A 72,089-nucleotide genomic window follows, 5' to 3' on the forward strand; every position below is an offset into this window, starting at 1 on the left:
TCCTGGACAGATAACTTCTGTCGATCTTATTTCCTCATCTGTAAAATAGGGATAATTCTAGTGCCTACCTCCCAGGACTGTTATGAGGATCAAATGACATATTTGTAAAGTGCTTAGCTTAGTGTCTGGCTCATAGTAGACTCTTATAAATGCTTGTTTCCTTCCTTCCTATCTTCAAACGGTTCTTAAGGTCCTTTAAAATTCTGGTGATCTTCTAAACACTGGAAAGCTTATCAATGCTTTCACTAAAAAATGATACACTGAAGTGAATTTAATACTCCTTTACTCCTCTCCAAGCTGCAGGGCTCACTCATCTCTACAGGATTTTCTCTGCTATACCATAGAAACTTTTCACCCTGGAAGCTCTACCCCTGGACTATTTCTCACAGAGCTAGTCCATTCTTTCTTTCTCAATAAAATGGTTTCTGGTTTTTATCTTCAGAATTTTGTTATTCAGGACAGTTAGGTAGCTCAGGAACCGAGAGCTAGATCTTGTATACAAAGTACACTCCACTCTTGTGGCCTCTCCTTCTGACTGGGTGGTGATTCTTTCCATTTAAGAAGGCCCAGACCAAAGATGCCTTCATGCTTCTCTAGCCTGCACTTTTCATCTTCATAGGACTCCTTTCTTTTCTTCCTTTTTAAAAATATCACTATCACTGCTCCTCCTGTATTCTTTGCAATCTCTCTCTCTCTCTCTCTCTCTCTCTCTCTCTCTCTCTCTCTCTCTCTCTCTCTCTCTCTCTCTCTCTCTTTCTCTGCCTCTCCCCATCTCCCTCTGTCTCTCTCTGTCTCTTCATCTCTGTCTCTCTCTCCATTTCTGTCTGTCTGTCTGTCTCTTTCTCTGTCTCTCTGTCTCTCTCTGTCTGTCTGTCTCTCTCCATCCCCCCTCAAATGTCTGGACAATCATCCTCCATTATAGCTCCCAACATAGCTTTTAAAAACACAAGGTAGTTGTTGAGATCCCTGTTTATCCAAATCAGTCTCTTTAGCTAACCCAATCTTTCTTCCTCAATAAAATGGTTTCTGTTTTTTATCTTCAGAATTTTGTTATTCAGGACAGTTAGGTGGCTCAGGGAATTGAGAGCCAGGTCTAGAGATAGGTCTTGGGTTCATATCTAGCCTCAGACACTTACTAGCTGTGTGACCCTGGGCAAGTCGCTTAACTCCCATTGCCTAGCCCTTACCACCCTTCTGCTTTGGAACCATTATACAGTATTGATTCTAAGATAGAAAGTAAGAGGTTTTTTTTAAATCATCCTTAAGATCTTTCCATCCCTCCTGAGTCAACTTCTATTACAAAATCTTAGTCCATAAGAACCTAACAAACCTTTTCTATGAACCTATGAAATCTTTGAAAATCATAAATTTACAGTGAATGTTCAACTATGTCCAGTATTTCTCCCCTTCTCTATCAAAAAATCTGAGAGCAGTTATTTCCCTACAAATTCCCTTAGTTTCTACTTTAGCAACGGTTTCTTCCTCGTTAGCCAGAAGCAAGTCCACAAAAATTCTCCCCTTCACTTTCTCCACCTTTTCAAAGAATGAAATCATTTTTAAAATCCAAGAATTTATTAGCTGCTTTCATTTGGCAGAGAGTGAGCTCTAGCAAATGTCGACATAATTAGTGTCCCCCATCACTATTATATCATGCCTCTGTGCTCAACATGTGGTATGTTTCCTGAACTCCTCATCTATTTCCTCCTTCTTTCCAGATGGTCCATAGTATACTCCCCAAACAATATTACTCTTGTTTCTCCCACCATCAATCTTCAACTGCTCAATCTATACCATGCTTCCCCACTCATTTCCTATATTTCCTCACGTAAGTATACAATCTAAAAATATAGTGTTATTTGGCAAACTTTTAAAAATTTCTTTCTTTGGAATAGGGAATGTCCTTCTAGAACCATATTCCAATCACAGGGACCATTCTACTTGGAACAAGTAATTCTTGTGAGGCAGAATCCTTGAATTTGGGTCTCTAGTTTATCCTGCTTATACTTTGAATATAGTCTTCTGAGATGATGGGTGTTATACTCAACTCTTTCTTGAATTTCCATCATTTTGTGTATATTTTGGACAAATATGTTGTCTTCCTTGATAGAATGTAAGTTCCTTGAGGGTGGGAACTTATTTCATTTTTTTTCTTTTTATCATCAGTGCCTAGGAAATAAGTAGGAATTTAATTAATACTTGTCCATTGAATGTTCAATGGACAAGTATTAATTTAAATAAATTAAATTCCTACTTATTTCCTAGGCACTGATGATATACATATAGATAGATAGAGATATAGATATAGATATAGATATATGGGATAACTAGGTGACTCAATGGATAGAGTACCAGGCCTGGAATTAGGAGGTCCTGGGTTCAAATATGGCCTCAGACACTTCCTAGCTGTGGGACCTTGGGCAAGTCACTTTGCCCCAACTGCCTAGCCCTACCACTCTTCTGCCTTGGAATTGATATTTAGTATCAATTTATAGGAAAGCAGGTAAGGGTTTTAAAAACTTAATATGTACAAAGAAAGTTATTAACCCAGTCACTATGAAATCCCACTGGGCTCCTTCTATTTCTACAGCCTGGTGCCTTTGGCTGTTCCCATGTCAGGGCAAAGCAATGTAGGAGTTGGGATGGCAGAATCGACTTAGTTGTATTATTACAAATGGGACTTGAAACTATAAGATGTGTTAGAGGTCAATTAGCCATATACCCTTCATTTTATATTTAAGGAAATTATGAGCCAAAATGGAGAATCGACTTACCCAAGGTTACACAGGTAGGCAAAGTCATGATTTGAACTCTATTTACAGGGAGCAAGATGGTGCAGTGGATGGAGCTCTTTTCCTGGAGACAGAAGGACCTGAGTTCAAACCTAGCTTCAGATGTTTACTAGCTCTGTGACCCTGGGAAAGTCACTTAATTTCTGTCTGCCTCAATTTCCTCATCTATAAAATTGAGACAATAGTAGCACTTAACTCTCAAGTGTAGATGAAGATCAAATGAGACATGATTTTCATAGAATTGGTTTACAAATCATGAAGAGTGATATAATTGCTACCTATAATTATTATTCCTCTGGATCCAAATCCAGTTCTCTTCCCACAATACCATTCAATTCAGAAGGTCTTTATGATGATTTACTATGTGCCCAATTATTTTCCAAGATATAGGAGAAGCCACAATCTCTTTGCTAAACATCATCCCTCCCTTCTCTGAGCTCGGTTTCCTTCTCTATAAAATGAAGGGCTGGTGGGGGTACTCTAAATACCCTCCCAGGTTCCTGCTAGCTCTTAATCTATGACTTTTTTAGAGTGGAAGAATGCTTTGTCAGCTCCAAACACTAGAATTTTGTTCACTCTAGCAAGAATCCTTGTTGAGACTTGAAAACAGAATGAGATACTGGAGTGGTGGAGTCCTCAACACAAACAGAAAAGTTAGGAGACAACACTTCACCAGGATGAAATACCCAGAGCTATCATTCACTAGATAATCAGTTGCCCTATTTCAGATGAGTCTGAAGGCTTTTCTCCGCTGTTCCTATTCCTAGCCTGGACCTGCACTAAGGAACTCTTCAGGAAAGCAATTCCAGAAATTCTAAAGCCAGCTAAAGTTCACAAATGGCAGAGAAGAAAGAATGAAAGATGGTGGGTGGTAAAGAAAGGAAACCTTTATTGGGCATACTTAGAGGAGATATTGTTGGCAAAGACTAAACCAGGGTTAGTCCAACCACTCAGATTTGAAGTTTAAAAGTGCAGAAGATACTTATGGACCATGAAATCCAATTAAAAACCACTTTAATAATTAGGAGTTAAAAGAGCTAGTGGGGGAGAGAGACTAGACCAGTGTTTTCATTGGTATGGGTAACTCTCAAGTAATAATAGTAATAGTTATTATTATTATAGCTAGCCTTTATAGTATCTACTCTTTAGACTATCTTCTCAAAGATCATCTCCTCTGAGAGAGTTCTGGCTTCCTTTTATGGTGACTTCTTGTCTCCTCCCCTCTTCACAGGGACCAATCACAGTTTCCAAATTGTCTAGCATTGCCCATGTGGCAGTGTCTGTGGGATTGACTTCTCACCTTCTGAAGGTCAATTTCTCATCAAAAAGGTTCACAGTTTCCTGGTTGAACAATTCCTGTGAACTCTTGTGTGAACTTCTTAAAAGAATTTGAAAATTTCTGACTGTTTGAGTATTTTAAAAGGATGGAGAGCTCTACAAGTATCTTGTTGGCTTCTCACCTAGCAATAAGTGGGATGTTCAATCTTTTATTGATTCAATTTAAAATGTAGACAAAGGAGAGTTAATCCTGTCTTCAGTCTCTAGTGAGGTACTTAAATTAGTGTTAACTCAGGATAGACAATAGAGGAAAGAATTCTCTTTTACACTACCATGTGCCATGCAAATATTATCTTATTTGATACCTGAGGAGATGTCATTTAATCTCTCTTTCCCACTCTCTCTCTCTCTCTCCCTCCCTCCTTTCCTCCAGCTCTCTTTCTCTCTCTTTCTCTTTGTCTCTGTCTCTGGCTAGTTCTATAATCTGATCTCTTTGCTCTTTCTCTATCTCTAATCTCTGTTCCTGCTTTTGTCCTTCTTTCTCTGCTTCTCTCTCTTTCTCATTGTCTCTGTCCCTGTCTTTGTCTCTCTTTGTTCCTCTCTCTGTTTTCTTTCTGTCTCTCTTTGTCTCCCTAACTTTCTGTCTCTCAACTCTTATCTGTTCCTATCTCTCTTTCCCTCTTTCTCATAGTGATGTGTTATCTCTCTGGGCAATGAAAGCTGTCTGAGAAACAAGCTTTATAATCGACAAGGTGACTGAGAAAGAAGGAAGGTAAGCCAGAGAAGAAAATGATAGGATGAAAGTTAGTACAACTATCCCCTGAGCTATGTATAAGCATGTACTATTGACAAATAGCTCCGGTATTGATAACCAGCATGAAGAAATATTTGACCCGAGTTCAAGCTTTTGGAAGTTCTACTCCAGGATGCTATTTAACCTCAGCATATTAGTTCATACACAGTAGATACACCAAAGGAACCCACCAAAAGGAATAAGTTTGCTTTTTATCATCAGTGTAGCCAGGCTGGACATCCATATCCTAGTCACTAAAAAAGAGAAGCAGTCCTTAATATAAGAGGAATTTTTGTCTTACACACAAGTATCAAGAATCAGTGAAGGGTGAAAGGATACTGGGGATTGCAGCTGCCTCGGGTAATAACTCTTACAGCCCATTTCTCCTGAATTTCATAGCTCTACAGATAGAAGACTTTCTTTAACAGGCCTTAGCAGCCAAGAAAATAGAAGACAGAATAGAGAGTATCAGCAAGGTGGGGAAAAAAGATGTGTTGATCAGAGCAGTCATTCAGTTTCATCTTGTTTCCTCTTGTCTCCAGACCCTTGTATGTGGTCTACTTCTGCCTGCTAAATAATGTAAACCTTCTCCCCAAAATAGGGACAGAGAGATCAGTCAGCAGAGAAAGTAGAGGGATGCATTCGGAAAAGTAGAAAGGTGAAATGAGGTTTGTATATCTCATTAGATTGTTAGGTTGCATTTTCTGCTTTGTCTGCTTATGTTTATTAAATAAATTAAACCTTATCCTCCAAGTAGGGACAGAAAGCCTGAAGGCACAGGATCATAGAATTAGATCTGTTACTAGAAGAAACCTTCCAGTGTTCATCTAAGTTTATCCTTGCTCCCCTCATTTTACAGATGGTAAAAATGGATTTTGAAAAGGTCAAGGAAGTTGCCCAATCACAAATGGTAGGTACCAGAGCCAGGATTTAGACTGGGGTTATAGAATTAGAGGTGGGAAGGATTTTTGACATAATCTAATTTAATGTTTTTATATAAAATCCAAAGGCTGTTAATTTAATCCTCTAGACCAGTGATAGGCAAACTACGGTCCAAGGGCCAGATGCAGCCCCCTGAAATGTTCTATCCCGCCAGGGAATATTATTCCTAATCTGATGAATGCAATGAGTAGGATACAATACAATGAAATTTGGAAAGAGTTGCCTTAGAAACAGACTGACAGATGAGCATTTTCTTTCCTTTGGTCCCCTTTTTAAAAAGTTTGCCCATCACTGCTCTAAATAAATGGGATAGGAGTCATTTCAGTTCATCACATGGCTTGAAAAAACTTTTCACACACAATTCAAAGCCTTTGATTGGAACTGATTGACTGAAATGTGTTTCCACCTAATTTAAGGCAACATAGCTAAAAAGGGTTGGAGTGCATGTAACTCAACTCTAATAAGCATGGTAAAAAAAGAAATTCTAATGGAAGGAAGCATATTCAATTTATTGGTGACACTGAGATTTTTGTTGGGTTGGAAGTCATCACCGAAATATGCTTCTGAAAAGTTGGTTAGTTGTCCTTCATTTTCAAAGAGGACTAAAATTAGGTCTGAAGACATATTTTGACTCATGCATAAATTGGATTTGTGAGATAGAATTGCACAGCGTCATCAGCCTCATGAATGCAGTGGCATGACAAAAAGAAGTTAAGATGACAGGTCATAACCCAGGATGCAGTGGCTTCTTACATGTCTAACCAAGCGCTAAGCACTCCACAGTGCCTGCTTCAACTGCCTTCATGGCTGTTGGAACAAATTGTTCTCATCCACCCCATTGGGAGGAGGAAGGCTAGGTGCCATAGTGCATAGAGCACACAGCCTGGAGTTAGGAAGACTAATCTTAGTGTGTTTAAATTTGAACTCAGACACTTACCCTGGCAAGGTCACTTAATCCTGTTTGCCTCAGTTTCCTCATCTATAAAATTAGCTGGAGAAGAAAATGGCATACTACCCAGTTTCTTTGTTAAGAAAACCCTAGATGGGGTCATGAAGAATCTGAAATGACAACAACAATATAATGCTTCAGATTTTGTAATGTGGTTTGCAAAAAATTATCTGGGTTCAAATCTGTCCTCAGGCACTCTGGGTAAGCTATTTAACCTCTCTCTATCTGCCACAGTTTCCTCAACTGCAAAATGAGGATCTTAAGTATCTACTTCCCAGAGCTATTGTGAGGATCAATGAAATAATATTTGTAAAGCACTTATAACAGAGTTCCTAGAATATTTTTATTGTTTCAGCTGTGTCTGACTCTTTGTGACTCCATTCATTTGGAGTTTTCTTGGCAAAGATATTGGAGGAGTTTGCCATTTCCTTCTTCAGCTCATTTTACAGATGAGGAAACTGAGGCAAACAGGATTTAGTGACTTGCCCAGGTTCACAAAGCTAGTAGTCTGAGGTCGAACTTGATCTCAGGTCTTCTTGACTCCAGGCCTGAAGCTCTATCCCCTGCACCTTCTAGCCTAACACATAGCAAGTGCTAAATAAGTAAGTGTTCATTCCTTCCACTTTCTAAACACCTTCTCTTTGCCCTTCATTTTAAGGGCAAAGCTGCTGTTACAGGAATGGCAGAAGTTGTATCTCACTAGTAAGGTTTTTGATTCATTACCAGAACATTCCACAAAAAGTATGTAAAGCAATTAATGTTACCCAAGTCCTACTGGCCAATAGCTTTGAATGAAAGCACTCCATGATGTTTTCAGTATAGATCAAGAAAAAATTCTAGATCTGGTATGCAACAGATTCTTGTTCAATTGTTCATTTGAATCTGACTCTTTATGACTCCATGGAGCTTTCTTGGCAAGAACACTAGAGTGGTTTGCCATTTCCCTCTCCAATAGATGTTTTTGTCAGGCAATCAGAATCAAGTGACTTATCCAAGGAAATGTCTGAGGCCAGATTTGAACTCAGGTCTTCCTAATCCCAGGCTTAGTGCTCTTAAGCACTGAGCCACAGCTTCCTCTGACAGATTCTACTAGCTGTCAATCATAGGGAATATTAACAAGAAGTTCAATGCATATCCCAAATGTTTTCAAAGGAAAGTCCTACAAATTTATTTAACTAGAGGATATAAGGAGTTACCTTTAGAGTTGTCATTCATATATTTCTTGTTTTGGAAAGAAAATCAGAGAAACCCAAGCAATGTTCTGGTTGTGACTGACTAGTCTATCCATCATGCCATGCTGCTTCTTTATGGGAAGGGTTGAGACCAAAGGCATAAGTAGTGGAGTTAGCTTTATTGTTATTCAGTCATTCTGACTGACTCTTCATGACTCTGTGGACACAGCACACCAATACTGTCCATGGAATTTTCTTGGCAAGGATATTTGGAGTGGTTTGCTATTTTCTTCTCTAGTGGATTAAGGCAAACAGAAGTTAAATGACTTGCCCAGGATCACACAACTAGTGTCTGAGGCTGGATTTGAACTCAGGTCTTCTTGTCTCCAGACCCAATGCTCTATCCACTGAGTCATCTATCTTTAGCAAGGAGAGGAGTTAACTTTAGTGAGGAGAAAATCTATTCCTTCCTTAGAGGCTGGAACAAAGGAGAAAAGAATGGATAAAGTTGAGAAGGGACCAGAACAGTTAGAATAGGGACAATAAGAAAGCTTATAATAGATGCCTTTAATTTTCATAGTAAAGTAAAAGGTGAGCTTGGACAAGACACTTGTCCTCTGTCTGCTGGTTTCTTCATTTGTTAAAATGGGGGTAGTAATAGCATCTACCTCCAAGAGTTGTTGTGAAAATAAAATGAGATAATATTTGTAAAGAGTTTTGCAAAACCTTAAAGTACTAACTAGTCATCATCATCAACTATTAAGATACAATGGGCTGAGAGTAGCACTTGGGTTTGACAAGAGATCAAAATGTCTGGAACAGCTACTAAAGGGTGGTAATCAGAAAACAATAGAAGAAATGCTGAATAGCATTGAGAACCTAATTGAGATGAGATAGGATGAATTTTTAGTAGACTCAGTCAGCTCAATTGCTTGGCTTCCTTTAGCAAATGAGGATAAGATTAAGGAATGAAGCTGGTGGGAATGAACTAGGATTGGAAAAGTGTCAAGAGTGAACAACAAAAGGAACAAGGGATTCAAGGTTATAGGATAATTTATGTTTGATCTGGCTAACTACAGGGTCTATGCTGTGAATCCAAAAAGGCAGATAATAGACTAGAAGAAATGGGAAGGATGGAAAGACTAGACTTCATGAAGGATGAAGAATAGGATTTAGGAATAATGGAGCAGAGAGAAAGAAATACAGACATTAAGTTCTGGGAGAGGAACATCAGATTTCAAGATTATTGAAGCAGAACAGTTTTGGGGTGATGGCAAGGTTTAATGAATGACTATGGTTGAGGTTGAGTAGACACGGTTCATAGGAACTAAGGAGATTGAACAGCAATGAGACCACGAATTTTCAAAGAAACATCATCAATATAATGACTGAAATCTTCAAGCACAGGAACATAAATTGGAATAAAGAGGAACACTGATTTCAAATATTGAAACCCTTGAGAAAAATTAGAAGCATAACTTTGAGCAGGACTAGTAGATGAGTAGATGACAACAACAAAGATTCTATTATTCAAATAAGTGTCTACTGTGTGCCAGTCACTGTGCTGGGGTCTAGAATATTTGACAATGAGATTAAATTTACCTTGCCCATTCTCAAATCTAATCACCAAAAGTGTAAACTCCACTTAACTCTCAAGTTGGGAAGTCTGTGACCCACATGTTCTACAGTGAGTGAAAAATCAAAATGTATTGACTGCCTCCTGGGCAATCCTAAGAAAAGCATCTGTTGTGATTGGACATGTAAATTAAGAGGAAGGCACAGGAAGTGACGCAAAAGAAGCTCCTTTAAAAGAGAGCTCAGTGAGTTCAGCTTGGAGCTTCTGGTACGTGACTGGGACTTGGAGGAGCTCTGGAGCTGGTGAGACTGTTCTTAAATCTTTCCTTTGGAATTCCATATGGTGATTGTAAAGACTGAATCTTCCTGAACTTCTCTTAAGGAACTTCCCTTTCATAGAGACTCTGTGTTTGAAGCTTTTGCTTCATATGCCTCTGGGGCCTTCAGGCCTCGTCCCTTGGCTCAAGGCCTGGCTTTTTCCAATTGAGGACTAGTTAGATCTGCTTGGGTTAAACCAGGGACCTGAGCAAATTATTTTTGTCAGGTTAATTATCTTACCTTATCCTCTCTTTAAATTTCTTACTTTCTTTCTCTCTTCTCATTTGTAAATAAATTTCCATAAAAGTTATTTTGACTTGAGGTTATTCTTTAATTGGGAATTGATAATTATTCAATTCCCTGGTAACCAAACCTTTTAATATTCACCCAATCAAAACCCCCTTTTACCTCTTACAAAAAACAAAGAATAAATGAAATGGTCCCTGCCCTCAATTAGTTCACATTCCACTAAGAGGAATCAGAAATGGTCATATATATTGAGGGAATGAAAGAGAGAATAATGAATAATTGAAGTAGACTGAAGAAAATGATAGTGGGGAAAAAGGAGTATTGATGATGCCTTCTCTGATCCAGTGTGCATTTAGAGGAAGAAAAGAGGATCCAAGAGAAGAAACAACCATTACTGGAAAGGGTAGGCAAGGATGAATCATTACCTGGAAAAAGCCCATTTCCTGTGAGCAAAAGATAAAGAGAATCTAAGAGGAAGAGGTCTAAGCTGAAGAGAAGTTTGTTAGTATTACTCAAGACCCAGGAAGCACCTTTTCAGACCCAGCTTCAAGCAGATTCAGAGGGAGATGGATCTTTAAAAGAGGAGAGCAGGGCTTTTCTCTTACTCCTTGGCTCATTGTGCCTGGACTTGAAGATCCTAGGAAAAAAATCTATTTTTAAAAAATAGAAGTTTAGGAATGGTTCATATCTATGGTCTCCCCCAAAAAAGGATTAACAAAGTCCTTCTTTAAAAAGTCACTCACTGTTCAAAATAGTTATGATAAGAGGAAAGTTATTTACTCCCTCTACCCACAAAAGAATTGCTTAAAATATAAACGACTCATAAATATGAATTAATACATACTTAAAACACAAACTATCACCCAATCCCTTTTACTCTGTTCTCCAGGGAGGCAGGAAAGACTCCCAGGAGACTCATAGGACTGTTGAACAGATTTCACTTCCTTCTTGATCTGCACTGTCTGAGCAAAAATTAAGTTAGATCCTTGGGCCAGCCAGGGCATATCTTGGACTTTCTCCATTCTTCTAGTTGCAAACAAAGGATCAGGTCAATGGTCATCATCTCCTCTAAAATTTTGTATAGTTTCAAGAATCATCTCTGACTGGACAACCATCACTCATCTCTGGAATTCTTCCATCTCTGGCCTTCCAAAATCATTAAGTAGTTTCGGGTCTGGAAAAATCCATTTCTCAGGTTTGCTACTCACTGACCTGTGCTAGGTGCTATAGTAGATAGAATGCTGGGCTTAGAGTCAGGAAGACTAATTTTCCCGAGTTCAAATCTGGTCTCAGACACTTACCTGGACAAGTCACTTAAATTTGCTTTCAAATGAGTTGGAGAAGGAAATGGCACACCACTTCAATGTCTTTGCCAAGAATCCTCTCAATAGAGTCTCTAAGAATCAGACATGACCAAAAAAATGACTGAACAAAAAATGGACCTGTGTTCAGAGAAAGAAACACAAAGCAGAAGAAGCAGTCAGGGACTTGACTCATCTTATGCTCATCCAGGCAAACACATGCTTTCACTGGTATTGGCAGATAGCCATCATATCTGTCCCAGGAGTGGGAGAGAAACTTCTCTCCCTCCCTTGCTAAAAGTCACAGAAAGAACTGGCATCGTTCTTCAGGAACATATTAAAGAAGAAGCTGTTTTTTCCCCTCTATCTCTTTTTTTAAAAAAGCCTTACCTTCCATCTTAGAATCAATATTATATATTGGTTCCAAGGCAGAAGAGTAGTAAGAGCTAGGCAATGAGGGTTAAGTGACTTGCTCAGGGTCACACAACTAGGAAGTGTCTGAGGCCAGAGTTGAACCCAGGACCTCCCTTGGCCTGGCTGTCTATTCACAGAGCCACCTAGCTGCCCCCTCTCCTCTATCTCTTAATAGTGAAATAAGTGAGTTATTTCACCTTTATAGATGATAAAGTGATAAAGTGCTGTTCTCTGTCTGTGTCAGGCTGATAGGGCTCAGACCTGATTTTGGGATACAATGCAATCTGACTACTTTATAAACAAAAAGGGTTTATTTGAAAGGTTTCACATAGGTAAAGGAAGGAGGGTCAAAGGGGGAAGTGTCTTAAATCTAAATTTCTCATTTCTCCTCCCTCTAATCCTCACACATCTTTCTTCTGGTCTTGATGCTATCTGACACCTCCAGTCTCTGTCTGTTCCCAAAATTCCCTATCTAGCTTTCCTGACTATTGACCCTCCAAAATATTCTTAGTAAGAAGTTTATAGTTCAGGTAGCTTTGATAGGGTGAAAGTAGTTGTCAAAGTCACCCTCCAGGCCTCAGCCCAAAAGGCTGCAGGTATCCTTGATGACAGACAGATATTCTAGACTCGAGTTGACTTCTTCTCAGAAACTTAGATATAAATAAGAAATTGGAACTCAGGAATACAGGTAGCAGGAACCAATGAAACTGGTGGATAAATCTATGTTTGAAGGCTGGATAGCTAGAAAGAGGAACCTCAGGTACAAGGTCCAATGGCTTCCAACAGAAAGTTATTCTCCCTGACAGGAAGTGAACTCTCCAAGCTCCTGAGAGACAGGAACCAAAGAGCCCCCTCCAATACTCAGTTCCTCTTTTTATATATTCCTCACATTCCTTGGAACTCTGACCTTATGTTCCACCCATGAGCCAACCTGGATTGCAAAAGCAAGGCTCTGCTTTTTGCGAAACTTCTCCCTTCTTTCCTATATTTTAATAATAGTGGCCAAAGAGATTCTCCTAAGGTCCAAGTCTGATTGTGTCTCTCTCCTACTCAGTAAACTTCAATAGTATACACTCCAGCAAAAAATGATACCCTGTAGCTGTTGGGATTGAATAGAAACTCCTCAGCCTGACAGTTAAATCTCTTCACATTCTTCGTCTTTGATTCACAACAGTATGCCATAGCACTTGTCTTTCTAAAGGCTCTTCAATAATTGGTATTTTCCTTTTTTGTTATCTTCATCAGTCTGGAAAGTGTGAGGTAGAATCTGAGTTGTTTTAATTTGCATTTCCCTAATTATTAACGATTTGGATTTTTTTCTTTTACTTTTTTATTCTGAATTTAACAACTACCAAAAGAGAGATGGAGGAAAAGTGAAAGAGAACATTTCTATGTACAAATTATAAGAGAAGATTATCTGTTACATACAGCTTGCTTTTTAAAATACACAATAAATTCAAAATATTACTTTCAAAGTTTTCTTGATTATTTGTGGTTTTATTTAATCTTCTTCCTGTTCTATTCTGTGCATTTAAAAATGCTTCAGTTGCTTTTTTTCTTTCTTTTCCTTCTTTTTTTTTTGAGGGAAGGGACCCTACCACTGGCTCCCCTGTCCTTTCCAAATCCCCCCCAAATAAAAGACAAAGAAAAGCACAACTTTATAGCAAACAAACATAGTCAACCAAAACAAATCCACACATTTTCCATGCCTAAATATGTATATTCATTCTCCATCTTGAGTCCATCAACTCTGTCAAGAGGCAATTAGCACATTTCACCAAAAGTCTCTGGAGTGATGGTTAGTCACTGTATTGATGCAAAATCTTAAATCTTTCAAAGTTTGTCTTTATAATGTTGTTGTTGCTATAAAAATTATTCTCTTGGTTCTTCTTACTTCACTCTGTATTAGTTCATAGTAGTCTTCCTAGGAGTTTCTAAAACTACTCCCTTATTATTTTCTTATAGTACACTACTATTCTATTATATTAATGTCATACTTTGTTCAGCCATTCTCCAATTAATAGGCACCCCTTAGTTCTTTGTTACAATAGAAATAATTATTATAAATATTTTTTATTTACATAGGAGTCTTTTTCCTCTTTCTTTGACTTTTTCAGGTAAAAGGCTAAAAGTGATATAGTTGAGCCAAAGAATACATACAGTTTGGTAAATTTGGGGAGACAGTTCCAAATTGCTTTTCAGAATGGTTAGATCAATTTACATCCCCACCAACAGTGTGCCAGGGTACTTAACTTTCTGAAGACCCTCCAACAACTGACATTTCCTTTTCTGTCATCTGATAAGTGTGAAGTAAAGCCTGAGTTGTTTTAATTTTTGTTTCTCTAATTATTAATGATTTACAGCATTTTAATAGCTATTAAGAGTTTTTATTTTTTCCTTTGAAAACTTCTAGATTAATTTTATTTATTGAGGAATAACTCATTCTTACACGTATATATGTGAATTAGTTCCTCATCTCTCTTAGATACCAGACTTTTATCACAGAAACTTATTGAAAAGGATTTCCCTCAGGTAACAGTGTCCATTCTTATTTTAACTGCATTGATTTCATTTGTGTAAAACCTTTTCAATTTTATGTATTCAAAATTTTCCATTTTCTCTTCTATAATCCTCTTTATCCCTTCTTTGATCATGAATCATAATCTAACCATAGCTTCAAAAGGCATTTTATTCCTTGCTCCTCTAATTTGCTTAATTTTCTAGTTTCTTTACATATCAATCCTCCCTTCTGTGATAATTAGATTGTCTACCCTGCCCATCTTTAGATTTAATCACCAAAGGTGAAAACATCTCCACTTAACTCACAAGTTGGGAGGTCTGTGACCCATGTGTCCTAGAGTAAGTAACAAATCAGAATTTACTGACTGCCTCCTGGACAGTCCTAAGAAAAGCGTCTGTTGTGATTGGATATGTAAACTAAGAGGAAGAAACAGGAAGTGATGTAAAGAAGCCCCTTTAAAAGAGAGTTTAATGAGCTCAGTGTCTCTCTTCTTTTTCGTGGCTTCAACTTGGAGGAGCTCTAGAGCTGGGCCCCTGAGACACTGGTGAGACTGTTCTTAAATCTTTCCCTTGGAATTTCACATGGTGAGTGTAAAGACCGAATCTTTCTGAACTTCTCAGAGCTTCCTTTTCAATAGAGCCTCTGTGACTGAAGCTTTTGCTCCATTTGCCTCTGGGGCCCTCTGGGCCTCCAACCCTCTAACTTTCCAGCCTTGGGCTCAAAGCTGAACCTCCCTCGGCTGAGGGTTAATTAGATCTGCCTGGGTTAAACTAGGGGATCAGAGCAATTTACCTAGTGTGTTAGATTACTTATCTTATCTTATCCTCTTTCTCATTTCCTAGTTTCCTCTTCCTCTCCACATTTGTAAATAAACTTCCATAAAAGTCATTTTGACTTGACATTATTCCTTAATTGGGGATTGATAATTATTTAATTCTCTGGTGACCAAACCTTTTAATATTCACCCACTCAAAACCCCTTTTTACCCCTTACACCTCTTACTGTTTGATCCAGCCATATTGGACTAGTTCTTATTCCACATGAATGGCAGTATATACCTCCCTTCCCTTTTTCCCCTTTGCAAAATGTAGTCCCCTCTCTCTTCTGCCCTTTGGAATCCTGAGAAATGGATGTTTCCAGACCAGAAGCTATCTCATGATTTTGAGAGGTCAGGAATTCCAGAGATGGGGAATGGAAGCTTAGCCAGAGGTGATTCTTGAAGCTACACAGCTTTTTAAAGGAGGTGGTGACCACTTACCTGAATTTTTTTGCAGCTGGAATGACTCAGAAAACCAAAAATGTGCTCTGGCTGGCCAGAATCTCTGACTTAGATTAGCTGCTCAGATAGCACAGATTGAAAGAAAAAGGGAAATCTGTTCAGTTGTCTCACAAGTCTCCTGGGAATCTTTCCTGTCTCCCTGGAGAACAGAGTAAAAAGGATGGGTTACAGTTTATGTTTTAAGAATGTGCTTAAGTATGTTTTTATTAAGTCTCAGCTCAAATGCCACCTTCAATAAGAAACCTTTGCTGTTCCTTCCTTCAAGGTGCTAATGTACTCCCTCTCAAAATCAACTTGCATTTATTTCTATTACAATATGTATATATTTACATATGTTTGTGTGTCCTCTCATCCATTAGAACCCTAGCTCCTTGAGGGCAGTGCCTATTTCACTTATGTCTGTATTTTCAGTGCCTGGCACAGTTCCAGGTCAAACTCCTCTATATGTACAAGTGACCAATTCTATCCTGTCTCCTCCAAAAGATTGTCCCTGCCCTTATTTATCTCTTCTCCCTCACCTATTTTCAATCTTTCCCTACCTATTATCTTCTTCTCTACTGTCTCCAATTATGCTCATGTCTCCCTCATTATCAAAAAATATTCCCTTGATTCCCATCATCATCCCATATATTTCCTGCTTTTTGTGGCTAAACTCCTTGAAAAGACTATCTATAACTAGTCACTCCACTTCCTATCTTCCCACTTTCTTCTTAAGTTTCTATAGCCTAACTTACAATCTCATCATTCCATCAAAACTACTTTTTCTAGAGTTAACAAATGACCTCTTAATTGCCAGATCTAATGGCCTTTTTCAGTCTTCATCCTTGACTTCTCTGCAACCTTTGACGCTTTAAGCATCTTCTTCTCCTTGATATTGTCTACTAGTTCTTAGTATTTCTAAGACATGAATCTATTCTGGTTCCCCTTTCATCTATTTACTCCTTCCCAGTCTCCTTTGTTGGATCTTTCTCCAGGTCATATTGACCAAAGATGATTGTCCCCCAGTCACACTTCTTTTTTCCCCTCTATACTTTTTCATTTGGTGATTTCATGGATTAAAATATCATCTATATGCTGATGATTATCAAATCTATTTATCCAGCCCTAACTTGTGTTCTAACCTTCAGACTTGTATTTCCAACTGCCTACTATAAGAATTTAAATTTAGGTTTTATGCTAAATATGAGGATTCTAAAGTAATATTGTGGTTACTGATTTAAAAATATTACAGCTTAAGTCAAAATGACTTTTAGCAGCTTTATTTACAAAGGTAGAAAGAGTGAAAGTGGAAAAATATAGGAAAAGAGACAGAAAGTACTGCCTTGGTACCAATACTCTGAATTTAATCCTAATGTCTCCAGACTGCAAATGTGAATCTGAAAGCAAATCTCACCAAAATCCAAAGTCCTAATTAGGAAGCTGCAATCCAAAGAGCCAGGAGAAGCTGAAGAATCACCCCAGAACCTTCAGTGCACAGAAGGCTAAGAAGGCCAAGAATCTCACCAGCACTCACACTGAAAGGAGTGTCCCACCAAAGCGCCAACTAGCAGAGAGAGTCTCCTCACTGAAGAACCAAGGAAGGAATCACTCCACTCACCCCCACAAGCAGACACAGGATCCAGGAAAAGAGTGTCCTCCTCTAGTCTGGCTCACCAATGCAGAGTCCAAGACTGAATTCTCAAGCTGGCCTTTTTAAAGCAGTTTTCTCAAAGTCACTTCTTGTTACCCCCCTACTTTATGGGAACCAATGACAGTCTTTCAATTTGCCTAGCACTTCCCCAAGGGGAACATTGGCCTCTGGAGTTGTCACCCACTCCAGCAAGTGATTTTTGAACTCTCATACTTAGTGACTGGTAAAGTACTAAGTAGGGGTACCTAAGTTTTTGATTGATTAACTTTAAAGTTGCTGATTGATAGACAAAGAGAGTTTGATTCACTCTTCACACTACTGGTCATCTTGACTTGGAAGAACCATAGATATTTTAAACTCAACATAAATATAACTGAATTCATTTTACTCAGCAAGCCCTCCTCTCTTCCTACTTTCCCTATTAGTAAGGTATCACCACCTTCTAAGTCACCCAAGTTGTCATCCTTGACTCTTTATTCTCTCTCACCTATATGGATATGAACCATAAAAGGAATCACTCTTCTTCCTTCAAAGCAACTAATTTCACTTTTGGATAACTCTAATTCAGAGATTTTCAAACGGGGGGCCAATGAACATTTTTTGTTAAATTTTGATAGCTCTGTTTCAAGATATTTGACATCCTTTTGTGTAATTGTCACAAAATTCTGTTTTTATAAATGTTAAAAAACTTGCTACCTCCAAGAAACCAGGAAGTGAACTATTTGAAGAAGGCACCATGAAGATGCCTAAAGAAACCTCCACAGCATCAGAAGACCCAGAATGAACCATGGAGTATAATTGATTGAAGTGTGGAGGATTGTAACACATTTATTTTGTATGTATAATCTTAATGCCAAAGGGGAGTACCCCCTAATTGGCTTTTTGTCAGTGTACCTAGGAATCAGTAGTTTTGTTCTCTTTCCCTTTTATTCCCAATTATTGTACTTTAAAGTTGGTTATGTTTACATGAGCCATTGGGGAGACTAATCTCCCAAAGGATCCCAGGGGAGATTGCATAATAAGAATCTGTTACCCTAAAAACTACAATTCCCAGCAAAACTATTATTCCCAGCACCCTACTTACTTCTATCATTACTGCTGACATAGACAGGATATAAATTGGGTGTAGCCCCGCCTCTCACTCTCTTTCCTTCCTATCTTTGCAGCTTTGGTGGAGCGGGAATCTTTTTGAACAGGTAGAAAAACTTAATCATGTGATTCTATTTTTTCAGATAACAAACTTTATAAACATAATATTTGAAGTATTGCACATTAATTTAAATCCTATACTTTGTATTAGTAGGTATTTTATCCATTTAAACTATTATTATGAGAATGGATATATAGGCTTTGTCAGACTGCCAAAGCTGAGGAGTAGGGTTCATGACACATAAAAAAAGTTAAGAACCTCTGCTTTAACGTCTGTTAAGACGTTTCTCCTTTTTTAGGCTGAAATTTGCCTCTGCATCCTCCCCCTAGTTTCTAGTTCTGCACTCTAAGGTCAAGTAGAACAAGTGTATTCTCTCTTCTGCTTGAAAGTCCTTTAAAAACTCTGAGAGAGCTGTCATGTCATGAAGTCTATTCTTCAATAGACCAAACATCCTAGGCTCCTTCAACATCCAGATATGACATACTCTCCAGGCCCCTCCCAACTTTTCCCCTTGTCTATGGATGTTCTCTAACTTAAAATAACTCTCCTGAATGTGGTGTCCAAATCTGAAGATGACACTTAAGATGTGATCTGATTAAGGCAAAATATGATGGCTATCAACTTCTTTGTTCTGAGCACTGGAGCCCTCTTCTTACAAACTGGAATTGCATGAGATTTTTTTTGGCTGTCACATCACATTGTTGGCCCATATTAATCCAATGATTAATTAACTCAATGAACAAACCTTTGTTGATATTTTACTACGTGCAGGTGCTGGGCTAGGCAATTGATCTTGGAATTGTAGGCTTTAAATTAATGCTTAATACATCAAGTATTATTTTTTAAGGTTTATTATCTGACAAAATAGAACCATGTGACTAAGTTTTTTCTACATGATCAAAACACCCGCTCCAGCAAAGCTACGACAGGAAGGGAAAAGGCAGAGAGATAGACCTTCACCCAATTTATATACTGTCTACGTCAGCACATAGTGACAGGAAGTGAGTGGGGCTCTGGGAATCCTAGTTTTGCTAGGAATCATAGTTTTACTGGGGATCGTAGTTTTTCTGGGGATTGTAGTTTTTAGGGTAATAGATTCCAATTACACAGAATCAACTAAACCCCAAGATCTTTTTGAGACACATTATTATCTAGCCCAAGTCACATGGTGAGGGAAACCATTGCTTTTCAAGAAGCTACATCAGTCTTTTTTCTCTTTCCATCAGAGTCCTTGGTAAAGTCCTTGGTTGGTGTGAAGATGGATGGCAATGATGGCGATGGAGATTGTGTTGTGAAAAAGGCCTCTCTCCTCCCCAGAAGCCCAAATCTACTTCATGCCCTGTTTCTCTCTTACTGCAACCTAGGAAGGTCCAACCACAGGCTGCAGCCAGAGAGCTGTTTGGGGAGGAAAATCAAGGTGGAGATAGCTTGGGCAAGTGTCCTATTAAAAATGAGTATTTGAATATATCTGCAGGGCATGAGGAATATGACTTTGATCTGTAAGAAATCATTGTCTTGCCAAAGGAGAGAAGTGAAATCCAGAGGTAATATTTTTCTGCCAGTTATAGTTCTATTAGAGGCCACAGAAGACTGATAGCCATGTAGAAGCAGTAAAAAGTAGACTAATTTGTCCACAGCTTTCATGGACTAGGAACTTAGACCACTGGCCAGTGTAACTGAAAGCTGTTCCATCAAAACAGATGAGCCCAGTGGCTCAGAGGATTGAGAACCAGGTCTAGAGATGGGAGGTCCTAGGTTCAAATTTGGCCTCAGACACTTCCCAGCTGTGTGACCCTGGGCAAGTCACTTAACCGCCATTGCCTAGCCATTACCACTCTTCTGCCTTGGAACCAATATCCAATATTGATTCTAAGACAGAAGGTAAAGGTTTAAAAAAAAAAAAAGATGATGAATCGAGCAAGTGACAACAAATCAGAGAAGTACCAAACTATCTGGTCATGGACTTGCATAACATATACTTCCCCAGGCATAATTATTGAGGTAATTATCCACATAACACATAGGTTCCTAATGACCCAAGTAGTATGACACATTCTTTTTTTTTTTTTTTAATCCTTATCTTCTGTCTTAGAATCAATACTGTATATTGGTTCCAAGGCAGAAGAGCAGTGAGGGCTAGGCAATGGGGGTCAAGTGACTTGCCCAGGGTCACACAGCTGGGAAGTATCTGAGACCAGATTTGAGCCCAGGACCTCCCATCTCTAGACCTGGCTCTCAATCCACTGATTGAGCCACCCAGCTGCCCCTGGTATGGCACGTTCTAAAAAAATGGCAACTGAATGATGAAGAACATGTATACATATATGAATTCACATATAGCTAGGTTGCTGGATTTGGTATCAGGAAGACTTGAGTTCAAATCCTGCCTCAGACACTAACTAATTATTTGAAGCTGGGCAAGTCATTTAATCTATCCGCTTCAGTTTTCTTGTCTATAAAATGGGCATAGTAATAATAGTATCTAACTCCCCCCCTGTTAAAAGGACTAAATGAGGTAATATTTGCAAATCTTAAAATGCCATTTAAATGTCCATTTTTATTATTACATGAATATGGTATACTATATTTTATATCTTGTATACAAATTCTTTTTTATTTATAGTACCTAAAATAATTTCAAGGTCCTGCAAATGTTTTGATTTGAGGTGAATTAGAATTGTTGACCCTTCCACTCCCATTTTCTCATTTGAATAACTGTAGGTAATCTTGTTACTTACCCTCTATCCCTCTCTTTCTCCTCACCTGGAATATAACCCATCAGAGATCATGCCCCCTTCTCTGGAGGAACTTAATTTGCTCAGCTTTGGAACTGAGACATGTCTTCTTCAGCTAGCCACTCTGCCATCCTATCATCTGTCCCAACTCTGTGTCCATACCAAGCATTGCACTGCCGTGTCCAAATCCCTCACCCATCCACTCATCATTCTCTACCGCTTATTCTGGGAACAGTAATCAAATCAATATTTTTATTTCTGGAAAGGGCAAGTGCCCTACATTAAATCCATTCATCATCATTTTGACTCCCCAAACCAAAACTCCTTTCTCTGAAATCCATAGGTAATGTCTCCACTCCATCTCCCACTGGAATTTGAGCTCCATCAAAATAGAAACTGTTATGTTTTTTATTTTGTATTTCTATGTACTAACTCACTGTTTAGAACATTGTAAACACATAAATTTTTCCCCCAATCATTTGGAATATTGTCTCATTTTTAGTCATAATTTCCTCTTTTCTAGCAGAAACAAGGCAAAGTGAAGATGTGATTTTTCTGTCTTTATAGACTAAATCAAAAAAGTTTCCTTGTATTCCTAAGGGAATATGCGATGAAACATTTGGAAAACTTTGTTTTTTCCTTTATCTTATAAAACTTAAAGGTAAAAAGAAAATGTTTTTGTCATGCCATTTTGCTTGCCTGGTGTTGTGGGACTGCAGATCAAGTGATAAGTTGTCTAATATTTTCAGAACTTATGTTTTTGTTCTATAAATAAGGGTCTACTAATGTAACTTGCAGGGCCTACAAATTTTTTAACTGAGAGGGAGCCAGAAATGTCAAGAATGTTGGAATATTTGTCCTTCTCCCTCCTTTTCCATTTGAGTAACTAGAGAATATAAAACCATACCAAAAGCCATGCATAGTAATGAATGAAGTTGATTTCTTTTATTGTCATAGCTATAGGAACCACCAGAGACTGCCTCATTACTATTCATGGAAAGACTCTTTGTCTCCTCTTACCTGGGGATAATAACAATATTTGCCATTGTGTTTCCAGTTTGGGGTGCTTTTTTCCTCTCAACAATATCCTGATTGTTTTTGGTTCCTATGAGTTCTGGTAAGGACAACATATTGATGTCAAAGAACACAAAATGATGAATGATAAATATAGTGCTCCCATTGACAAAAAAGAATCAATATTGATCCTGTTATAATAGTATAGATCAGTGATTCCCATACTTTTTTGGCCTACCATCCCCTTTCCAGAAAAAATATTACTTAGCCCCCTGGAAATTAATTTTTTTAAATTTTAATAGCAATTAATAGGAAAGATAAATGCACCTGTGGCCATCACCACACCCCTGGATCACTGCAGCACCCACCAGGGGGTGGTAGCGCCCACTTTGAGAATCACTGGTATAGATTATGGGCCAATGGGTATGTTAATGCAATTATACCTATTTTTACAGATGAAGAGATTAAGGCTTAAAAAATGAAGTGACTTGCTCTAGCTTACATAACCATTAAGCATCAGAACCAGAACACTGAACTCAGGTCTCCTGACAGGGTTATTTATTTCCCCTATGTCCCCCCAACAGTATGGTGTAGTAGAAAGAAAATAAAAAGGGATTTGGCAGTAGGGGAGGGAAAAGGAGGAAGGAAGAAATCATTGTGGTTTTAGTATTAAGCAGAGTGAAGTGAGAAAAAGATTTCCAAATTGGGTAAAACTATAGCTACCTGGAAGTGATTTCACTTCATCTAGCCCTGCATGACGATTTATCCAGAAATAGTCTTAGCACATTCTAGTGGCCTGAGATTCACAAAATTGTAGAATGTGGAAGAGACTAGAAGTTTCTTTAGAAACCATCACTCTTGATAGGAGGTCCTAGGTTCAAATCTGGCCTCAAAGACTTCCTAGCTATGTGATCTTGGGCAAATCACTAAAGCCCCGTTGCCTAGCCCTTAGCACTCTTCTACTATGGAACTAATACACAGGAAAGGAAGGAAGGAAGGAAGGAAGGAAGGAAGGAAGGAAGGAAGGAAGGAAGGAAGGAAGGAAGGAAGGAAGGAAGGAAGGAAATCATTATCCTCATTTTACAGATGGGAAAACTGAATCCCAATTGAGCAACCTACCCTAGGTCACAGCCACAGAGACAGAGTTTCCAGGAGCTGTGTAAAGCTGTAATTTTTACTCTTTTAAGAAAGGAAGGGAGGAGGAAGAGTAAGCCTTTCCTTCTAATCATCAGTTCTAATACCCCAAAGTTAGCAACCTTGGGATTTCTGAGCTGATTCTCCATTGGCATTATCAGGATTAATTTTATATGTTTTGGGGACATGTCTGAAGAATTTTCTTTGGCCCCTAGATCCTAAAGAAGTTTTCCTACAAAAAGGTTTTCTCACAAAGGGGTAAAGAAAATGGGGACACTTCATTTTTTCCAAAGCTTGTGGTTATGGCTGACTCATCCCCTGACTTTTCTGAAGTCATGAGGTTTTGCTCCTTAATTTGGATCTAACACCAGCCCCTACACTGAGGTCAGCTTCCAACCTACAGACTATCTATCCTTTCCCAGCAAGTAGTGAGGGTTAACATTCTTGTTAGCATTTTAAGTGTATACTGATAGTCTCCAAAAAAATAGTTCATCAAGGCCTAGCCCCCTTTAAAAAAATCCTGTCCATAATACCTTAGGGGATTCCATCAGGAACTCAAACATTGCAGAAGTTACTTGGGCAGAAATTATACTTAAACCTCTTGGTTAATCTCTAGATCAGATAAGTCTGGTTTTACTTTTCCAGATCCACTTCTTGAAGCAGCTTCTAGCTCTAGCCCTCTCTCCTAATACAGAGGAACAATGACATAAAATCACCACTTATATGGCACTTTATCATCTCACATTAGGGACCACTGGTCCTGCTTCCAGGCCAGCCCTTGCAGCAATCATCTGGGGAGGTCTCCTGTGAAAAATGGGGTGGCTATCCCTACCAGCTCCTAACCAACTGCCACTCATGGGGCAAATCAGGGCACCCTGAGGGCTGATGGGAGACAGTATGTGCCAGGCAGGTCAAATCACCACCATCTTGTGCACCACCTCCTTTCTAACCTTGATGGAACCAAACCAGTATCTTGAACCCAAGAACCTTTGGAATAATGATGCTTCCAGCCCAGTGCCCTGAGCTATCATCCCTGGAAGATGTAGAAATGCAGCCTGGCAACTGCTCCTGCAGGTGCTTCAATCACAGCTACTGAAGACCCTGGGGAGTGGGGGGTGGGGAATAAAAACTCTTGGCACCTCAGTATTTGGCACAGTCAAATGATTCTACATCAGAAAACAAAATCATTTTATCCATGGAAATGACATTATAGAAAAGACATCACCATCTGCTTTGCTTATGCACACTAAGGAACATGGGACTTTTCCATCTGATTTACAGCTGAAACCTTCCATGTGTGTTGTCTCTCCCATTAGAATGTGAGCTCCTTGAGAGCAAGGACTGTCTTATTTTTCTATTTGTGTCCCTAGGGATTAACAAATTAAGCAGATGCTTCGTTTATTCTTTCATTCAAGGCTTAGCTCAAATCTTAACTCCTCTATGAAGCCATCCCTGACAAGCCCCAAATGAATGAATTCTCTGTCTCCAAACTCCTATAGCACTTATTGGCTATACCCATTTGGCACTTAGAATTGACACCGCCTGGTATTTTAGGTACTTTCACATGGAATTAAAATGTGTCTATGTCTTGATCTCCCAGACAGAAGTTTCCCTCTTGAGAGATGATGCTTTAGTCATCCTTGCCCACAGACATGGTCTGATCACAGAGAGACTTCTGTACTTTTTTCTTTTTTTAAAGCCTTACCTTCTGCCTTAGAATCAATACTATGTATTGGTTCCAAGGCAGTAGAGCAGTGAGGGGTAGGCAATGGGGGTCAAGTGACTTACCCAGGGTCACACAGCTGGGAAGTGTCTGAGGCCAAATTTGAACCTAGGACATCCCGTCTCTAGGCCTGGCTCTCAATCCACTGAGCCACCAAGTTGCCCCCAACTTTTTCACTTATTAAGTCAGAAACAGAGAATTGTTGTTCATGTTGATGGTGGTCATCCTTCTCTTTCTGTCACTTCACCATGTAAACCTCTTTCTATTTTTATCACTCCTTCAACATATTTATTACAATTTATTAAGTGGCTATTATGTATATTGTATCCTATAGATAGACACTATGGCAATAATACTGATTTTAGAGCCAAGGATAGACGGGTTCATAACCCTCCATAGACTCTACCTATGGGGCCCTAAGTTACATGATCCCTCCTCTGGGTCCTCATTCCCTCATTTATAAAATTAGGGAGTTGACCTCAATGGTGTCTAAAGTCCATCCCAGCTCTAAGTGTATGATCCTATGATACCAAGATGCACAGGCCTTGCTCTCAAGGATTGTATGATCTAATATGGTTGAGGAGTGTTACATATGTGTAAAGGAAGTTCTAAATATTCTAGGTCCTAGGAATGAGAAATTTGGAGGGATTTTCTCATCTACCTTTTTACACGATTCCTTTTCCTCCTCTGCCCTGTCTATGCCAAAAGCCCATGGGGAGCTGAGGCATCACAAAATAGCAGAAAGAGAATTAGATATGGAGTCAAGATGGTCTAAGCCTCTGTTATGATCTTGGGCAAGTCACTTAAACTCCTGGACCTCAGTTTCCTCATCTGTAAAAAGGTAAGGAGGGATTGGCAAGATGAAATGAAGCACAATAGGAGGAATTTGAAGACAGAAGACCAGGGTTCAAATTTTGCCTCTTCCTTCCGTTTTTTTGCTTACTATCAACCTAACTTCTTTGGTTTCAGTTTCCTCATCTGCCATAAGAGGTAAAACTAGATGACCTCCAGAATCCCTTCCAACTTGAAACATCTGACCCTGTAATTAGGTGAATCTCTAAATCCTATTAATCCTATGATTTTTCCCTTCTGAGGCCTAAAAGGGTTACCTGAGTTTGACTGTACATTATGCCTGGCACTTTTTATCATCAAGGCAGAAGATTTCTCTTATTTGAAGTAAGAAGACAGGTTTCCACAGAAATCGCTGGGGAGGGGGAAATCAGAGAATGAGCTCAGAAAGTTTTGGAGACAATTTATAGGGGAGGCAGAGATAGAGACAAGAGTGAAAGAGAGTAAGTATGAGGTGTGGAAGGTAGAGGTCAATTGGGAAGCTAACGCTGAAAACTGTCCTATTTTGAAATGTCAAAAGTGGCTGTCTCCAGTTTTGCAAAAGAATCTACATGCGTCACCCTACTATTGAAATGCAAGAAAATTGCACTTGCTCCGCCTCCTTTCTCTGGGTTCTCAGCTCCGCCCCCTGGGTGAGGGGTGAAGAAAGGCTTAGAGGGGATGTTTATTGGAGATAAACATGTAAAAACTACTCCTCCTGCAAAATCTCCAGGGTAGATTGCCTTTGGGGTTTTAAAGGCAAGATAAAGGAAATTAAGGGTGTCTGATTTGAAAAACTCTGAGCCCAGGTAGAGGAGAGACAGCCAGATAGAGCCCCAAGATTGCAACCCCGAACCCCAACAGCCGAATTTTCCCCAGTTATCACGAGCTTCAGGTCCTCTTGGCCCCGCCCCCTCCGGCCCCCCAGCAGGTCCTGCGAACCGATTGGTTTATCCTCCCTGAAGTGGGAGTAGCGGGCGAGGGTGGAGCGCAGATTGACCACGGGGGAAGGATCTGATTGGCTAGGAAGCGAGGACGAAACCCGGGTGGGTGGAATGTTGGGGAATCTGAACGTTCCATCCCGGGACTGTCCGACCCAGAGCTGGGGCTGTTCCTGACGTCGCACTTCCCTCTCTCTGGCCTGTCCTGGCCGGACCCAACCCGGGGCCAACACTGGTCAGTTGCAATCCAGCCGAGATTCTGCAGGGATAAGGTAAAAAGCTCCCATCTCTCATCTGGGCTCAGGCCACTTACAATGCTCCCCTAGGGAATTACCCCACGTCAGCCTTCTTGGCCCCCTTCCTGTGCCACGGATGCACTGCCACCCTATATTTGGAGCTGCTGAACTCAGGTGTAGTTCTGTATCTCTGCTGGGGAAACACCCCTGGTGTGCCCCCTGGCCCTTGTGTCCTGACTCCCCAGACCCATGTCCCTGCTCCCTGCCCTTCCCTGTCCTCTTGACCTCACTTTTGTCCCTTGCTCCCCACCTTGTGCCCCACCCCCCAAACACACACACACAAACTTCTCTCTAGCTTCTCCCCAATTGAGCTATACTGGCTTTTAAAATCTGCCCCTTTTAAATCTGCCCCAACCCCTCACTTCTCCATTTCTGCTTCCTACCATCTCATCCTTCCATTTCATCCTTCCATTTTTATGAGGTTGTTGTCATCTTTGACTCTATCTCTTGCCAAGTCTATTGATTCTGCTCCAATAATAGTTCTCCCATTAGCTCTTCCTCACTAATGTCACTGCAGCCATCCTCATTCAGATTCTCATCTCTTCTCAACCCTTATAATAGCCTCCCTGTCTTGTCTATCTCCTCTCTAATTCATCCCTCACACACTGTCAGATTAAGCCTCTTACTACGTTGTCACAATCATGTCACTTGCCTTCCCAGGAAACTTCAGTGGCTCCCCATTGTCCATGGAATATAAATATAAATGCCTGACTTTCAAGGCCTCCAACAAGCAGACTCCAAACTACCTGCCCAGCTTTGTCTTATACTAGTACCTTTTCACGAATTCCAGGTTCCAGCCAACTTAGGTACCTCTATGTTCCTCTTCTTTTTCTGATTCATGTCAAGGGCCTTTGCTGATACCGTCCTAAATAGTAATTCCTGGAACAGATTTTTCTGATCTCTGTCAGAAGATCTCCCTTATCTTCAAATCTCTCTGCAGATACAACTTTCTCTATGAAGGCTTCAGTGAGATGAAAATTCTTTCCCTCACCATAAATTTTTCATCACATTTTCCCTAAACTTCTCCTTTACTATTATCTCCCTTCTTTTATCAGAATTATTTGGGTTCTTGCCTTCTCCTACACACATACATTAGATTGCAAACTCCATGAGAGCAAATTGGGTTGTAATAATTGTACTCCAGTGTCTGTGGTACAATGTATAGTGTCTAAAGACAGTGTACTATATTTGAAATAAGAGGACTTGGGCCTGTACCTTATTAACCATGTGAAACATACCTTTATCCTTTTAGGTGCTTCAGTTTATTCACCTGTAAAATAAAGGAGAGATCTACGAGTTCCCTTCCAAATCTAATTCCTCTAACTTTAAGTACTCAATAGGTACTTTGTAAATGCTTGACTTCACTTGGTCAGGCCTGGATCCCAGGGAACTATCTCTTCTGGCTAGAGGTTAGCCTCAAAGAGAGAATGAGAACTGGGAAAAGCTAGTAGAGTGGAGTCCCCAGTCTTGCAATCTTAGACAAGAGTGTGGGGCCAGGTCACATGAGGACAAGGCCACCTTCCCAGTTTGGATGCAGGCAGAGAAGAGGAATCAGGTTTTGTTCAGTAGGAATGCCGTTTTGGTCAATGTGGGATGTAGAGGTGACTCAAATCCCATGCTTTCTGGTCTTACGGTGATTAAATGCAAATTCTTTCCAGACTTCAAAACCGTTGGAATCTAGGACTAAAGGGTCTTTTTTAAAATTCTCTTCACCTTCAGGATAGTATCTAAAAAGTAATTCCCACTCAGGTAGGGTAGTAGTGAGTGTAAGGTTACAGCACAGTCATTTGTAGCATCTTGCCTTGGTCCCTAAGATCTCAAAACACTTTGTAATCTTTCCTTCCCTTATGAGTCAGTGATGCTGTAACCTGTCTGATGAATCAGATAACTTTCTGATAGCATAATAAGGCTCCTGTCTACCCTGCTATGCTCAGCCTTCCTCTACTCACCTGCCAAAAACCAAACCTGTAAGTTTTAGAGCCTAAGTCGAATTACCTTGTCATGTAGCAATTAGTAGGACAGACTCACTTTGCAGGTGATAACCTCTTCAAAGGTAGGCATCATTTCATCATTGTCCTCATATTTTTAGTTCTTTAGTACAGAACCTGGCACATAGTAGATGCCTAATAAATGCCTAGTGACTGATGGATGACAATGCTCAATGGTGGAGCATGGACAGTATAACAGAAGTTAGGGTTTTTTCCAAGATAAATCAAACTCAGGGCCCTGATAGGGTAAATCCCCACCTGTTAGCATTGAGCATAAGGTCACTAGAGACATGATAGTTGTCTTCAAATATTTGAAGGGCTGTCATTTGAAGACAACTAAGCAATAGATGGAAGTTACAAAGGTCAGACTGAGGCTCGATGGAAGGAAAAACCTCCCCACAATTTGAATCATCCAGAAATACAGTAAACAGCCTCAAAAAGTAATGGGTTACCCCTCCCTAGAGGTCATTAAGCCAAAGCTTGATTACCACTTGTCCTTTTTCTTGGAGAAGAGCTTCTTGTTTAGATATAGGTTAGATCAGATGATTCCTGAGGCCCCTTACACCTCTGAAGTTCTAGTATCTTGTGGTCCTGTGTTATGGCAGGCTGACCACTGCCATGTGGAGAATGGACAAGAGTTCTTAATAGAGGAAGTCCTAACCCTGTTCTCTGGTCTCCTGGGAGGGATGGAGGGAAAAGATGAAATTATCTCAGTGTGGGACAGTGGCAAGCCCCTGAGGTTGGATATCAGAAGACTTGAGTTTTAGTTTCTGCCCACTTCACTATAATTCCCTCTGTCTTTGGGCAGGTTGATTCTCTTTCAAATTGACCTCAATTTCCTTATCCTTAAAATGAGGTGGTTGAACTACACAATCTCAAAAGTCCTTTTCAGCCCTGTGATCTTCTTTAAACAAATGGAGAAGCTAAGCCAGGAAAGTGAGGAACTCTTGTGTTCACTGAGATCTGCACTTCTCCAGACCACTGACTCACTTCTCAGGCGCAGAACACAGTTATTCATTGATAGTCACAGTTTACATTTGCTTCACACTTTTTAAAAGCGAACTTAGGGTCCTGGGATCACAGAGTTGGAAGGGATCTTAAAGACCAGCTAATCTAAAACCTTCATTTTATATATGAAGAAATTGAGACTTAGAGAAGAGACATGGCTGGCTCAAGGTCCCACCAATGGCAAATGCCAAATTCAAGATTTGAACCCAGTTTCTCCAACGTCAAGCCCCAAACTCTTTCTTCTGACCCGTGTTGCTTCCCCTAGATCCAGGTTGTTGCTGATTTGAGTTGGTTTACCCTGAGTTAACTTCTGTTGCTGCTTTTCTTGTTTAGTCATAAACAAAAGGTATTTTCCCCCTCTCATTCCAGGTGTCTTCCTCCAAAGACCCAGGTCCCAGCTGCTTCTTTCCCAGTGACTACTGTTCATTAGCCACACCTAAAATTCAGATCCAAACTGAGTATGTGTTTTCAAGGAGAGTTGGTTCCAGCTGTTCCCACTGGCTGGCTATCTAAAGGCTTGTGATTTCCTTTTGGGCTCCAACAGCCAGGGAAGTTAGTTGTATCCTGCTGGCCTCTGGAATTGCATTGTGTTGTACACGTCAGCCCTCCAGGACTGCCAAGACCTTGTGATTTGGGTCCTGTTCACTGAGTAAATATGACCTGCCCTGCCAACTGCCCGCCATAAGCTGGTTCTGGCATTGCATGGAAAGAACACTGAGGGAAAGAAGCTGGGACAGGGTCATGCTAAGGGTTCAGCAAGTATGATCTTGTTAACAGGCCAATGGGAAAAAGGAATGTAACCTAGTATTCAAGGATTTCTTCATTCAGAACCACCAGGTCCAAGTGGAGAGTAGTTTTAATGTTCCCTGGCCCTAGGAGAGGACCTGAGGATTAAACTCTGTACTTATGGCAAGGGATCCAAATCTTTCTTTGTGGCTATCTGGTGAAGCCTATGAAACTCCTTTTAGAATAATATTTTTAAAGGCATAAAACAAAATAAATAGAATTGAAAAGATAACCAAACATAAATAAAGGTGTAATTTTTTTTTTCCCCAACCAAATTCACAGGAGCTTTGAAATCTATCCAGGGCCTTCAGGTTAACATCCCTTGTCTAGGGGAAGGGGAGACTTGAGATCTTAATGGTATAGAGAATTCTCTTTCCCAATACGAATGGGAATTTAGTCTTATAATGATTCTTGGGGTACTAGGACAGTAAGTACCTTGTCCAGGGTCACACAGCTAGTATGTATCAGAGACAAGAATTGAATCTAGGACTGCCCAACACAGAAAGGGCAGCTAAGTAATGAAGTGGATAGAGTGCCAGAGTCAAATAGACTCATTTTCCATGAGTTCAAATCCCTGGGCAAGTTACTAAACCCTGGTTACCTCAGTTTTTTCATCTGTAAAATGAACTAGAAAAGGAAATAGCAAACCACTCCATAACCTTGCCAAGAAAACTCCAAATGGGATCATGATGAGTCAGACATGACTAAAATGACTGAATAACAACAAACTTCCTAACTCAGAGATTAGATCTCTACCCACAGGACCATCGAACACAGGTATTATTATCTCCATTTTATAGACAAAGAAACAAAAGCTCAGGGAGGCTTTTCATCATGCAACTTTTAAATGTCAGAGAAAATACTTGAATACCAGGCATGATATAGTGGTAATGTACTTCTTGATCTCAGACAAGTCACTACTTCTCTGGGGCTCAATTTCCTTCATATATAAAAATTAATTATTTGGACCAAATGATCTCTATGGTTCTACTTGCTCTCTTGATCCCAGCTCTCTTGATACTAAATCCAGATTCCTGTTTCCTATACACATATTGCTTCTTTTGAGAAAGCAAAAAATGAAAGATTTGTTTCCTGCCCTCCATCTAGTAAGGAAAGTAAGATATATATACGGGTAAGGAATCCTAGGCAAAAGGTACTAATACAGTTGATGTCGTGGGAAGAATGCTAGATTTCAAGTCAAGAGGTCCAAGCTCTCTTGCCTTGCATGACTTTGGACAAGTTACTCCCCATGTCTGGATAAGATGTCTCCAAGGACCCTTTCAGTTCTAAATCCTGTAATTCTGTAAAATGCTTAATTGATTAAGCTGCAATTAACTGTCCAGCCCTGTGCTAAATGCTCTGGTAGATACAAGAGAAGTATAAGGCATGGTTCCTTTCCCCTTGCAGTTTAGAATCTAGTTACAGAAATAACACTCGTATATGTAAAATAATAGGGAACCACCCAAAATTGATTAGAATAGAATCCTAAATTGGGTGGCACACACAAGGGTTCCTGGATTAGATTGAACAGAGCTTTGAAGGATGGGTAGGATTTGGGTAAGTGAAGGGGACCAAACAGGAAGAATAATGAGAACAAAGCCATGTTTGTGAGTCAGAGGGGAAAATGACTTAGGTAGATCAGTCAGTCAACAAGCATTTATTAAGTGTTTACTATGTGCTACCCTAAGTGCTGGGAAAAAGAAGGAAGGCAAAAATAGGTCCTGGCTCTCAAGGAACCCAGATTCTAGCTGGGAGAAAATGCAGGTTATTGTGTATGTTTAAGATAAGTGTCCCATCCATGGAAAATAATCTCAGAAAGAAGGAACTAGCCCCTGGGGCCACTGGAAAGATCTCCTGAAAGTAGGCAGGACTTGAGGCCCTAGAGACTCTCCCCTAGGGAAGTCATGGGAAATAATAGTAACTTAGATACATAGGATAAGCCAGGTTAGAGAAAGCCCTAAAACCCAGGCTGAAGGATTTCAACTATATTTCATTCCTTCAACAGTCAAAATGTTTGGGGCTTTCCTTTTTTCCTTCCTACCTACCTACCTACCTTCCTTCCTTCCTTCCTTCCTTCCTTCCTTCCTTCCTTCCTTCTACCATCAGAGTAAGGACAGCTCCTCCTTAGAATCAGAAAGCATTTGGTGATAGAAAGAAATCCAGTGAGCATTGAGTAAAACTCTCTCATTTTTGAGAAAGTTAAGTTGGGACATAGCATTGGCATAGTGGATTCAAAGGTGGATTTGGAATTAGAAAGACTCACATTTGAATCCTATCACATATACTTCCTAGCTATGTAGCCCTAGGCAATTTATCCTCTGAACCTCTGTTTCTTCTTCTGTTAAATAGAGATAACACCTGCCTCACATAAATACTGTGAGAATCAAATCAGTTAATAATATAAAGCACTTATGAGATAATAATGTAAAGTACTTTATAAAACATAAAGTACTATATAAATGTCAACTGTTATTATTAAAATGAGAGATTAGGAATGGAAATGCCACTTTCTGGTTTCTTTGTTTTTTCCAAAAGGAGGGAAGCACAAATACCCTACCAAAAAAAGAGAGGGAACTGACTACCTTCAAAAAGGAAGCTATAAAAATTGCCTTCGGTCTCTGAGGAGGACCTATGATATTACTCATCGCATATTTGATGACCTATACTGATGTGAGAAGTATTAGACGTGGTAGAAAGAACATAGAACTTGAATACAGAGGATGGGGGTTCAATAAGGGTCTTATTGTGTGTGATGCCAGACAATTCAACTTATCTCTTTCAGTCTCAGTTCCCTCATCTATAAATAAAACAAGAGGGTTTTTACTCAGTGCTCACTGAATTTCCTTCAGACTCTAAATGCTTTCTGATCCTAAAAAGGAGCTGTTTCCACTCTGATGGCTAAAGGAAAGAAGGAAGGAATGAAAGCAGGGAGGAAGAAAGGAAGGAGGGAGAGGAGAAATTGAGCACTTATTAAGCACCTACTATGTGCCAAGCACAATGCTAAACCCTTTACAAATATTATTTCTATAAAATTCCTTTTGGCTACTGCCTGGGGAAGCTGGTCTTCATTGATGACTATTGGTATTGCCAAATCACCTTTCTTGTGGCAAGTCCTTTTATGGTTGGAAGCGCAGAGGCACCTAAGGCTCCTCAAGAAATTCCCATTCTTCCTAATGCTTATTTTGCCCCTTTCTTGTTCACTGAACTTTGTGGCTAGATAGGTCATGACCATACCTTGCTTCATCAACTTTGACCCTGTATTAAACTGCCATTGAAAAGTAATTTCCAGGTAGTTATAATTGTTGTTTTTAATGATGCTTATTTAATGTCCATGAAGGGATTTTTTTTCTCCACTCCAAAGTTTTTCCCTGATAGGAAAGAAAGATAAGAAAATGCCCAGATGTTGCCATCTCAGCAGATGGCCTCTTTCCCCCTAACAGCCTAAGAAACAGTGACATGAAGAAAGGCTGGAAAGAGCAATTATTATTATTTTCCATCCCATGGCAATCAGACCCCAAATTAAGTGGTGACTTTTTTAATTTGCTCTCTGCTTTTCCATCCCTAAATGATAGCGTTTTATTTCACTGGTAAGGAAAAATAAAAGCTCTCCATTTTTCCAGACTGCACTGTATTTACCAGGAAGAAAAAAAAAGTCTTCATAACACAGTGAGAGATCTACTGAGTAAATCAGAGCATGGCTTTAAATGAGGGTAATCCCAACATCATGAGTGTGAAATTGGATTCTGACTTAGGGAACAGAACTGGTGAGTCTCTGGTATAGGGAGCTTCCTCTAGGTCCCTTGAATGATTCCTAGATGAGTTCCTTCCCCTTCAGAGGAACAGAGTTAAGAGCTGAGTCTGGAAGGGAATACTCAGAACTCAGGGAGGTGTTCACTTCTGTCTCTGTCAGCCATTTGGCCCCTGGTATTTCCTCTTCCTGGAGTTTTTCTTCCTTTAGGCTATTCTAAGTATCACGCATATAAGAGAGTCACTTAGATCTGAAGGAAAGGTAAACTTCAGGTCACAAATAGCTTACCCCTGAATCATGGAATATCAGGGTGAGAAGGGGACTTCAGACATGAACAGGAATCACCTCTATGGCTTCCCTGTTGTCTCCACTTGAATACTTCAAATGACAAGATACTCTCTCCCTCTTGAGATAGTTCTCTCTCACTTTGTATAAGGTAGGAGAATCTGCAACATAAAAACCTTTTAACAGATTGGACTCACCCTGAGTTGGGGCAACAGAATGGGAATGGCATTTTTGAGGGCACAAAGTCAAATTATTGAAAGCAAGAAAGAAAGGCCTGTTAGGGAGTGAGACATCCCTGTCTGTCTTCTGATGTCATCAGTCTACATGAGGCACGAAATGTGTGCAAATGACTGAACTAGACGTAGTGGGGTAGATTCTGCTGTTGTTGATGTTGTTTTTCAGTTGTAGCCAACTCTTTGCGGCCCTATTTGAGGTTTTCTTGGCAAAGATCCTGGAATGGTTTGCCATTTCCTTCTCCAACTCATTTTACAAATGAGGAAACTGAAGCAAACATGATTAAGTGACTTGCTCAGGGTCACACAGTTAGTGTCTGAGGTCAGATTTGAATTCACATCTTCCTAATTCCAGGCCTACTATTCTTTCCATTGTGCCACTTAGCTTCCCAGTATAGTAGATTAACTCATTGCTAATTAGCACTTACACAGAGGGTATACTGCTTTAATGTTCCTTGATAAATTATTAGCTCTAACTTAGAAGTCTCCCTGATTTTCTTGGTGTCTTTCCCAATACTGTCTCCTTGAACTCAGTTATGTCATCACCATTCAAAAAGCACTTGGCCAAGATTTGAAATGGGCACTGGGTAGTCAACAGTGCAGAAGACACCTGGTCACATTGAATGAGCCATTTTCTTGGTATCTCCCATCTCCACATAGACACTGGAACTTCTTTTCTAATTCCCTTCTTTCTCTGATGCTTCCTTACCTATATGGAAATGCTTCCTTCTTTCCTACCAACAGGAGTTGGTACTAACACCTCCATCCTTGCATTCAGATTTCCTATGTGTGTGGCCTTCTCCAATTCAAAGGTAAGATCCTTGAGGGTACCATTTTTTTTTTTTTATTGCATTTGTGCTTACTATAATGCCTGGCACATAGTTGCTACATCTGTGTAGCAATTAACTGATGCTTTTGAAATCTGTATCTATTCTGTACTGGAACAAAGTGGAACATTATATACATTAAGAATGTAGTGTGGCATAGGGGATAGGTGGCTAACTTTGGTGCCAGGAAGACTTGAGTTAAGTCCTCTCTCTGACACACGATGGCCATATGACCCTGGGCACATCATTGAACCTCTCCATGCCCCAGATAACAGACTAAGACTACAAACTGCTGAGTAGTTCCTGATTTAAATTGAAAAAAGGAATTTCCTTTCAGGAAGTTTCCTATTCCAATTAATTCACAGAATCAGACAAAGAAAGATAAGTCAAATGCTTAACTCTAGGAGTCTTTTGCTTGTCCTCAAATTTGGTTTTATACAGCATTGTTCAAGGAAGTAGGTTTTACCTGGGGGATTTTGAAATCTGTATACAGAGTTGTTTTTTTTTTCTTGTTGTTGTTGTTTTTATGGTATTTGACCCATATAATTAACCAGACACTTCTCTTCATGCCTTGCCCCCTCCCCCATTGTTCAAGGCACAGAGTTCTGGTCCTTTAGTCAGTGATTTTAAAAAGACAGTATCTACATGGTCCTTCCTGGATCCTGCTCTTTGAGGCACAAGGAGACTAAAAACTTTTTCAGAGGGGTTAACCAGTCTGCCAAGGAATTAGACTGAATGTTATGATCCTCTCACCCTTTCCCCTCCACCCTGGAACCAGTCAGCAACTCCATGCTCATTTTCTTCTGTCTCATTGTTTGTTCTGAGTCATTATCTCCTCTCCTGTCTGGTTTTTCTGCCCTTTGCATCAGGCATCTTCCCTCCCCCTCTTCTGGATAACATCCAGCTGGAGGCTAGTCTAACTATCAACAGCATCTCCGTGTCACCAGTGTCATCTGGGCAGGAACTTGGTGGGTGCAGGGTCTTACCCTTCGATAGGACTCTACAGCCTTCCTTGGAAAGTCAAACATTCTATCAGAGCTGTTAGACTTGTTGGGTCTCATTCTATGAGGCTAAATCAGAATTGGACATCTGTGTGTGCATGAGTTACCCTATTTCAAATTCTGAAGGTTTGGGCACACTTAGCACAGAAAAGCACTTTGAAAAGTATAATTAAAACATGGTTTTAAGAGATTTTAATATTCTCATCTTGTTCATGGGAGAAAAAGAAGGTTATAGATTATAATTTTTTTTAAAAAGCCCTTTTGGGGGCAGCTGGGTAGCTCAGTGGATTGAGAGTCAGGCCTAGAGATGGGAAGTTGGGTTCAAATGCGACCTCAGACACTTCCTAGCTGTGTGACCCTGGGCAAGTCACTTAACCTCCATTGCCTAGCCTTTACTGTTCTTCTGCCTTAGAAGAAATACATAGTATTGATTTTAAGGTGGAAGGTAAGGTTTAAAAAAATACATTTTCAATTAACCAACTACTTTCAAACAACTAACTAACCAATTGATATTTATGAAGCATCCACTATGTGCCAAGCACTAGTAAACACTCCTCTGTAGTGTGACATACATACACACACACACATATAAATGCATAGATTTACAGCTGGAAGGGACCTTAGAGTTTATTTAATTCAGTTTCCTCATTTTACAGTTGAGGAAACTGAGGCCCAGAGAGAGTAAAAAGTCATACAAGTAGAAAGTCATAGTTTGAACTTGGGACCTCTTGCCTCTTAAACTTGTGCTCTAGACACTAATCTATACTGCCTTTTCCTATGTGACTCTCCTCTGATTTGGTAGTAGCCTGGGATCCAGATGGCCAATAATCCAAATTGCTTAAGGGATTTCTGTATTTTTGACATTTGACTATGTAGATGCCAAAAACGAGTGACTTTTAGAAAAAGTAGTCGAAATAGTATCTGTATGAACTCTTATTTGTAGGTAGGAAGTAGAGATCAAGGCCATAACCCAGGGGTCATGTCCTACTCCATCAGGGAGTATTCTATTCTCCTTCTTCAGAACCTTGACTCACTGACTGCTCAATGGCCAGAGAACATCTTTTGGCTTGTGTCAGACTAGAGATTGTGTATATGTGTGCTTGAGAAGGGGAGGGGGAAGTTCACCTGCTTCCTCTTCAAAGATCGGAACTGAGTCATGCATGGTGGGTGAAGCTTGAGTAAAACACATTTCTCTTCATTTCCTCTGCAGCCCTAGCTTCTGAGAATGCAGAAGGCATGTCCGTTCTCACCCTTATTAGGCAAGTAGGCCAGTGACAGCATGGTTTCTATCTTCTCTCTCTCTCTCTCTCTCTCTCTCTCTCTCTCTCTCTCTCTCTCTCTCTCTCTCTCTCCCTCTCCCTTTCTTTTCTCTCTTTCTCTCTCTCTCTCTTTCTCTTTCTCTATCTTTCTCTCTCCCTCTTTCCTTCTCTCTCCCTCTTTCCCTCCCTCTCCCCCACTCTTTCTCCTCCCTCTCCTCCCTCTCCTCCCTCTCTCTCTCTCCTCTCTCCCCTCCCTTCCCCCCTCTCTCTCCTCCCTGTCCGTCCTCTCTCTCTCTCACTCTCTTCTCTTCCTGTCCTCCCTCTCTCTTTCTCTGTCTCCCTCCCTCTCTCTCAACTGATATATTGACTTATTTAACACTCCTAAAATTTACATGTCAACAAGAATTTAGATTTCCAATACTTAGGTGCATGCCAATGCTCCAACTCCCAACTGACAAGGCTACCCTAGGTTCAAGATATTTAAAAACATCTCTCATGAGCCCCCTTGGATATGCTTATACTTACTAGTTAACTGGAGGACATTATTCAAATCAAAGGCCTTTAAGACTATATCAGTCAGTTAAATATTTTTTTAAAGTGACTTATGCTAACTGCTGGAGATACTAAGAAAAGTGAAAGATGGCTCCTGTCCTCAAGGAGCTCACAGTCTAAAGAGAGAGTCATTGAACAACAAGCTACATACAGTTTAATATGGAAATAATCATCCAAGGGAAAGCAGTAGAATTTGGGGCATCAACGAATTTTCCTGGAGGAAGGAAATTCCTATTTTGGCCTGTAGAAGATGAGATTTTAGCAGAGAAATGAAGAAAGTAAGGAAAATTAGGAGGCAGAGATGAGAAGGGAGATTATTCCATGTATGAAGGTCAACTAGTGAAAATACTCAGAGTCAAGAGATTGGATAAGAAAGTAACAATAACAGTGTTCTCTCATGGACACTTTCTTCCACAGATATAAATCCCATCAGTGCCAAGAGTAGCCATGCACTTGTAGGGAACAGCATGACCTGAACACCCAAATGGAAAAGCAGCTCCAAGGGGGGAAGTCTGGTAGGAGGGCTGTTGATGACCTTTGGTGATATCACCTTGCTGATCTCACTGTGTCTTTCATGGTATGAGGACTCTGCCAGGTGGGCAGAGACCACCCCGTACATGTGGGTATGGCATGTAGTGTCTGCCAAGTATTGCTCCCTGCTGGTCTCTAGTGGTCACTGCTCGGCATTGCTCTGCCAAGCTCTGGGCCATCGAAGGCCACTTCTCAAGCTATTCTCTTCGTCTCCTTTCTACCCTGTTGGCTTAAAGCACAGAGACTTTCATTTATTTATTTATTTGTGTGTGTGTTTGTTTTTGCTATAGCTGTTTTAGAAAGCAAAACATTAATACATCCATTTATTGCACTAAACAACTCCATGGCTTTTCTCCCATAACACGAGGTTCGTCTCTTTCTAGAGAGCCTTGGCCAAAATAGGAATTTTCTTCCTCCAGGAAAATTCGTTGATCTAGTCATTAAGTTCTTTAGAACATATATTAGTCTTAGAGAACTAGTCCATTGCTTTCACATTCCATTTTTTTCCTCTCCAAGGGGAAGTTAACTTCTATCAAAGCCCTCACTCTTGCTTAAGGGTTAGAAATACCTTGAGGCTCCCTCCTTAATTTCTGATTTGGGTTCTTGTACCCCCAAACCTAGCTAGGACTAGTACTGTACCTGGTGTCAAGAAGACCCATGTTACAATCCTGCCTCAAGATACTTACTACCTGTGTAACTCCAGGAAAGTCACTTAATTTTTGTCTGTTTCCTCAATTGTAAAATGGGGCTGACACTACCATATAACTCACAGGGTTATAAGGGCAGCTAGGTGATACAGGGGATAGAATACTGGCTTGGAATCAGGAAGACTCACCTTCATAAGTTCAAATCTGGCCTCAGACTCTTCCTTACTATGTGACCTTGGGCAAGCTACGTAAATCTGTTTGCCTCAGTTTCCTCATCTATAATATGAGCTGAAGAAGAAAATGGCAAATTTGCCATGAAAATCCCAAATGGAGTCACAAAGAATCAGACACAACTAAACAACAGCCCAGGGTTATTGTGCCTTGCATGCAGTAGACACTTATAAGTGCTTGTTTCCTTCCTTCCTTCCTTCTTTCCTTCTTTCCTTCCTTCCTTGCTTCCTTGCTTCCTTCCTTCCTTCCTCTCTCCATTCCTTCCTTCCTTTCTTCCTTCTTTCCTTCTTTCCTCCCTCCCCTCATCCCTTTCTTTCAACCTCATTTCAAGTAATTGTGCCAGGAATGTCACAGAACTTTGTGGGTCTCACCCCAGGTAGCTTTTGGGGAGTTATTTAAAAGAAGCTGAGTAAGCACTTAAAAGCTAGGGCCAGAGGGCCGGGTCATTCCCTTTCTAGCTGCATTCTGGCCTTTTAACATGTTTTTCTGTAGCCCATTAAAAATAATTTAATTTAAATTAAAAAAAAAAACTTTTCCAGGCATTAAGCCCACTCTACGACAAGTTGAAAACCCACCCCCTGGTAGAATAAGCTGTCAGTATGGGTAAGGAAGCATTTGCTGCTGCCCCCAGGGAGCTCACCTCCCACTTTCAAAAGAAATCTCTAAGAAAGTGAGGTTTGCTTTACAGAATTTTGCTTTACAGCCAACTTGTTTCAAATTCATCTGTTCTTTATGTCACAGGATACCTGAGGTGTAAATTAGTTCTTTCTAGAACATAACTGGTTCCCAAAGATCTTTCCCAGATTGAAATGTTAGCGAACTGGCTGTGGCTGATAGTCTTGGCAATGAAAACCCAAAATGGGAGTCTGCAGAGCCTGAGGTATTTTGGGGTGGGGGTGGAGATTGGGGAAAAATGCTCTTTGAATAGAATATGAAGAGTAGAGAGAGTTTCTTTTCTTTCTTTCTTTTCTTTCTTTTTTTTGTCTTTCCATCTCCCCAGCATCTAGCGCTTTGGCCAACACAGAGTATTTATTTAATGAATGCTTGGTGATTGACTGATGGAGGTAATATAGTAGAAAAAGCACTAGGATTGGAAGTTTCAAATCTTGATTCCCTCATACTATATACATACACGCTAGCTGCAAAACCACTGAGAAATTACTTTTTATCTTTGAATGTCTCTTAGTATGAAACTATTAGCCTCACCAGGCTGTTTTGAGTAAAACACTTTTTGTTTTTAAAACCCTTACTTTCTCTCTTAGAATAATAGTATTGGTTCCAAGACAGAAGAGAGGTAAGGGCTAGGCAATTGGAGTTAAGTGACTTGCTCAGGGTCATATAACTAGGAAGTTTCTGAGGTCAGATTTGAACCTAGGACCTCCATCCTGTGAACTACCTAGCTGCTCCTAGCAAAACACATTGTAATCCTTAAATTGCTTTATAAACATGAGTTATTAAGTAACTTTTTATTATGAATTTAACAAACATCAACCTTTCATAACAAACATCATACAAAGAACAGAGAAGATCCAATGTAAAACTGAATTTCTGTTATACACAGTTTTAAATTAATTATGCAAGGGGAGGTCCTAGTTTTGAGTGATGTCCTATGCTGGGACACCCTCTATTATGTTTAGCATGATAGTACCAGAACTACTCTGCTTCCCTTGTATCCCTTTCTGAACTTCATTCTGCTCTTCATATTTTAAAATTCTTTGTTGATGTTTTTTTCTTCCTTTTTTTTTGCATTGCTATCATTACTCAACCACTCCCACCAAAGTCCCTCCCATCTCCCCCACAAAACTCTTATGTTTAAGTGTAGTCTAGAAAAACAAATTTGCAGATTGACAGTAGCTGAAAATATATTTCATACTTCACTTCCAGTCCATCATCTCTGCCAAGACATAGGAAGCATGCCTTATCATTTTTGAGCCATCAGTGGCCATTGTATTGATCACAGAGCTTAAGTCTTTCAGAGTTATTTTCTTTTACATTCCTGAAATCATTGTATAAGTTGTTCTTCTGACCTCATTCCTCAAAAATTCATCAAATTTTTGCCAGGCTGAATTAGTTTCTTTTGTCATTTCTTATGGCACAATAATCGTGCATTGCTTTTATATGCCATAATGTGTTTAGCCATTATGAACTGCATGGCTATTGTAAGGGTGAAAAAGGGGTTTTATGGGTTCAGTATATGCCAGAGGATTGAACTATTAGCAGTCCTCAATTAAGAATAATCTCAAACCAAAATTGACTTTTATGGAAGTTTATTTACAATTGAGAAGAGAGAGAGAGGAAGTAAGGAAATAAGAATCTATCCCGCTAATTAATCCAGGTAAATCTTAACCCTCAGCCGAGGGTTAAAGGGCCTGAGGCCCGGAGGTGAATGGAGCAAACTTCATTCACAGAGTCTATAAAAGGAAGTTTCTTAATAGAAGTTCAGGAAGATTCAGTCTTTAAGTCACCACATGGAACAGTCTCGGTCACAAACCAGCAAAGCTCCCTCAGGTCCCCTTCACCAAACCAGAAGCAGCCTCACTCACTCAACTCCCTGTTTTAAAGGGGTCGCGTATGCTTCACTTCCAGTGCCTTCCCCTAGCCTGCATGTTCAATCACAATAGACTAGGGGCGGTCAGTTGATTCTGGTTCGTTACTCACTCTAGCACACGTGGGTTAGGACCTCCCAGAATTGGAAGGTGCTCTCACCTTTGGTGATTAAATCTAAAGATGGGCAGTGTAGACTTAATCTAATTATCACACTATCCACTTAATTTCCAGTTCTTTCCCAAACCAAGAAGTGTTGCTAAAGATATTTTGGTACATATGGATCTTTTCCTTCTGTCTTTGATCATTTTGGTGCATATGCCTAGTAGTGCTATTATTGTTTCAGAGGTATAGACAATTTAGTTATTTTGTGGGGGAAGAGGAAATTTCATCCCAAAATAATTCCCAGAATGATTGGACCAACCCACAGCTCCATCAAGAGTGGAGCCAGAGGGCAGCTAGGGGGCTCAGTGGATTGAGAGCCAGGTCCAGAAATGGGAAGTCCTGGGTTCAAATCTGGCCTCAGACACTTCCTAGCTGTGTGACCCTGGACAAGTCACTTAACCCTCATTGCCTAGCCCTTAGCACTCTTCTACCTTGGAGCCAATACACAGTATAGATTCTGAAACAGAAGGTAAGAGTTTAAAAAAAAAAAAAAGAAAAAGAAAAAGAGTGGAGCCAATCCTCCTGCAAGATTAGTGTTCCTTGGCCTCCCACATTCCTCCTCCAATCAACATTTTCCTTTTTTATCTTCTTTGCCTATAATGTTACTTCTTGTTTCAATGATTTAATATCTCTATGATCTCATCAATGTGGGTACTTCCTGCAGCTGTGCTAATTGTGACCCATCCTCAGCTCTATCCTCCACAACTCTTGTTCATATTTCCCCATAAATTCTACATTATTGAGGGCATTATTGGGAGAAGGGAAGGAGTTCTCAATTGCACAGGAGGCCATTCTCTAGGTCTCTTAGCATTATATTTGTACTGACCTATCCTTCCATCAGCCCTTGTTCTTGCTAAGTGCTAAGCTACACTTTTTTCCAATCATATATGTTCTGTGTACTATCTTTTACATAACTTCTTGCACCATTGGCAACAGGTTGCAGTCTATTTACACCCACTATATATCTCCCTTTTGCCCTCTGCATCTCCAGCAATTTTTATCTTTCAGAGATTGAGGTATTCCATGATTCACATCCACCATCAGAAAAAATATTGGTATTAAAAAGTTGGTTTTGTTTCATAGAGTATCTTGGGATCATTGAAAGCACTTTGTAATTTCCCAAATGCAATCTATCCTGTTTCTTCTCTTCAGTTTTGGTCCTAGCTAATTACCCTTCTGCAGTGTCTTTCCAAGGTATATATCCTGATGGACTAATTCTATGGATGGTCCATGCAACTGCATATCACACTCTGGACAATAGGCATTCTTTACCCTCTTGTTTTTTCTGTGTGGATTACTAAGCTGAATCCATTAAAGTAGCTCTGGAGCACATTTTAAAAGGCTCTGGAGTATATTTGGCCTGGTTCAATTAGCACAATACAGTTCCAATTATCTCCTCCATGCAGATAACTCCCAGTCCTGTATATCCAACCCTAGTCTCTCTCCTGACCTCTAGACCCACTTGACCAGCTGCTTGCTGTACAAGTCCAACTAGATCTTGTAGGCACCTAAAATTCTGTGTCCAAGATAATAAAGGCTATATTATTATTATTATTATTATTATTATTATTATTATCTTCCCATACCTAAACTCACCCTGTCCACCACCATTTTCAGTCACCTGGGTTCAAAAACCTAGAGTGATTCTCTAGTGTTCCTTCTACCTTGCCCACCATATATAATCATTATCTTTTCCCCTAAACCATTTCCTCTTCTAAGCTTCCCATTTTCTGTTGTTGTTTAACTCTTCATGACCTCATTTTGGGCTTGTTTTGGGCAAATATTGCAGTGGTTTGATATTTCCTTCTCCAGCCCATTTTACAGATGAAGAAATTGAGGCAAACAGTTTTAAGTGACTTGCCCAGGGTCACACAGCTAGTATGTTTCTAAAGCTGGATTTGGACTCATAAAGATGAGTATTCCTGTTTTCACACCCAGCACACTATCCCCTGCCCTTCCTATCTGGCTTCTAATCATCAACTCCTCATTCTCCCAAACACCTTTCACTTGCATCTGAGTCCTCCTTGTCCATACAGCTTCTGCCTTAGATCAAGACCTCCTCACCACTCCCCTAGATTATTGCAGTGGTCACACATTTCTCACATTTCCATCCATCCTCTGCTCTGTTGTAAAAGTAATTTTCATTAAGCACAGATCTGTCTATGTCACTTGGTCAACTCTAAAGCCTCTCTAGAAACTCTTCTGTTTGGCTTTCAAAGCCATACCCAACGTGGCCCCAGCCTTTCTTTCTAGCCTCATTAGATTTTATTCTCCTTCCTCTCCCCTGGCATCCAGTCAAATTAGCCTTCTCTCTCCATTTCTCACTCATAACATTCAGTCTCTCATATCTGGTCCTTTGCTCTGGCCCTCTCATATGCCAGGGATATACCATTTGCTCACCTCTGCCTCATAGAGTCCTTTTTTCCTCCTTTAAGTTGCAGGTTAAACACCATCTTCTACATGAAAGTTTTCCTTTATTCCCTCAACTGCTAGTGCCCCGTCCCCATCTCCCTCATATTTAACTACTACAAAATAGAATTCATGTTTATTGACTTTATGCTATATGTATATATATACATATATATACATGAAGAATAACTTCTTAACATTCATCCATCTCCAGAGAATGAACCAAGAAGTGGAAACACAAAAGAGATAAACTTTATGTTTTGCCAGATCATGCCTTCTATGATATGAAGGATGAAGGAGGGGCCAAATATATGTATATATACATATATTTGTTTGTTTATTTGTAAAGACCCAGAAAAAAGGGATGACTGTGATAGAATGTCCCCTCTACTCTCCTTACTGATCTCCTTGGCATCTACCTTTTATAGAAGGCCTTCCTTAACCCCTTTTAATTTGAGAGCTTTCTCTCTGTTAACAGTTTCCATTTCTATAGCTTATTTTGTGTATATATATATATATATATATATATTTTCATATTGCCTCTTCCATAAAATGTAAGCTCCTTGAAGGCAGGAACTGTGTCTTTTGCCTCTTTTTTGTATTACTAGCCCTTAGTATAGTGCCTGGCACATAGCAGGTGATTTTTAAGTGGTTTTGATTGATCATGGGTCAAGGATTTTAAGGGTGGACTACAGCATCAGGTTAAAATGGTTAACTGTAACATTAAGATTGCAAAGGGAGAAAAGCGAGGCCTGAGCAGGAGTGATGGACAGGGAAAACCCGTTCAAGTAGAGTAACAAAGATTGAAGTGAGGATGGGGAATAGGTTTGGGAGAAGTTCTGGATGGTGGAAGTATAGCATTTGTGCATGCTGAGATCAAGGCTGTGCCCACCCTTCTGTGTGTGCTTGAGATATAATAAAGGTGTAGTTTATAGGAGTTAGGGAGGTGGACAAACTTGGAAATCAGGGTATTTAGAAGAACATCAACATGTATATTGAAAGTCCTAAGCATAAGGTTGGGAACTGGGATGTGAATAAAGATCGTGAGCTTGGAACTAAACATCTTAAAACTGAGACTGAATGACCTGTGGGCCAGTAGGTAACTGCCACCTGGATCTTGCCTGGGTAATTTAGCTAGAAAGAGTGAACCTCAATGCAAGAGAAGTTTTTGAATGATGGCTGCAGAGGATGGGTCTAGAAGTCACAGAAGGAGCTGGGAGTTGCTTTATATTTCCACGTGATTCAGTGTGTTGGGGGGAGGAGAATCAGATAAGTTGAACTCAGTATTGGGAGAGGGTGGCCAAAGATTCAGTGTTCTTGGGAGGAGCCACATTTCCTTGAGGGCAAAAAGATGGAAGGAGCTATGATGAAGAAAGCCGATCCCAAGGGAGGTTTGTTAATTATGAAATGGAATTGCAGAGAGTATAATGGAGGGGAAAGGGACAAGAGCGGGGTAGGGGTGAGGTAGATGAGGGTGAGGAATCAGGATGTGGAATCAGGGGAAAAGGGTGTTTTCCTGGGCAGCCTTCACAGACCTACCCCCAAACTCCTTCCCAATCCTAGCAGCAAGAAAGGGTATGCTCTAAGGGGAATGGGGTGGAGGAGGGAAGCCCACCTGGGCCAGTCCCAGTGGTCTAGTGGCAGTGGCTAGTCTGGTGATTGTATGTGAATCTGCAGATTTGGAGGGAATATCGATATTATTGAGGCCATAGATCCCACTGAAATACTATATTAATACTGATATTTCAAGTATTGTTAAACAGTTACCTCTGTGGCTTCATCTATCAAGAAATACTGTATGAGTTTAATTTATACAGGGGAGACATCATACTGAAGGAGTGCCTGTAAGACTAGATTTTTTTCCTACCAAGTTAAATGTTTTTTAAAGATTAACGAACAAGAAAGAAAGACTTTTTGTTTTCTGTGCATCATTCAGTGAACAGTGTAACCTTTCTGTTAATTGCAAAACTGTAAAGATGTGGTCTGCTAGAGAAAATGGTGTGAAAGTCTCTCTGTTTCCTTCTCATATTTTCATCGCTGATACCTTCAATATATGTGTATATTATTCTTATAGAGGTTTTATAGAGAAGAAGAGTAGGTATACTTTAAAAGTGATTGTCATTCTCTTGGTACTTTGTGATTTTTAAAGAGAATAATATCATCTATGATTTTTCTTCCAATCTTTTATCATCTTTTTTCTCAGCTATCTTGAGGGTTTCTTAACCCCCCTCAAACAAAGTACCATCAGCACAGATGATTGGCCCAGTTGTTCTTCCTTTCCTTGGTGGCATTTCCACTTTCTAGTACGACACACTGGAACCTGAAATGTTGCCATTCAAAAGTGACGGTACCATTTCCCTCAGTGAAGATAATAGTTTATTATAAAAATGTAGACAGATATTCCATTTTTCATGTGTCTGTTCTCTAGTCCTCCTAGTTATATCCTTAAATGCTCTTAGGACAGTGATGGGCAATCTTTTTAAAGAGGGGGCCAAAAGAAAGGAAATGTTTATCTGTCAGTCTGTTTCTAAGGCAACTCTTTCGAAATTTCATTGTATTGTAGCCTACTCGTTGTATTCGTCAGATTAGGAATAATGTCATGTGGTGGGAAAGAACATTTCAGGGGGCCGCATCTGGCCCCATGGCTGTAGTTTGCCCATCACTGTTTTAGGATGATCTGGCCTAATTAAGTCTCATCACAAGCTTTCTGCAGATTCCTTTTTCTTTCCATTATTTGATGTTTTATGAAGTAATACAATGAATAAAAAGTAGGGGACAAGTAGTCCTTGCTCTTTCATTGTACTAGGGATATATCTGAAATGATCCAGAATTGGGTTTAAAGTAGTCTTATACTTCTGAAGTTGATATTTTTGAACCCAAGTACAAGATGGAGGAGGCATAATTAGAAAGAATTAATCTGAAAAATGATACAGGACTTTGAGTAAACCAAAAGCAAAACATAAGTCAATGCAGTGTATGGACACCAGAAGGGAGAAAAAAAAAACAACCTTGTGCCATCTTGGACTGCATGAAGAGAAACATTGTGTCCAAGACTGGGGAGGTTCTATTCACCGTGTACCCTGCCTTGGCCAGATCTCAGATGGAGCATTATGTTCCGTTCTGGGTGGAAGGCAGGACATTGATAACAGTGAGGCTCTCCCACCTCTCTCGTGCCCTTGCTGCTTCTTTTTCTACACTCTCTGTCTTGATTGCAGCTGCTCCAGTGTGTTCAGTTACCATCTCCATGAAGATGATTCTCAGCTCTCAATATCCAGCCCTCGTCCCTCTTCTCCTACCGAATGTCTCATAGGTATTTCAAACACTCCATGGCCAGAAGAGAAGTTAGCATATTTCCCTTCAAATCTACTCTCCTCCTCCAAACTTTATTATTTCTATTGATCACTGTCCTTGTCACCTGGTTTTGGAAAGCTTAGCCCAGTGGTTCCCAAACTTTTTTGGCCTACCACCCCCTTTCCAGAAAAAATATTACTTAGCTCCCCTGTCACATACTATCACTGCCCCCTTATAGTTATTCACCGCCCCCAAATGTACCTGTGGCCATCACCGCCTCCCTGGATCGCTGCAGCACCCACCAGGGGGCAGTGGCGCCCACTTTGGGAATCAGTGGCTTTGCCTATTCCTCAGCTCTCAATAACAATGACAACACTTTAAAGTTTGTTTTATCTCCACAATATCTTTGTGAGGTAGGTGCTATATTTATCTCTACTTTACAGGTGAAGAAACTGAGGCTGAGAGAGGTCAAGAGCCTTGCCCAGAGTCATAAGGCATCTAAGTGCCAGAGGCAAGATTTGCATTCAGGTGTTCTTGACTCCAAGCTCAAACCTCTATTTATGACACCACCTAGCTGCCTCATATCTAATAAACTGGCAAGTGTATTATTTATTGTGTTTAAAGAGCTATTATTTGTTGATTTTTTTTTAAGCATTTGATTTAGTAGGTCAAAATGCAGGCTTTCAAGTGAAGGCATTCCTAACAAGATGTCTTCCCTGTCAAGTTTCTCCTTCCATGGCATCTTTAATACTATCCTTCTTCTCTCTAATCTCACTACCACCATTCTAGTTCCCCCCTAATCACCCCTCTCCAACATTCCAACAGCCCCCCAATTGGATGTCCAGTTTTGAATCTCTCCTATTTCAAATCCATGCTTCACACAGCTGCCAAAATAACCTTCCTAAAATTCAAATCAGACCATGGCAAAGTCTTGTTCAAGCGTATCTTCAGTGGTATCCTAAATTCCTCACCTTGCTGTTTAAAATCTTTCTCAGTTTAACTTGAGCATACCTTTCTAGGCTTATTGTACATGACTCCCTTCCACAAACTCGATATTCCCAAATGTGACATGTCATCTTCTACTTCATGTCCTTTCCCTGATTGCTCTCCCCCTTTGCAATATACACCCTCCTCTCCTTTTGCCTCTTGGAATCCGATTCCATGTCCCCTCCTATAGGTAGGCAAAATTGATCCCCAAAGACATTGGTGCTTGCTCCCTCTTCAAATTATTCACTATATACTTAGATGTTTGCATGTTGTCATCTCTCCCTCTACAAACATATACAACTGGGAGAATGCCTGCACTTAGCCCAGTTTCTTACACACAGTAAGTTCTTTATAAGTGCTTGGCAAATTAGATGAATTAGAATCTCCAGAAGAGGGCAGCCAGGATGGTGAAGAACTTCAAAATTATAAGAGGTCCAACTGGAGGAACTGGGGATGTTTAGCTTGGAGAAAAGAAAAAAAGAGGAATGGGATGTGTGGGACGAAAGGGGGAAGGAATAGGCTGATTGCCTTCAAGTAACCAAAGGGCTATCATGTTGAAGAAGAATGGCTTTGCCCTGTTTGGCCCAGAAGGACAGAACTAGGAGCAGAGTATATAAAGTTGGCTCCTGTTGAGCTTTTAGTCCAGGCAACACCTTCTGTCTTTTTCAGATGAATTGCTTTCTAACCATTCCTTTTCTGTCTTATGCTTGGATTCAGAAATATCAGCTTCACAAAAGTAAAGCTTTACATTGAGCTCTACTTAATTTAACCTCAAATATCTCCCCATGACACTTCAAGGGCAGTGGCTCTGTGTGTCTTCTACTTATTACTAATTGTATTACCTCATAAAGCAGCAAATAAAGGTGAAGGGAAAAAATGAGTTTGCAGAAAGCTTGTCATAAGATCCAATTAGGCCAAATCACCCTAAGAAGAGACACATGAAAAACAGAATAGATCTGTCAGAAAGGTGGATTTAGGCTTGATGGAAAGAAAAGCTTCCTAACAATTAAGGCTATCCAAATGCTTAATGTAATGTCTTAGAAGACAGTGAATCCCTTCTCATGCAAAGGCTGGATCACCAGTTTTTATAGAGAGGATTCTTTTTCAGATATGGATTAGACCAGATGTCATTTTCTTTTAAAAAAAAAATAAATAAATAAGCACATTTAGAATTTTTTTAACATTCATTAAAAAAATTTTTTTAAGCTCCAAATTCCCTCCTTCTCCTTCCCCACCTATAGAGAAGGCAAGCATTGTGATATCAATTATACATAAGAAATCATGTAAAACACTTATATATAAGCCATATTGCAAAAATAAAGTAAAAAAATTATGCTTCAGTCCGCACTCAGACTCCTTCACTTCTCTCTCTAGAAGTGAATAACATTTTTCATCATGAATCCTATGGATCAAAGTCTTGATCAGAATAGCTAAGTTATTCACAGTTGTTTTTATCATTATAATATTGCTATTACTATTATAATATTCTTCTGTTTCTGCTCATTTCACACCACAAAAGTTCATGTAAGTCTTTCTAGGTTTTTTTTCGAAACCATCCAAAGAAAAATAACAAAATTCATTTGGAAGAACAAAGGATCAAGAATATCAATGAAATCAATGAAAAAAATGTGAAGGAAGGTTATTTCTTATAGCACAATAGTATTTCATCACAATCCTACAACAGCATATATTCAGCTATTTCCCAGCTGGTGGGCATTCTCTTTAATTTCCAATTCTTTGCCACCACAAAAGGAGTTGCTATAAATTAAAAAAAAAACCTTTCCCTTTTTTTTTTGATATCTTTGGGATTCAGATTCAGTAGTAGTATTGCTAGATCAAAGGATATGTACAATTTTATAGCCCTTGGGACATAGTTTCAAATTGTGATCAAGAATGGTTGAACTAGTATACAACTCAATCAGCAGCACAGTTAGGTCCCAGTTTTTCCACATCCCATCTAGCATCTGTCATTTTACTTTTCCATCATGTTAGCCAATCTGATAGGCGTGAGATGGTACCTGAGAATTGTTTTAATTTGCACTTCTTTAGTCAGTATTGATTTAGAGCAATTTTTCATGTGACTCTTGATGGTTTTGATTTCTTCTCCTGAAATCATTTGACCATTTATCAGCTGGGTTCTTAGTTTTATAAATTTAGCTCAGTTCCCTATATATTTGAAAAATGAAACCTATATTAGAGAAACTTGCTGTAAGATTTTTCTTCCTAATTTCCTGTTTTTCTTCTAATTTTGGCTGCATTAATTTTGTTTGTGAAAAAAAAAGCTTTTAAATTTCATCCACTTTACTTCCCATTATCCTCTCTGTCTCTTGTTTGCTCATAAACACTTCTCTTATCCATAGATCTGACAAGTACATTTTTCCATGTCCCCTTTATTTACTTATGTTATCACCTTTTATATTGAAATCATTTATCCATGTCAACTTTATCTTGGTATACAGTAGGAGATGCTGATCTGTATCTAATTTCTGCCAAACTGCTTTCTAATTTTCTAAGCAATTTTTATCAAATGGCAAGTTTTTACCCCCCAAAGCTTGGTTCTTGGACTAGATTATTACAGTCTTTTTCTACTATGTATTGTGTACCTAATCTATGTCACTGACCTACCACTCTTAGTCAGTACCAGATTGTTTTGGTGAGTGCCATTTTGTAATATAGTTTTAAATCTGGTACTGCTACTGCCATCTTCCTTCAATTTTTTTCATTGATTCCCTTGATATACTTGACCTTTTGTTCATCCATATTAATTTTGCTATTATTTTTTCTGTTTATAAAATAATTCTTTGATAGTTTGACTGGCATATGGCACTGAAAATGTAATTAACTTAGATAGAATTGTCATTTTTGTTATATTGGCTTGGTCTACCTATGAGCAATAAATATTTCTCTAGTTGTTAAAATCTGTCTTTATTTGTCTAAAAAGTGTTTTGTAATTATATCCATATAGTTCCTGGGTTTGTCTTGGCAGACTCCCAAGTATTTTATATTGGCTACAGTTATTTTAAATGGAATTTCTCTATCTCTTGCTGCTGGACTTTTGTTAGTAATATAGAAATGCTCATGATTTATGTGAGTTTATTTTATATTCTGCAACTTTGCTAAAATTGATAATTATTTCAACTGGATGGCTTTTAGTGTCTTTCGTAATTTCACATCTCCAATATTGAACTTGATACATTCAGTCAAAAAGAATTTATACCCCTCTCCCCATACCATAGTGGGGACATTAGAATCCACTTTGCTCCATATTGCCCCTTCCAGACTCTCTCTTTTCTACTATCACTCAGTAACTTCTCTCCTAGGCAGTCCATACAATTTATATTTAGCACCCTTAAATGTTTACTAATTGCCAGGAACAGTGCCAAGTACAGAGGATACAAAAAAATGGCCAAAAAAAATTGATCTCTTCCCTCAAGGAGCTCATATTCTAATGGACAAGACAACATGCAAATAAACTATATGCATTCAAATACCTGTATAAAGTGTATACAGAAGAAGAGGGCATTAATGCCACTCAAGACTTAAAATCTAGTTAGAAAGACAAACCTAACTCACATAAAACAGTTAAATATATGTTGAATTGAATGAGTGAATGAATGAATCAATCAATCAATCAATCAACTTGGGTGTCCTCTACCTTGAATAGAGATTTGACATAGTAGGTGCTAAATAAGTAACTGTTGAATGTATTAGTGCCTCCTGGAGAATCATATGGTACCACCATGCCAGCTTTAATTGTAGAAGGCATCCTGTAAGTGGTGGCCCAAACCTCCTGAGTGCTCATTCACCATTCATGTTGGTACCTAATACCTGACACATTATTGGTATTCAATAAAAGCTTGTTGACCCATGGGTTAGGGCATTGAGCCTGACATGGGACCTAGGTTATTCCTACAATACTGACTCGCTTTTTTCTCATTTTTCCCACCCTATGCCTAGTGAGGATTGAGAAGATGGTGGACCATCTGGTGAACACGGAGATCAACAGCCAGAGAATCGCAGCTGTGGAGAGTTGCTTTGGCACCTCAGGGCAGCCACTGGCATTACCAGGTCGGGTGCTCCTTGGCGAGGGCATCCTGACTAAGGAGTGCCGCAAAAAAGCCAAGCCCCGAATCTTCTTCCTCTTCAATGATATTCTGGTCTATGGCAGCATCGTGATCAACAAGCGCAAGTATAGCAGCCAGCACATCATCCCTCTGGAGGAGGTGACGCTGGAGACCCTCCCGGACACCTGGCACGCCAAGAACCGCTGGATGATCAAGACATCCAAGAAATCATTTGTGGTGTCAGCCGCCTCCCTGACTGAGCGTGAAGAGTGGATCCGCCACATTGAGGAGTGTGTGAGGCGCCAGCTGCGGGCCACTGGACTTCCCCCTACCACGGAGCATGCTGCGCCCTGGATACCAGACAAAGCCACGGACATCTGCATGCGCTGCACCCAGACCAAGTTCTCCGCCCTCACCCGTCGCCATCACTGCCGAAAGTGCGGCTTCGTTGTCTGTGGGGACTGTTCCCGGGAACGCTTCCTTATGCCCCGCCTCTCTCCCAAGCCCCTTCGGGTCTGTGGCCTTTGCTATCGGGAGCTGGCTGCTGAGAAGCAGAAAGAAGAGGCGGGGGAAGAAGAATCGGAAGGGCCGAGGCAACCCCAGCAGGACCTTGCTCACTCCCCGGGAACAACCTATGGTATATCCAGCGGGGAGGATGAAAGCGACAAGTCAGATGAGGACAGAGATGGGGGCTCGTCTGGTTCCTGGCCTATGGGGCTGGAGTTCTATGCCTCAGGGGTTAAATGGTCATCCTTCCACAGCTAACCTTTGCCCAAAAACCATTTGGGGTCTATTTAAAGGGGACAGGACTCCCCTGAAGAGTTTCTTTCCTCCCCAAACCGTATGCAGTCTGGTTGTTACTGTTTGTTCAACCTTCCTTGGTGAGGACTTGGAAATTGGATGACATAGGACAGGTTAGAATAGATTCTAAATTCTGTCCACAGAGCCCCATTGTGTGCTTGCTTAGGCAAGGAGTGAGCAATGGATAAAAGGTCATTTCCTTGCTACTCTTGGCACTCCCGGTGCCCATCCTCTAATAGTCTTGCTCCTTTTAGTCAAGATCTTCACAGTTGGATAGGAAAACCAGGGTGTATCAGGAGATCCCCACCCCTGCCACCTGGGTCAGGCTGAAGCCTCAGCCTCTCATCCAGCAGAGCCAGCAGAGAGCAGTATGCAAAAGACTTTCAGAACCTCAGGCTGAGGAAGGCTCAGAGGAGACTGTGAAGGAGAGCAAGTGTCCGCATCTACATCCAAGAGAACCAACTGTCCCGAGGACAACCCAGTTCTGTGTTTAGGCTCCTTCTGCAGATCTCAGCATTGGCTACTTAGGCCCCTGATTCCTCCTGTCTGAGTGCTCTGCCTCCCCCAGCAACGCCATTGCTGCAAGGGTTGCTTCTTAGTGTTTAGGAACTGATGGGAAATATTTCCTCCTGTCCAGGGACCATGCTGGAAGGGGCCCAAGACACCAGGGAGGGCCCCAAGAACCTTAGTGATACCTGAAGCCAGATGCCCATAGATTTCAGAGATGCCATTTGATTAGAAAACCAGTAGCCCAAAGACACTTTGGTCCATCCTATACCGGGATGTACATCTGGACCTGATAATGACCTCTCCAGCCCTAAAAGCAGTGCTTGCACTAGGAAAAAAAAAACATTCCTATAGTTTAGAAAAGGTAGCCCAATGGCATCTTGGAGGAGCTGAGAGGGAAGCAGGATTAATGTTGCCCATGACTGTAGTACTTCCTAAATGTTCTATCAACCCAAATGTGTAAAATTCACAATAATCATAATGAATCTCATACTTCCCTCCAAGTCTCATCTTTTCTTTCCATAATATACCACTAGTCTGGGGTGGATGGGATAGGGGAGAAGTGGGAAGAAGGGGAAGTGAGGAGGAAAGGGCCAAGAGTGGGGCCACGTGTACCAAGAAAGGCATGATAGGGAGGGAGATGCTTATAAGGCATTGACGCAAATATAGAGACATACTTGTCTGTTGAAATAGAAATCTGTTTTCCTTGGCTTGCCTCCTTTGAAGGAAAGATCTCCATCCCTTTCCTAAGCTCAGCAAGGGCTGTTCTCCTGGCTGAATTCAGTAAATCTGTCTTATTTGGTTTAAACTGTCTAATTGATGAGTTGAAAGAAGGAAAATTTTTCAGCATCCCTTTCAGCTGAATGCTATTTTATTTTAAAAACCATACTTTGATATATTCTCTTGGCTTGGAAGGAACAGTCTCAGAGGTCCTGGAATGGATGTTTCTGGCCATTTAGTTTTGGGAATCTTACCCCCATTCTTTCCCTCTTGTCTATGTTGGCTCAGACAAATAACTAGTCTTGCCCAAGGGTGGAGAAGGCACAGGGAAGACAACCCTGTCTAACCATTACCACTACAATCTCCCCTTGCTATAAGTGGAACCAGGTCCCCATGAGTGAGTGGGGAGATGACTGAAATTTCACCTTTAAAGATTCATTCCTTTGGGTTAAGCATTGTCCTCTTCCTCTTAAAAACTGAGCTACTGGAGCAGCTAGGTGACTGAATAGATAGAGAGCCAGGCTTGGAGATGGGAGGTCCTTGGTTCAAATTTGGCCTCAGATACTAGTTGTATGACACTAAGCAAGTCACTTAACTCCCATGGCCTAGCCTTTACCACTCTTCAGCCTTGGAATCAATATTTAGTATTGATTCTAAGATGGAAAACAGGGATTCAAAAAGAAATCAGCTATCCTTGAGAGGAATGAAATATTTAGTCCCCAATAGCTCAGTGTGAATGAGTTTATAAGATTGCTTTTCTCCTTGGCTACAAAGGGAATGGAACTTAATTTAAAAAAGAAATTTAAGGGATTCTCAGAAGAAGGACAAAGAAAAACAGAAAATTGAGGCAACTTTTGTCTTTAACAGTCCTCACGCTCACCATTGGGAGCCTATTGGGAGCTTAATTTTTGTTAAGGATCTTCTTTAGGTCTCTTTTTCTTTTAACATGGGTTTTCTCTCCTGTCCAGATTGGTAGCTCTAACTAGCCTGGATGGTTTATTATTGGGACAATGAGCAGAGGAGGGGAGAAAAGACATAAAGAAGGGGATTAGACAAATGCAACATGGCCCAGGGATTGCTTCATCACTTATTAAAAAAAAAAAAAAAAAGACAACAGTTCTCAAAGCTTTTTTTTCTCTTCCCTCCCTTGGAAATACAGTATAAAGTCCTTTCCCTTATGGACCTGGAGTCAAAGTGGAATTTGTCCCCAACCTCCAGCATATGACTTTTGAGGAAATATCTTGTCCTGGGAACCCCAATATGCCTTTTCCTCAGAACCAAGTCCAGTGCTTCCCCCAGAGTAACTAGGGCCTCAAGTGTGAGTGGTAAGTTTCTGTGGTAACAGCTGCCTCAGCAACTTCTTTCAGGAGCCAGATTCCATTTGGGACTCAAAAACCTCCAAATGGGGATAAAGGTTTCAGGGTTTGGGAAACTCACAAGACAGAGGGCCTGGTTTGGCAAACAAATAAGGCCTGTGGGTTGGATGGCGTTCCACATGGCTCCACAGATAGCCACTTGGCCTCCCCATCCAGCTATATTTCACTCTCCTTCCTTTTCTCTTTCTTTTTCTTTCCATCTCTCTCTTTTTTTTTTTCCTATCCCCCTTCCCACTTCTCTCCCCTTCTCCTCTCTTGTCCCAAAACTGTGGACCACCATGACTGCTCTGGGTCTTCCTAACACTGCTCTCTCTTGGTTCTTCCCTTACCTGCCTGACTGCTCCTCAGTCCCTTTAGATGGATCTTTCTTTATGTCCTGTTTTCTCATTGTGGATGTACCCTAAGACTCTACCCTGAGCCCCTTCTCCCGATAGCCTCCCTCTGGGTGATCTTATTAGGTTCCATAGGCTCATTTGACTATCTCTGTGTAGATGATTCCCAGATTAATAATATACAGGCTTAGTGTTTCTCCTGAACTCCCATTAAACACCTCAAATTCAACCTATAAAAAATAGAACTCATTTTCTTCCCCCTCTCCCTAAACTCATCCTTTTTCCTAATTTCTCTAGGGAAAAGAGCAGCACTGTCCTTCCCAGCAGTGTCTTAGTGCGCAAAAAGGAGTAATATAATAAATCCAAAAAGGTATATTAGAGCCAGGTGGAAGGGCTTTAAATGCCAAGCAGGGGAGTTTGTATATTTAATCTTAGAGATAACAGGGAGCCACTGCAGTTTATTGAGCAAGGAAGTGACATGGTTAGACATATGCTCTAGCTGCTCTTTGGCAGCTATGTGAAGGATGGATTGGAAATGCTTCCAGAGAGGAGAACAATTAGGCAAGGAAACAATTTAGGAGACTACTGCAATTATCCAGAGGAAAGGTGATAAGGGCTGTATGAGTGAAGGGAAGGTAATGGGAGTGAGGTTTTACAAGTAGAATTAGCAAGACTTGACACACTGATTGGATGTGTAGGTTAACAAAAGTGAGGAATCAGGTATAATGGTGATGGTTGCCTGAAAAAAAAAATCTGAATGTTAAGAAAAGGGAAAGATAGATAATGAGTTCTTTTGGACATGTTAATTTTGAAATACCTATGGAATATCCAATTGTAAATATCTAATAGCCAGTGGGTATAAAAAGACTGGTGCTCAGGAGAAAGAACTAGGGCTGGCTATATGAAAATCATCTTTGTAGAGATGAGAATTAAACTTTTGGAAGCTGAAAATCACCTGTAACAGGAATTGTTGGCCTGGGGTTGGTCTATGATTTTTTTGTTTGTCATACATAACAGAGTTTCAGTATAATTGGGTTCCTTTGTAATCCCATATATTTTATTTTGTGCATCTGAAAACATTCTGAGAAGGGATCCCTCAGCTTTGTAAGATTGCCAAAAGAGTCACAAAAGAGGTTAAGAAACCCTGCCCTAAGGATAGAAACAACCTTGGACAAAACCTTGGATTGCCCCCACATTTAGAGGGTAGGCTATAGATCAGGGGCTCCCAAACTTTTTTGGCCTACTGCCCCTTTCCAGAAAAAATATTACTTAGCCCCCTGGAAATTAATTTTTTTAAAATTTTAATAGCAATTAATAGGAAAGATAAATGCACCTGTTGCCATCACCTCTTTCCTGGATCGCTGCAGCACCCACCAGGGGGCGGTAGCACCCACTTTGGGAATCACTGCTATAGATGATCAGGCAAAGAAGCCAGAGAATCAAGAGAGGCTTGTGCAATTAAAAACTCAGGAGAGGGAGAAGATAGGTAGCTTAGTGGGCAGAGAGTGAGTGGATATGGAGGCTTAGAGATGGGAATTCCTGGCTTCATATCTGGCCTCAGACATTTCCTAACTATGTGACCCTTAATCCCCATTGCCTAGTCCTTACTGTTCTTCAGCCTTGAAACTAATACTTAGAATTGATCCTAAGAAGGAAGATAAGGGTTTAAAAAAACAAAAAAACAACTCAGGAGAGTATCCAAGAGGGGGTTCATTGACTGTCAAATATTTCTGTTTCTACATCTTGTTAATTCTGCCTCCACAACATCTCTCCATCTCTGTTCCCTTCTCTCCATTCTTATGGTCAGGCCTTTGGTAAGTCCAAAATTGCCCTTCACCTAGACAATTGCAACTGCTGAAGTGCCATTCCTGAAATGTATAATCTTCCAATTTCCTAACCCTGCTTGATATGAGTAGAGGGGGCTCCCTATTGCCTCTAGGATAAAATATAAACCCCTCTGCTTGGCAATTAAAGCCCTTTGCAACGTGACTCCAGGTTGCCTTCATAGTCTTATTATGCATGACTCCCATTTCATAAACTAGATTCCAGCCCAGCTTGTCACCTGGTTGTTTCCTACACAGTTCCCTTCTCAATGCCTTTGTATATGTTGTCCCCATGTTTGGAGGCTACTCCAACTCTTAGGACACTAAGTCTTCTTGAAAGTTCAGCTCAGATGCCACCTTGAACACCTTGAAGACCTTTTTCTAATCCCCCAACCCCAAGGACTTCTTCCCTGCCAATGTTCCCTTAACAAATGTCTTTTGTACATATTTTATATTTGCAAAATATTTCACCTTTTGTATTACAACTAGATTATAGTTATTGTATTGCAGATACCTATTTTGTGTTTACAAAATACATATTTGTGTTGTTGCCTCCAAAATCCAAGCCTCCCTTGAAGGCAAGAACTCTGGGTTTTGTATTGTATCTCATGTGCCTGGCATATAGTAAGTCCATGAGAAATGGATGTTGATCTCATTCTGTTCCCTCTTCTAGGCTCTCCTCTCCCCTCTTTTCCCTTTCCTTCTGTTATTCTTTTTTTCTCCTCTTTCCTCTTACCTCTTGTCACATCTCTCTTCTTCCTTCCTCCTTTCCCTAGGAGGAAATGGATAAGTGTCATCACACTTTCCATTCTGCTACCCCTAATTATTGAACACTGTGGTTGATAAAGTCACTCCCTGTCTCCTCCCCCTACCCAGGGTTGGTAATAGCCTTAAGGAATTCTGTTGTACTGACTCTTGTTCTGAAGAATGACCAATAATTCTCCTGGAGAGAGGTACTCCAGAATTCAGGGAGCCAGTATAGGCAGACTTTCCTTTATGCTATAGGGATACATAAAATTATATCTGAATTTTGTTGAACTTGGAGCCTGATTGTTTCACTCCTGCATACACTTGTAAAGCAAAGACTCCTCCCCATCCCATACACCAACCTCATTTACCTTAAAGCAAGTTCCATAAGAAAAAGTCTATATGTGAATTAAATGGGACCTACTTCTATTTTGTTATTGTTCTGCCAGAGATGGGGAAAAGCCTAGATTTACTGATTTATTGCATCTCTCCTCCTCATGGTCTCAGGGTCCCTGGGGGTAGAGCAGCAGGTCTCATTGCCATCCCCAAAAGTTGACCTGCTCTACCCAAAAGTCTAAAGGACCAACTTTGCCCTTGGTCTCTTGAAGCTGCCCATGGTCAGAAAGGGCAACTGGAAGACAATGAGAGAAGGATCATAGACCTGGAGCTAGAAGGGACCTTAAGTCCAATAGCCTCTCATTTTTACAGATAAAAAAAAAAAATCAAGACCCAGGCAAGTAAAGTGACTTGCCTAAGATGGCACAGATAGTGAACATCACAGATAAGATTTGAATCCAGGTTCTCTGACTTGAAAACTAGTGCTATTTACATTGTGCTAGGTTAGTAGCTAAGCTAATGTGCCATGAGGCAAGATGAGACTACAGAATACTGAAATTGGGTACAGAGTGTGTGTGTGTGTGTGTGTGTGTGTGTGTGTGTGTGTGTGTGTGTGTGTGTGTGTGTGTGTGTGTGTGTTGTGGGGTAGTCACTTCTCTTTGGGCCTCAGTTTCCTCCTCTATAGAGTGAAGGGGTTAGAGTAAATGATCTATAAAGTCTCATTCCAGCTCTGAATCCTTTGATCCTTGGATGAGAAGTTGCCAAACCAAAGGCCAGGCAAGCCAGCAGTCTTGCCTGGCCTCATTGGGAACATGGAATGGGAACAACTAATTCCTGGGCCTCTGTTTCTCGAAGATCCTTTTCCACTGAAGTCTGCGGTCGTTGCTTCTCGAGGAATCTTGCAGATGGAACTTGGAGGGATAATTTGGGAAACATCTGCAATCGTTTCTGACTGATGGTGCATGGGGCATCTGGAGGACAGCAAGCACCAACGTCCCCATTTTCAGGGATAGGCTCCCCTTGTAGCATCCTGCCCCTGTGCCCCTAAGAAGCTTTCTGATGATGTCCAACTGACCCCCTTTTTCTAAATGTGAAGATGGCAATAGAAAAACACCACCCACATTGGGAACAGCTGGAGAATTCTGCTAGGGTTGTGAATTTCTTCAGGTTAACCTTTGCTTTCCTCCTTCTCCTCTTTCCCCCTTCTTTCTCCATGTCAGGGGAGATTAATATTCTTTTTTTAAAAAGAAAGTGCTTGAGGTTTGGAAGAAATAATCTTTTTATGTGGGGGTGGGAAGCCGCCAACTGTAATTTCCATGTGCAGCTCCATTGGTTGTGGCTGCTTCAGGTTTCCAAAACCACTGGCCCCTGTGCAGAGAACAGTAGGAACTGTCTCATCCTGTGGATGTTTCCAGCCACAGGACTTTGTTCCCTCCGCAAAACACGAGGGAAGCAAAGGCTGGTGGTGATGATTCTGCCAGGAGCTGATTTGACTTGCAGACTTTAGGTCCCCAAAGAAATAAGCTCCTGTCTCCACGGGAATGTTCTGGCTGGGTTTTCAGAGGAAAATGAGTAAATCTTAAACTACCTCACAGAATCCTAGAATGTTAGAATTGGCAGGGACTCCTGGTACCCTCCTGACCAAACCTCTCATTTTTACACAGGAAGAAACTGAGGCTTGAAGAAAGTGGCATGTTCAAGGTGAATCCTTGGATCATGGTTTCAGAGCGGGAAGGAATTTTCAAGGCCATCTGGTCTGTTCCCTCCTTTGACAGATGAAGCCCAGAGAAGTTACATTATTTGCCCAAGATCACACAAGTGACCTTGAAATCTCAAAGATGAGATTTCAACCAAAATCCTCTCATTCGAGAGCTTGTGTTCTTTCCTTTATTCTCTCCCATGAGGGCATGTTCATATGATTTTTCAAGTGAGTTGGACCTTTGAGGATATCTAATCCAACCCCTTTATTTTCAGTGGATAACTGAAGGTCATGGAAGTCAAATGTCTGGTTTAAGATTCCACACAGCTAGTAAACAGCAGGGGCAAGAACTCTCGTATAAGTAGCAGGAAATCATGCCTCCTAAGAATTCTCTTGAATATCAGCAGATTCATCCATTTTGAAGATTTGAACTTTTCATATGGCAAGTCTTCATGAAACAAGACCCACTAAGACCATTTGTAAAGTTTAGGTAACTTCTTTGGAATTATATATCCCAAGCCTGGTGTTCTAAGTCTTCAGGTACCATAGGGAGGAATCACTGAAATGTAATTCATTGAATCAGCCATAGAACCAGGCATTCCTGGGTCCAAAGTCCAAAAGAAATCAGGTGAGGGATCCAAGAGTATTTGATAGCCACTTTCCATAGGCTCATAGTATCTAGAGCTGGGAAGGATCTTAGAACCTTATTTCTTTCTCTTTCCAACCTACAATAAACACACTACTAAACCATTTCCCAACTATTTCAATGAGGCCCGCATTTTCTGGTCTTCCCACATGGGATTGAGGACTGTGGATCAGGTTGTGGGGACAGGTATCCTGATCCGGTGTCCATGGGCCTGTCTGTAATCTCCAGGACTGTTTTATGTTCCCAGAGCAATCATGCAAATAGCATTTCTGGGCCCAATGCCTTCAGTTCCTAGAGCTGCATGGAAACAGTTCACTCACTGCTCTCTTTCCAATGCCACAGGGAGTTGTGTGGGAGATCTGAAGCGAGGCCTCCAAACAGGGGTGTCATTGTTACTAACCAGCCCTCCCTGCTGTCTCCCCGCTGAGTGATCCCCTCCAGCAGAGAAGCACAAAGGCCCCAGACACTGGCCAGCACTTCCAGGAAAGATTACCCAGACACATGTTTCCTGTTCTAGGAAACAACCCGGCCTGGCCTCCATTTGTAGATGAGAGGGTTGTTGTCACGAGATGAGCAACCCTGGGTAATGAAATCCCTGTGCTTGGTGCTTCTGAGAGCCTTAGAGACTCCAAATCACAGAATCGTAGATTCTTCCACTTGCAAGGGAAGGCAGAGACCATCTAGACCAACCCATACCTGAACAAGCATTTCCTTTGCCAACATATCCATCAAATAGTCAGGACCCTCCCTGAAGACCTCCAGGGAGAGAATACCCACTTAGCCCTTCAATTCCGAACTAGTTGCCTGGTTTTATTTAATATATAAAGTGATCAAGTCCCTAAGCCAATTTGAATGGACTTCTTGTTGCACCTAGCTGAAATGCCCTGATTGAACTGACTGAATAGAGATGCAGGTGCTGTGTTCACATCTAGTTCAGAGTTCCCATGAATTGATGTGGCTGAATTACTTTTTAGCTGCCAAAGGTTTCAGAGTATAGACTTGTCAGTAATTTTAAGTGGGGTGGAATGGAGTGATTTGATGGATTCATCTCCCTCTCTTCTACTAACATTGCCTCTGGAAAGAGCATGTCAATGGACTGCTCTATAGTTCCACTCATTATCTTTGTGACTTCTTTGACTAACTCCTGTCCTTGGCCACTATTTTCTTATTGGTATTGATGAGAATATGAGCTCATTTGGGTCATGAAATGTATTTGTATTCCCATTGTACAGCACCTTCTTGGAATAGTAGTAAGCACTTAGTAAATACTTTGAAATGAATTAATTCAGTCAGTTATTCCTCTCTCTTTATCCCCTCCACTTTCCTAATGGAGACTTCATAGTGACCAGAGTAAACAGAGTGGTAAAAGAGGCTCATATGTGTATGTATGCTAGGATATACAATTGGAAATTTATATAACAATAGGTGAGGTGTGGATGAATAGATGGCTGGATTCAGCTGAATCCTGTCAGTTTGGGCTAGACTAGAAACAGAGTAGGAACTCAGAGACCAAAATGAGTAAACAACAATGGAGTTTTAAGACCTTGGGAGTCATCAGGCTAAGTAACTGATGGAGGGAAGTGCTAATGTACTTCAACATATTCAAAGGGTTAGCCTTGACGGTTGGCCAAGGCCCTTCTTTCTGGGTCACATTCACAAAGTAGGTCACTGCCTTCACTCCCCTTCCCCCCACTCACTAGCCCACTCCAGCATTCAAATGGTGACCCTGAACCTATTTTCCACCACATGCCGCACTACAGGATGTGTGTTTCAGCTGCTAGAGCCATTGCTGTCTCTGCTATACTAGATGAAGGAGTCAGTGACATCTAAGGAAGTGGCTTCTCTGGGTCAGCTTGACACTGGGTCATGTAGGAACTCTTGAACTGCATGTAAGCATGTTTCCTCAGCCAACTCCAACTTTGACCTCCCCTCCTTGCTCCACTACATATAAACACCTGTAATTGCCCTTGCAGACAAGCATGAATCTCTGGACCTTATTAGACTGCAACTCTATAAAATGGGGCTAACAGGTCTGATATCTCTTACTCTGTGGGCTGCATGGATCATGGGTGGAAGGAAATTTAACAGATCATCTTGGCCAATCCATTCGTTTTAGAGATGAAGGCACTGAGACCCAGAGAAGGGAAGGGATTGGTTTATGGTCACAGAGAAGATAAACAGCTGATCTGGGATTTGAACCCAAGTCTTAACCCCAAATCCAATGATCTTTCTACTATCCTGTATTGCAAAAGAACTTGGCAAAGTTAAAAGGCATTTGTCACCCATTTTTGAAGCACTTGCTAGGGTAGAATCTGTGGGAGACAGTTCTAAGATAAGATATAGTCCTTACCTCATAGAGCTTGCAGCATGAAATTAGCATTTTTGGGGACTACCTAGTTCCAATAAACAAACCTCCACCTGAGCCTACCCAACAGACAGAGTGGCAACACTAGGTTTGGTGCAAGGATCAAAGCTCCTTTTCTTCAGGGGAGGTCTGATTCTGCTGATAGTGGCAACACAGGCAGGCACGAGAGGAGAAAGAAGGAACGTGTCTCTTTATTCAGCTCTTGTCCATGTGGGTGACAGATTTCCACCACATCTGATCAGAGCCTCTCTCCTTGGACAGAGCGCCCCAGCCCAGGCTTAAGCATATGTTTCTCCAAGAGCTGTTTCTGTTGAAGTTTGCTGTCTTCACTCCTCACTTGCAGAATTTCACAGATGTTTACCAAATTATCCACAGGTTATATCTACAACCATTTCTAAGAGGGACAGAGAAGCAGGCAAGATGCCACATATCCTGGTTCTTTCTTAGACTTGAATTTCTTCCTTAAAGAGAGAGGTTTTCTCTTTAATCCCCCACTTTCAAAAATATGTAGATAGATGCATATGTACATATATACATATGTGTGCATATGTATATGGTATAGTGTAAAGATATGAATTGGGAGGTAGAAAGCCCAGAGTCTAGTCTTGACTCTCACTAACTCTACATGACCTAGGCAAGTCATTTCTCCCTTGCTGGACCTCAGTTTCCCTATATACAAAATAAAAGAGTTCAGTTGAATGTTTCACATCAAATGTTCTGTGTTCTCCCTTGCTGCAAGAACATTTGGAGGAGATAACATTGTCCCCTCTTTCCAAATGTGAGCATAAAATGGCTGGAATATGCAACATCTTCGTGATAAGAAAGTCTTTTGGAAGCAAACTCAAGGACTACATTTAAACTGTATGTCTTGTCCAGATAATTACTGTTATTGGTTAATTCTTTTTAAAAGAATGCCCTTGAGATGAGGAAATCTGGGCCAGGGTGGGCTATTTTAACTGTTCTAGCATCTTAACAAATTCTTGAAAGATCTAGATGCTTAAATGACCAAATTTGCAAAGAAGGAAAAGCAAAAGATTCTTGAATTAGCTTGACTCATTGAAGTCTCTCTTGCACAAGCTCCCAGATCATTCTCAAGGGCTATTCAGCAGTCCTGACATCTGCTTAACAAGGTCAGGTCTCAATTTGATCCAATTCAACAAACTACTTCCTTACCACTGAAGGTAGGAGTACCTACTCTTAGTAGCAAGAGAAGAAGGCAAGAACAACATATACAAAAGTAAATAAAGACAAAATAATTTGGAGAGAAAACACTTACGGCTGGAGGTCAAGGTGAGAGGAGATCAGGGAAAGTCTTTGTATAAAAGGCATCTGAGTTGAACCTCTAATGATGCTAAGGGTCCCATTTTTCTCCTATCTCCTCTAGGAACTTACCTTTTCAGTGATTTTCTCTCTTTCTCTCTAAGTTTCAGTTTCCCCATATCCATTGACTCCTTCCCTATTGTAGATTTCATTTGTCCTTAAAAAATAAAAAATTGATCCTATTACCCCTTTAAACTTTCATCCTATATCTCCCATCCTTTCCATAACAAAACTCCTAAGAAATAATTATCTGTGATCATATCCTCCATACTGCCTCTTTAACTCATTGTCCAACCCATGTAATCTGGCTTGTACCTCCATTACTCAAAAACTTCTCTCTATAAGATTATCAATGATCTCTCTTTTTTTTTTGGTAACAAATAGAGAGATACTATGTAAATACAGATCTTGCTCTCTCTCTGTCTCTGTCTCTGTTTCTGTTTCTGTCTCTCTCTCTCTCTCTGTCTCTGTCTCTGTCTCTCTCTCTGTCTCTCTCTCTAAGCAAAAGAAATTCCCACATTGGACATGTCCAAAAAATATATATGTCTTAATCTATACTCTAAGCACATCAACTGTCAGAGTATAGGTAACATGTTTTATCCTGACTCCTGGAATTATGTATTACATTGACCTGTCAAAGTTGTTTTATCTTTACGATATTGTTTTTATTATATAAATTATTCTAGTTCTGCTCAAATCATTCTTACCAATTCATACAATTTTCCTCAGGTTTCTCTTAAACTATCCCCTTTATTATTTCTTTTCCCCAAAAAAATTACATGTAAAAAATTTTAAACATTTTTTAGAATTTTCAGTTCCAAATTCTCTCCCTCCTCTTGTTCCCTCATTGAGAAGGCAAGCAATTTGACATAGGTTAAACATATGCATCCATTGAAAATGTGTTTCCATTTTACTTATGTGAAAGAAAAAACAGACTTCCCCCAAAAATAAGAAGGGTTTTGGAAGTATGCTTTGATCTGCATTCGAACTCCACTAGTTCTTTCTCTGGAGGTGTATAGCATTTTTCATAATGAGTACCTCCAAATGGTCTTAGATCATTGTATTGCTGAGAGCAGCTAAGTCATTAGCAGTTAATAATAGTACAATATTGCTTTTACTGTATACAATATTCTCTTGGTTCTTTTCACTTCATTTTTCATTAGTGCATCTTTTCAAAAATCATCCACTTGTCATTTCCCCCCACCCCAAAAAAAACTTTAATAAGTATCAGTTCTAAGGCAGAAGAGTAATAAGGGTTAAGCAGTTGGGTTTGAGTGATTTGCCCAGGGTCACACTGCTAGGAAGTGTCTGAGGTCAGATTTGAACCCATAACCTCCTATCTACAAGCCTGGTGCTCTATCCCTTGAACCACCTAGCTGCCCCTTGTCATTTCTTATTACAACAGTATTTTCTCACAATTATAGACCACAACTTGTTCATTCAATCTTCAAAAGGCATCCTCTCAATTTCTAGTTCTTTGCTACCACACACAGAAAAAAAGCTGCTATAAATATTTTTGGATAAATAAGCCCTTTTCCTTTTCCTTTTTTTTTTTAATCTCTGGATTTTCTAGTAATTTTCTAGTAATGCTATCGCTGGGTCAAAGATTATGCCCTCTGGATGTAATTTCAAATTATTCTCCAGACTGACTGGATCAGTCCTCAACTCAACTAACACTTTATTAATGTCCCAGTTTTCCCATATCCCCTCTAGAACTTGTCATTTTCCTTTTCTGTTACATTAGCGAATCTAATATGATGAGGTAGTATTCAGTTGTCTTAATTTGCATTTCTCTAATCAGTAGTGATTTAGAATATTTTTTGCATGACTATAGATAACTTTAATTTCTCCTGTTCATATCCTTTGATCATTTATCAATTGGGGAATGCCTTGTATTCTTATAAATTTGACTTCATTCTCTAGAAGACTGAAAAAGGTCTACTGAGTAACTTGCTATAAATTCCCCCCACCCCAGTTTTCTGCTTTTCTTCTAATCTTGGTTGTATTGGCTTTTGTGTAAAATCTTTTCAATTTCATGTAATTGAAATGATCCATTTACTTTCTATAATCTTCTCTAATTTGCTTACAATATCACCCTTCATGTCTATATTGCCTAACCATTTTGACCTTACCTTGGTATACTGTGTGAGATGTTGGTCTCTACTTAGTTTCTGCCAAACTATTTTGTAGTTTTCCCAGAAGCTGGGATCTTTGAGTTTATCAAACATTAGATTACTATAGTCATTTACTATTCTATATTATGTACCTAATCTATTCCACTAATTCACTACTCTATTTCTTAGCTGGTACCAGATTTTTTTGATGATCACTTTGTAACAGAATTTGAGATTCAGTCGAGAGGGCTAATCCATCCTCCTTCACATTTTTTTTCTTTGATGCCCTCAAAATTATTGACCTTTTGTTATTCTAGTTAGATTTTATTATTATTTTTTCCTAGCTCTAGAAAATAACCTTTTAGCAGCTTGTTTGGTATGGCACTGAATCAATAATCCAGATAGAATTGACATTTATATTATATTGGCTCAGCCTACACCTGAGCAATTAATATTTTTCCACTTAGTTAGATCTGACTTTGTGTGAAATTGTTTCGTAATTGTGTTCATATAGTTTCTGGGTTTGTCTTAGCAGGTAGTTTCCCAAGTATTTTATATTGTCTGCAGTTATTTTAAATGGAATATTCCTTTCTGTCTCTTGCTGCTGGACTTTGTTAGCAACACATAGAAATGCTAATGATTTACATGGGTTTACTTTGTAACATACAACTTTGCTAAAGCTGTTCATTATTTCAGTTATTTTTTAGCTGATTCTCCAGGATTCTCTAAATATTCCATCATATCAACTGCAAAGAATAATAGTTTTTGTCTATTCTAATTCCTTTTTTTCCCCTTCTTTTATTTACTACAGCTAGCTTTTACAGAATAATAATGGTCATAATGAGCATCCCCACTTTACCTTTGATCTAATTGGAAAGACTTCTAACTTATCCCCATTACAGATAATGCTTAATGATAGTTTTATATGGATACTACTTAGCAGTTTAAGGAAAGCTTCATTTATTCATATGCTTTCTAGTGTTTTTAATAGGAATGAGTATTGTGGCAAAAGCTTTTTTCTGCATCTGTTGAGATAATCATGTGGTTTTTATTGTTTTGAAATTGATATTGTCAATTATACTAATAGTTTGCCTAATACTGAAGCAACCTTGCATTCCTGCTATAAATACCACCAGGACATAGAGTATGATCTTTGCAATATATTGCTATAATCTCCTTACTAGTATTTTATTTAAGTTTTTTTGCATCAATACTTCTTAGGGAAACAAGTCTATAGTTTTCTTTCTCTGTTTTTGCTTTTCCTGGTTTAAGTATTAGCACCATGTTTGTGTCATGAAAGGAATTTGATAAAACTCCTTTGCCTATTTTCCTAAATAGTTTATATTGTATTAGAATTAATTGTTCTTTAAATGTTTGCTAGAATTCACTTATGGATTCATCTAATTTTAGTGAATTTTTTTCATTGATAGCTTGTTCAATTTCTTTTTCAAAGACAGGGTTATTTAAGTATTCTATTTCCTCTTCTGTTAATCTGGGAAAGTTATGCTTTTATAAACATTCATCCATTTCACTTAGATTGTCAGATTTATTAGCAAAATTGGACATAATGGCTCCAAATAAAATTTGCTTTAATTGCTTCTTCACTGGTTGTGAATTTACCCTTCCCATTTTTGATACTGATAATGTAGTTTCCCTCTTTCTTTTTTAAAAATCAAATTAAACAAGGATTTATCTGTTTTATTGTTTTTCCCTGCTAAAGCCAGCTTCTAGTTTTAGTTATTAGTTCAATAGTTTTCTTATTTTCAATTTTATTAATCTCTCCTTTAAGGGGGCAGCTGGGTAGCTCAGTGGATTGAGAGCCAGGCCTAGAGACAGGAGGTCCTAGGTTTGAATCTGACCTCAGACACTTCCCAGCTGTGTGACCCTGGGCAAGTCACTTACCCCCCCCCCATTGCCTAGCTTACCACTCTTCTGCCTTGGAGCCAATACACAGTATTGACTCCAAGGTGGAAGGTAAGGGTTTAAAAAAAATCTCTCCTTTAATTTTTAGGATTTCCAATTTGGTGTTTAATTGGGATTTTAATTTTTTTTTTTTGCTTTAAAAATTTTTTTGATTTAGATTTTAAAATTTTTTTTCTGCCCAATTCATTGATCTTCTCTTTCTCTATTTGATCAATGAAAGCATTTAGAATTATACATTTTCCTTCAAGTATTGCTTTGGCTACATCCTATAAATTATAGTATGTTATCTCATTGATATTATCATCTTTAATGAAATTATTGACTATTTCTTGATTTATTCTTTTACCCATTCATTCTTTAGGATTAGATTATTTAGTTTCCTATTAATTTTTAATCTGTGTTTCTACAGCCTTTTGTTAAATATAGTTTTAAAGCATTATGATCTAAAAATGATGCATTTAATATTTCTGCTTTTCTACATTTGGTTGTGAGGTTTTTGTGACCTAATATGTGATCAATTTTTGTGTAGGTGCTACAAACCATTGAGAAAATGTATAGTCCTTTCCATTCCCATTCAATTTTCTGTAGAGGTCTATCATATCTCATTTTTTAAAATTTCAGTTCATTTCTTTAGCTTCTTTCTTGGCCTTTTTTTGGCTAGATTTATCTAGTTCTGAGGGGAAAGTTGAGGTTCATCACAAGTATAATTTTTCTGCCTATTTTCTTCTACAACTCATTTAGCTTTTCCTTTAAGAATTTGGATGCTATACCACTAAATAAATATGTTTAGTATTGATATTACTTCACTATCAATTATACTTTATAGCAAAAAGTATAATAATTTTAGCAAAATGAAGTTTCCCTGCTTGTTTCTTTAAAATAAATCTATTTTTGCTTTATTTATGATCTCTGAGATCATAATTTCTACCCTGCTTTTTTTTACTTCGGCTAAAGCATAATAGATTCTGCTCTAGCCCTTTATTTTTACTCTGTATGTCTCTCTATTTCAAGTGTCTCTCTTGTAAACAACATATTGTAGGATTCTGTTTTTTAATTAATTTTTAATGGGTGACTTCATCCCATTCACAGTTACCATTACTTCATCCTGCTTTCCCCCACCCTTATCTTTCTCTTCTCTTCACCCTATCCCTCCTCAAAAGTGTTTTGCTTCCGACCATCACTCAGCCCAATCTGTCCTGCCTCTATCAGTCCTCCCCTCTCTTATCACCTTCCCCTTCTACTTCCCTGTAGGGTAAGATAGATTTCTATACCAAACTGAATGTGGAAGCTATTCCTGCTGCACTGCAAAAATCATTTTGTGCCTCATTTATGTGAGATAATTTAGCCCATTCTACTTCTGCTTTCCCCTTCTCCCAATGTATTCCCCTTTCTCATCTCTCAATTTAATTTTTTTTAACTATCCCATCAGGTCAACTCATGACCTTTATCCATGTACACTCTCTCAGTGACCTCTTCAATATCCAAGGATTCAAACTCTATGTAAACAACTTCAGATTCATAAACCTAGTCCCAGACTCTCTCCTAAGTTTCAGTCCTACATCACCCACTGTTTATCTTAGATATCTCCAACTAGAGGTCCAATAGACATTCCAAACTCCATATGTCCAAAACATAAATTATCTTTCCCGCCATCACCCACTGCCACCACTTATCTCTAATTCCATTTGTGAGGAAACACCATTGTTTTAGCCACCCAGATCCACAATTCAGAATCCACCTAGAATTCGCTCTTTTCCTTAACCTTCGCATCCCATAAGTTGCTAAGACTTATT

At 39.9% G+C, this 72,089-nt stretch overlaps 1 protein-coding gene across 1 annotated transcript; it reads left to right on the plus strand.

Annotated features, from left to right (window-relative positions):
• The first annotated feature begins 26,882 nt into the window (after nucleotides 1-26,882).
• Nucleotides 26,883-55,385, plus strand: PLEKHF1 (pleckstrin homology and FYVE domain containing 1). Its single transcript, XM_044661435.1, has 2 exons — nucleotides 26,883-27,007; nucleotides 53,481-55,385. The coding sequence occupies exon 2, from the start codon at nucleotides 53,495-53,497 to the stop codon at nucleotides 54,350-54,352; it is 858 nt and encodes a 285-aa protein (XP_044517370.1). The 5' UTR covers nucleotides 26,883-27,007; nucleotides 53,481-53,494; the 3' UTR covers nucleotides 54,353-55,385.
• Nucleotides 55,386-72,089: the final 16,704 nt, after the last annotated feature.

Source organism: Gracilinanus agilis, chromosome 2 (genome assembly GCF_016433145.1).
Source record: "Gracilinanus agilis isolate LMUSP501 chromosome 2, AgileGrace, whole genome shotgun sequence".
NCBI classification, from domain to species: domain Eukaryota; kingdom Metazoa; phylum Chordata; class Mammalia; order Didelphimorphia; family Didelphidae; genus Gracilinanus; species Gracilinanus agilis.

Coding starts and splice junctions, on each gene's coding strand:
- PLEKHF1 (XM_044661435.1), top strand. CDS start 53,495: ATGGTGGACCATCTGGTGAACACGGAGATCAACAGCCAGAGAATCGCA.